The sequence below is a fragment of the Momordica charantia genome, assembly GCF_013281855.1.
Source record: "Momordica charantia cultivar OHB3-1 chromosome 10 unlocalized genomic scaffold, Mcharantia_2.0 BLBB01000010.1, whole genome shotgun sequence".
Taxonomy (NCBI): Eukaryota; Viridiplantae; Streptophyta; class Magnoliopsida; order Cucurbitales; family Cucurbitaceae; genus Momordica; species Momordica charantia.
The window spans coordinates 9,696,368-9,768,456 of record NW_028275158.1 but is presented as its reverse complement, the minus strand read 5'-3'; the positions used below and the strand labels follow the sequence as shown (position 1 = coordinate 9,768,456).

The following is a 72,089-nucleotide window of genomic DNA, read 5'->3' as shown; positions in this document are numbered from 1 at the left end:
TAGTTTAAAAGTCTAAAAGGTTTCCGACTATAGACTCTGCACCTAGTGGGGTCCATGGTCGGCGCTGTCTGTTCTTGAACTAGTAGGTATTCTGGGACGGGTCGTGTCATTATGACATTTCGTGACGTTTAAAAATCATCATAAAATACCAAAAAAGTTAGGATCCCGCTTAAATATTTGTTGTTTCACTAAAAAAATGAGCTCAACATTTTAAACATTTTTCTAATATAATGAAATTCCCAAAATATTATTTACTCATCGTGACACTTACAATAATGTCATAAATTAACAAAAAAAAAAAAGTGCACGCATGGTTTGCAAAAAATGTGCCACATCATTTCATGACGTGTTTTAACTGTCATAGAATGCAACACTTTTTTGGCTTTTCGTGACATTTAAAAAACATCACAACTGACGAAAAATTTGTAAATCTTAATATTTTCCTACCAAACAACGTGCCTTCACCCTTTCTCGATGTTTTTTTAAGTGTCATAAAAATCCAACATTTTTTCTTTTCGTGATATTTAAAAACCATCACGAATAATGAAAAAAATGCATAAATCTCCATTGGTACCTACCAAAAACGTCCTTTCGTGACAAATTTTAAACGTCATATAATCCAGAGATTTAAATGTCAAAAACGCGTCTTTTACATTATGTCACGAAAACCCAAAAGGGTAGGAGTGATAGTTTTTTTTTTTAATAAAAACGTAAAACTTGTATAATTTCATTCAATTATAAAGAGTTTTGATCATTATGAATAATATAAAAGTACACATAGATAGAATCTTAAAATTCTAAATTATATAGTTGTGATTCTTGAATATATAAATTCTTTTCTTTTTTTATTATTATACACTCTATTCTAATAATTAGACTATATTCAAATAATCTATATCATGATTCTGACAAGTCATTTTTTTTAACTCTCAAACATTTATATTTTCCTTCAATTAGAAAAGATTTGAAATTAAAAACCGCTAGTAATAAGGCGATCAACCTGAGCCAACAAACACGGCCGACCACCTTAGGCCAACTAGTCTAAGATGACCAAATTGAGACAATAGACCCGACTCTAACCACCTTAGGTAAACTCACTCGAGCCAACGAACTCCGGACCGACCACCCCTAGGCGACTTGCACAAGACAACCAACCTGAGACGACAGACTCAGGTTTAACCACTCTGGGGAGGCCCACTGTGGCCAAGCAACCTTGGGCCCAACCACCCCGAGCCCAACATAGGCCGACTAACCAGGGTTGACCAGACTCGAGTCTGACCATCCCAGACCAGACAACACAGGTCGACTAGCACAGGCTCGACAATCTTAGCCCAACCACCTCGGACTGACCACAACCAACCAGCATGTTAAACTCTTGCCAACCACCAAGGTTGACTAACTTGGACTAACCCAATTCAACCAACTCGAGGCGACCAACCTGATACGACTATCTCGAACCGAATCAACTTGGGGCTACCAACCTGAACTAACTTATGTGAACTAGCATGGGCGACAACCCTTTCGGGATGATTTTTAAATGTTAGATAATCCAGAGTTTTTCGTGTTACGATAGATCATAATTGTGTTTTTTTTGTTTGCTATTTAGTAGGAGAGTCAAAACAGCGGGAGATTACAGAATTTATCTCTGTTGAAGGCTTTATTTATTTGAAAAGCCAGGAAAGAGAAAACCACACGACGATGTGTTGGTGTTGGTTGTTTGTGTTGTGTTCCATTTTGAATGCGGGGCTTAGAAAAGGAAGGAGACTGTCAGCGCTTAGAACCAGCATATCGGAGGGGTGAGTCCGCATTGCAGTGGTAATTCCCTAGCCAAATCTTGCAAGTACTGCCTTATTTGTTCATCCTGTTCATGGCTCTGTACCTCACGAGCAACCTGCCCCAGCGCATCGCACCTGCACTGCCCATCCACATTCCTCAACTCTCTGCAGCACTGTTCGAAGCTTTCCTTCTCCCTCTCGCCCCACGGCCATCGGTTGTCCATTCCTCTGCTGCCCTCCTGTACTTGCCTCAGGAACATGTCTTTCTCCCTCTCGCCCCACGGCCATCGGTTGTCTCTGCTGCCCTCCTGTACTTGCCTCACGAACCTCTCGCAGCTGCGGAGCTGCTCCTGAGGCCTCATTTCCCGGCACCTTTCGGCAAATTGGTTGTCTTCCTCCACCTCCACCGTCTCCATGGTGGTGGTGTGGGCACACGCGTCTGCAACCAGTAGTGCAGCAGCCAAGAGCGCAACAACAACACGTGAGATTCTACCCATTGTTAGTTGAAATGTAAGCCTTTATAGGGTGGTGGTATTTATAGGATGTGGCGAGTGGTTGCATGTAGGGAACGTGGAAGAAGTCATTGTCTTTTGTGGGTTTTGAAGCTCTTGTGAAGGTGTAGCCATGCTGGGTGTTCAGTCTCGTGCTTGGGGTTCCACGTGAGGGCAATTTTTCCAAACTTAAACAAGTTCTGAAACTAGGTTTAAAAAAACCAAAAAAAAAAAAAAAAAAACAGAGAACGAAAAAGACAAGTTTAAAAGTTAGAGGAAGGAAGATAAAGAGCAACAACAAATGGCATAGGGAATTGCATGGGGTGTGTGAACGTGGAGCCAACTGCCACCCTATAATACTTGGTAATCAGTAGCTTTTGAGAGAGAATTTCTTTTATTTTTGTCGAGTAATGTTTTGAGTTATAAATATTACTCCTCTCTTTCTTTGCTTTTTATTTTGTATTTATTAGGTTAAAAGATTAATTTGGTTCCGTACTTTCTGCTTTTAATTTATTTTGGTCTCTGTATTTTTTAAAGGTTCATTTTGGTGTCTATAAACTTCAAACTTTAGTTTATTTTGATACTTATATTTTCAAAATGTTCGTCTTTGGATTTTTAAAAAGTTAATTATCATTTTGGTCCCTTTATTTTATTTTTTAATCTATTTTTTCTAGGTCAATTTCAACCTAATATTATACTCAATATATTTCTTGAAATGTAGGCATAACTTTATATTAAAGAGTTTCTGTTATGTGTAGAATTTCTGTTAAAATTTTAAAATTTTAAAAATTGAGATCAAAATGGACATTTTTTAAAAGTATAAGAACCGACTAAAACGAACAATTTGAAAGTACAAGGACTAAAATCAACAAAGCTTAAAAGAACATTTTAAAAGTACACAATCAAAATGAGCCAAAACTGAAAGTACAAAGACCAAATTAATATTTTAAAATTTTGGTATCTCTCTTGCATTTGAAATGACATTGAACAAAAATTTCAATACAATTTATTATAATAATTCTTTCTCCTAATATTTGTTAAGAATCCCACATTTGAAAAGAGAGAGGACCTAACAATGGTTTATGATAGACATATACTACTCCTCTCATTGCCAATTGATTTTGAAATTGAACCTATGAATATTAACAAAAAGTTTCGTAATTAAATAGTGTGTCAGTTTAATTTGGTCATTATAGTTAAATGACAGTAATTTATTACTGACGTACCAAACACTCCAAACTACATTTTTCATGTTAAAATTGATATCTATCTATTACTATTTTTTTATAATGATATACAAGTGATTTAATAAAATGACAAAAGTGATTTTCTCAGTATCCAAAACATGCCCACACGTGTTGACAGGTCAATACTCATCTCTTACTAATTACCATTAATTTTTTTATAAGAGAAAAATACTCGGAGTCTTCGCTTTTTTTTTTAAATTATATTCTTGGAATCAATCAATTAACTTTTTTTTAGAAAACAATTAATTAACTTCTTAATCTCATCCTAAATAATTTTTTAAATTATATTCTTGGAATCAATTAATTAACTTTTTTTTTAGAAAACAATTAATTAACTTCTTAATCTCATCCTAAATAATAAAATATAAAGGTTAATTATTTAATTTAATTTCTTTAATCTTGTCCATAGATAAGGTAGATAAGACACCTATGACGTTGTTAAAGATAGTTGATTCAATTCCCACCTTAGGATTATTGTACTGAGAAGCTTTAGTTTGGTTAATTTCAATTATTTGTTTTTAAATTTAATTAAAATGGAACTTAATGAAAATTTTTTAATTAAAATTTAATTTAATTTAATTTTGGTAGAGGTTGTAGTAGTTGTTTGTGCTTCTCATTATTTCTATTTTTTCTTTCTTGTACCTTTTGACTAAAATTACCCGTTTGATAATTTTTTTTATTACTTAAATTTTTAATTAAAAAATGTAGCATTACGTTGTTGATTAGTAAGTTATTTAAAAAAATATTTATGATTGGTAAAGGTGAAATCACCTAGGAAACACGTATGTCATTGACAGTTGATCGAAAGCCACGTGTACAAACCTCACGAGGCGAGGGTTCAGAAACTAGTTTGGAAGACTTATGCGGTGAAATGGTCGAACTCAATTGTTTATCTTTGAACTCGGTTCCAACATTCGAATGGATAACCGTGCAACTGTCTTCCCCCTGCGTACTTTGAGCCTGAAATGTCGAAGACAACCATAAATTTGAATTCTTTACGCCGACAGTTATCTAAGCTCTTCTAAATACACTTAAGTTGAAACAGAAAGGTACACAAACTTGGATATTAGACTTTACTTGAGATTCATTAACTCTATCCCGTACTGAGAAACCTTCAGAGTGCTAACTCACTAGTAGAAATTTGGGTTCTCGTGATGGTTTTTAAAAGTCACAAATCCTTTCGTGATGTTTTTTACGACATTATCTATGCCCCCATCACGAAAGGTATTCGTGACATTTTTAAAAACGTCACGAAAAGTAACATTTATGAGAGGACGGAATGGAAGAAAAGTAATGAGTTTTTCAAAAAATTCTTCCTTAGTGACAAACTGTGCGCTCTCGCTTGCTTTATAAACGTTATAGGTTTTTGTGATGATTTATAAATGTTAAGAAAAATGATTTCATGACATTTTTAAACCATCACGAATTTTTCTTTTCGTGACGTTAAAAAAACATCACAGAAAATGAGTTATCGTGACGGAATTAGAATTTGTAACGGTTAAATACGTCATGAAACTAGAATTTGTATCTAAAAAATGTCACGTGACGGTCTTTTCATGAAGTTTTTAAACGTCACAAAAAATGTTTCATGACGTCTAAAAAGACATCATAAAAACGATTTCGTGACGTTTTAAAAATATCATAAAAAAATAGATTTTGTGACGTTTTAAAAATATCATAAAAAAGAGATATTGTGACGTTTTAAAAACATCATAAAAATTAGATTTCGTGACGATTAGAAAACGTGACAGAAAATGGATTTGATGTTGCTAGCAGATGTCACGGAAGACAAATTATGAATTTCTATAACAAAGCTGAACATATACATATAGGAACAAAGTGTTGATACAATTTGCTAGTACAATCTTCTTTACACATACATACCATGTACAAATTACTACAACTACAAAGTACATAATGAAATATATGTCTCACACACTAACCCAACAAAAAAGGCCATTCATCAATTATATTCATTCATAATTGTTGACTTCTTTGAGTTGGTGAAAGACCTAATGAAGAAAACAATACGCAGGTTTTTTTTCTTTTTTTTTTTTACCGAAAAATAATACGCAAGTTAGATAAATGAATAACCTAGCTATAAATAGATAAGGGAAGAAAGTCACTACTAAAAGAACAAATTCTATATGCTAAAGGATAGAAACACTGTCCAAAGGATAACTTGATATTCCACCTATCAAAAAAAAAAAAACTATCTAAGCTTCAAATGTATCTATTGTTAGAGCAACTTTGCTTCATGAAACCAAAACATAAATTCACCCAATTGTTCAGAATTTGAGGCATGATTCAAAGAAAATGTTGTATGTATCTAATGCAAGACCCATCGATAAGCCCTCGCATGACGCTACTTCACACTGATTTCAATCTGATTCATCGAGCGCCTGACTGAGTCGTAGGAGTTTTCTTCGCTGGGTAGATTCCCGATCCACCAACTATCTGAAATGTTGGCAAACAGGGCTTCATCATAAGAAAGATGGACGACAATTCAGACCAAACAATACCTGCCAGAGATTGAGTTCGACCCGAGACTCAACTGCTTTCGACCTGCTTACTTCGAATGAAGATAAATAATGAGCAGAAAGGCCATTGTCCCCGAATAAGGGTAATATGTTCTCATAAAAGGTTGCTCCAATCTGACCTAGCTGGTGAGCGCCGTAAGCTTTGTCTTTCTACTTAAGCTTAAGGCATTCACGACCTGGTTGGTCCGACGCTTGAAAAGACCTTTATAGAAAGAGATGAACCCGCCGCAGCCAATTACTCCGAGGAAGAACAAGGTAGAAGAAGCCATTCTCCCTACCCCCGACGCCTAGAAAAAGAAGTACGATCTCGTTTTCCTTTGCCAACCGTCGATCAGCAGCCTCAATTAGTTTCCCCTTTTTCCACAGGTCTCAAACCCAGTCAACAACCACAATTCAAGTGCCTTTCAGAAGCAGGGGTCTTCGAGCCTGCTGCGTATGATTAGCCAGCCTTGCGGCGGCAGGCCTGTTCGGACATATGGTTCCTACGGAAGATCAAGTTGATAAGCGGCGGGGGACGAAACAAGAAACAGCTTCGAAGAATGCTATTTTGGTTCCCAATGTTTCTTCACGCCCAACGAGATGCGTCAACCTCGGGTCGCGTCTAGACGGGCAAGCAGAATGGATGAGCCTGGGTACAATACACATGAGTGAAAGATAGAGACCTACCTTGCTCAAAAGATGTGAGCAAACAAACCTTTCTCCAAGAAAGAATTATGCTATGCCCCCATCGATCCGAATGAATGATTATTTCCACAAAGGTAAATCTTTGCTTTCTAGGCAAGATGATAACAAGTTACAAATTCTGTAGCGAGTTGTGACTCCATGTTGGAGCGGGCGGGCGGGGCGAGCCACCCACCTTCGAATGGTGTTGGTCCTATGGACTGTGAACGGACTCGCCACTGGCCTCTGGGTATGTCGGAACCCCGATTTGTTTCCGATATGCACTTCCCTTCCATTCGACTACACTGAACTCCTTTGGGTGGCAGCTCAAGAGGCGCTACCGCAGACGCCGGTGGATCTATCCCATCAAATAGATCAACGACACCGAGCATGGGATACACAGGCAGGAGAGCCCGCGGTGCTGCTGGATTCTTCTGATCAATAGAACAGGAAGAGAAGTAAGCCAAAAATAAAGACCACCAAAAGTCACGACAAGTAAGGGTAGCCACCTAGATCATCGCAACATCAGAAAGGTCATCAGTCCAACCTTGAGAAAAAAGGGCAAACTCGGACCATGAAAGGACACTGAAATCGTTCCTATTGGGTCGTAGTTTGGATAAGAGACGAGATTGAGAAATTCTAGTTGTTGGCAGATAGGCCCCTCCTCAATGCTCTTATTCCATCGAGCATTAGTAGTTTCGTATCCGGTCAAAATCTTGGCACCTTTACATCTAGCATTGGGTAGACCTCATACAATAACTATCCTAGCCGGTGGCTCTTAGATGCCATATGTTGGGCCTTCTCATTGTTGACAAAAATCCCTTAGGTGGTGCGGTTGAGCCAGAGTGGGCTTACCAGGCGATTTTCCTTTTTTTCACAAACATGAGTAGGACGGATAGTGTTGGGAAAGTTGGTTCAACAAAAAAAAAAAAGGTGAGTACCCCTTCCCTTCGTAAACTCTGGGAGTGGTTGCCCAGGTTTCTCAACCTAGTATCCTGCACCTCGCGGCGAACCGTTGACGATAGTAGGCTAGGAAGGATAGATTCCTTCTCTTCTGGTTAATCCTATGAATCAGTAATCGGATCGGCAACAGGTAACGTGCTTTATCTCGGTTCAATTCCTTTCTTCCTACCCGAATTGAACCAGCATTGGATTAATTCCTTCGATGTTTGCTCTCGGAGCGGGGTTGACGCTCAGTGGTCCTCATGGAGAAACCTCTCGAAAAGATGGAGCTGGAAGGTGGACTAACAGAAACAGAGTCCACATCAGCTCTTTTTACGGCCTCGTGGATGAACGAAAGAAGGGAAGTTACAGAACGGGGTTATGAAGCTCACGATCAGCGAGCCTCCAGGACAAGGGAGCAGACACTACTAACCAAACACTTCATTTGTTTGCCTCCTTCCAGCTCAGAATGTCATGCCTGAAGTTTCTCATCAAGTGGAAGGTTCGGCTTAAAGACATTGGTATGCGGGTGACTGTGAACCTAGACAAAACATTGGCTAAATGGATTTCATTCGCATGAGAAGGCGACAAAGTTCTCGAGCAACAACATTGGGATAAGACTAGGTCTCCCCTGAGTGGACGAGAAAGAAAGGATATTTCTTAGAGCACCCAACCCCCAGGTTCCAGACCCAGCCTAGGGGATATCAAGATGGGATGACTAGTGGTATCGGAACTTCGTCCGTGTTGTTGAGCCTGAAATCCCGGTTCCGCCTTAATCAACAACTTTCAACACCTGATGAAGCATATACTCGGAAGGTAGGTGCAGGGCGACCGATTTCAAAGCGGACTCCCCATTCATGAGATCGAGGTTGGGTTTCTTCCATGATGGGTTAAGCCTTCCTTTCCTCTGATCTCTCCACCATTTTTGGCCTGTCCTGCCCGTCTGCTGCTGGGTTCGGGAATGACGCTAGGCGAGGGTGCTGCTATGCCCTACAGCTCTATTGCGACCTTCATTTGATTCCGACGACCGGCATCGATCTCATGAGACCCGCCCACCTCTAAGAACTGGTTAACCACCTCAGTCTGGGGGTGTCAAGCGAAGCGTAGTGAGGAAGGAGGGGAAGAAAAAAGAACAGTCACAGTGTAGAGAGCAACTGAAAGGGTTGTGTTGCAGCAAACTGCAGGCTCGAGAGACCTCATTGCCTGAAAGAAAAAATGGAAAAGAAATGGTTCACTTTGTTTGGGATGAACTCACAAAGACTCGACCTGGGGACTTCCTTCGTAGAGTGGTGGGTCACAATAAGTCGCTGGTCGAAGGTTTGGACCAATCGCAATTCATCACGCTATTTTTATAGCATCGCTGAACCTGTTGCCACTCATTGGCTCCAGCCGACGACGGAAGCTCGGGACGGAGCCGTATGATGCAGAAGTCTCACGTACGGGGGCTTCCCTCAGCTCAATCTTTTTGGTTCTTAAAAATAGTCGCCACCGAGTGAGTGATGGGCAACCATCAGTCTATATGTTGCTCGTGAGCCGCAAAGTACTAGTCTCGCGCTGCGACAAATACTGAACCTGGAACCATACGAAGGGGAGTGTATAGGTCTCAATCACGTGAATTCGAATGCTTCACGAACTATCTAAGCTTCAAATTTATCCATTATTATATGTAAGCAAAAGGTAAAATCAATGCACAATAAGAAAGGAAGAAATGTAGGACTTCTACATAAAATGTAACCTGCAAGTTGCTATTTCTTTATATTTTTCTTGAAGAAGAATTATGCTTGTCTCAAACCTGCAAAACAGTTATAGAAGAGAAACATTCTTAGGCTGACAAATCAAATGTGAAGAAAAAACAAAAAACTGCTTCGTCGTTGTCTAATTTAATCGATTCCAACTCAATTACATCTGAGAATCAAACAAATTAACAATGCAAATCAATCACTTATGATATATTACAAATGAATCTTATAAGGTCCAACTTCTACTTCAATCTAAACAACCTAAGAAACCAAAAGCCCACAATTCAAAGTTTGAAATCGTAAGTATCTAGCAAAGACCCAAACAAAGAGCCTATGAACAACTGTTAAGGAATTCAAATAAAAATTGAAGTACCTGTAAAAATTTACACTTAGGGAGACACTTATCGAACGAAAATAATTTTGTGAAAGGGCCACCTCCACCATGTTCCACAAAAGCAACAAACTTACAGTGCAAGGGCTGAAAACCAATAAGGTAATTTCAACTTTTCTAACAACTCGGCAGCAGCCTTACCCCGAAAACTCAACAGGACTGAATCTAGCATTTAAAATTCAACTACATAAGCTATCATAAAGAGGACCACCCCATTTTGCCAAATCATGAGGACACCGATTACAACAACGAGGGCCATAAGTGAAGGAGATGGTTTGAAATTCTAGGGCAAGTGATTAAATTTCTATCAGCCAACTTAATTCATCTCCCCGTGTTTGCATCTCTCCATAAATCATATGAATTGCTATCAAAGGATCAAATTCTACCTCTAGGTGTAAACAATTTGTGGATTTTGCAAGTTTCAGCCCCTCGAGTATGCCCCGAATTTTAGCGAGAAGCGGAGGGAGAGATCGCGGGAGATTTTCAGTCTTTGCTGCAATAAAAAAACAACTGGAGTCCCGAATTATCATCCCTAAACCGGTAGACACGCTTCTACAAGCGACATTCGTATTTATTTTCATGTAATCGACCGAAGGTGGGCGCCAGCAATCTGAAACCGTTGAATAGGAGTTAACCCGAGCATGCTGTGAAGGGAATTTTTGGGCTTGAGCTTGAAGAAAATTTTGAGTGTAAGAGCTAATCCAGCCAGTTTCATTTCAGGAGGCGCAATCACTAAGCCATGAAGAGAGCATTTCGATCACCCCAAATCGTCCAACAGGTAATTGCTGCAAGACTCCTTTCATTCGAATTTAATGTGGCGATGATGTGCTGCCAATAATCCATAAAACTGATATTTGAATTTATATGTAAGCTAGTAAGTGTGGGGAACAATAAACGCCAGATCTTTTGAGCCCCGTGACAAAGGAAAATAGTGTGCACTGTGCTTTCTGGTCTACGAGTACATAAAGAGCACAAAGGTAAGACATCGAGACCTATTCTGCTTAAATTATATGCTGTGGATAAATGTTCATGAGTTGCTTTCCATGGAAATAATTTGACTTTTTGAGGAGCAGAGAGATCCCAAATTGATTGCCAAAGATCTCCTATGTTGCCATTGCTTGTAGTTGCTTGTAGGTGCATGAATAACTTATATCCACTTTTGACACTATAGTTCTCTCTTTTATCGAAGTGCCATAGCAAAAAATCTTCAATATTACTAGGGCTAATAGGCAAAGAGATAATATAGTCTCTATCCTATTTGCAAAAAAAATTAGTCAAAGAATTGACATCCCATTGCCTTTCCGGAGTGATGATATCAGCGACTCTAGTATCATAACGCCCATTAAGGACAGTAATTGGTCTAAAGGTGTGAGGCCTTGGAATCCATGGGTCGGAGAAAACCTTAATTGATGAGTCATTTCCTACCCGAATCCGGAAACCTTTAAGAAGAAGAGATCTTCCCCACAGGAACCCCTTCCAAAAATATGATGATGATTTTATACAAGAGGCTTGAAGCACAGAAGAGGTGTGGAAGTATTTAGCCTTAAGTACTTTTGCAACAAGAAGGTTTGGGTTCTGTAGTACACGCCACACCTGTTTGGCAATCAATGCTTGATTGAAGCCTTCGAGATCCTTAAAGTTTAGGCCTCCAAGCTCTTTTGGGAGGCACATTCGTTCCCATTTCATTCAATTAATTTTACGATGTTCATTTGATGATCCCCACCAAAACCAAGCAAACATTTGAGATATATCCATGTACAAACCTTTGGGAAGTTCGAGTTTCAATACAATGATCGTCGAAATTCATTCGAAATCAGCATTACGGAGGAGCTTCGCTTTCTGCTTCGGTTGGCGTGTTGCAGTAATGAAAAAAAGAATGAGATTAGTTCGGTCTTAAGTCTTTGGGTGAATTCATTTGGGTATCAAAGTTTTCGTTATTAAATCCCTTGCTTGGCAGCGGTGGTTGGTCTTACTACTCCTTTGAGTGCCTTTTGCGCTTAGCGTCGGAAAGAGGTGCTTCTACAGCGAAGGTGATAAAACCTAAAACTAGGCGAACTTACTTCGGAAACTTAAACGAATCAATTCCCACTTGACCCATTCTTCTGACTGTGCTAGCATCATCGGATACAGAACAGAGATTCTTCCAACTTCGCTCTGGGTTGTTTGATCCTTATGTTTCAGGCATCCGGGCTATTACCCTGAACCAAGACACTCATAGCATACGACGGTATCGCTTGGCCAACAATTTTAACGAGGACTTCCTTTCCTCCCACAGAAAATAAAGCGCGTTTCCAACCTTGCATGGCTTTCCAAATGTTGTCCTTTAGAAAAGACCAGTATAAACCTTTCCGCCTAGTAAAATACAAGGGAACACCTAGGTAATGCCCGAAACTCTCCACCAAGTTAACCTGGAGGATGTTGGCTTTTTGGCCCTTAATCTCAATTTAATTAATTTTAATTAATTAATTAATGTTTTGATGATAACAAACTTAATTTTATTTATTGACATTTTTTTGTATTTTAAAGTGTCCACAGCGTAGAGCTCGTTACAAAGATTCCAACGACTGTTAGATCATCCAACAACTCAAACGGAGAAGTTACGATCGAAACAAGAAAGGAAAATACCTGAGAGGATGACGTGGACAGTTCGTAAGCTTGACAAATGACAAGCTTCTTTTTAAAATATATATATATTGAAAGAGCAAAGAAAAAGATTTAAAAAAAAATCAAAAGTTACAAACGGTAACTTTGATATTAATTCTTTTTAAATCATGTCAACAATTAATACTGACATATGTCAGCACACACACACGTGTAAATATTCTATTATTATTATTATTACCCTTTTTCTTCCCTCTATTTAAATTCAACTTCTCGTTCAATATTATACAACAATTCTCTTATTCTCAATTCTCCATAACTTCAAAATTCTCATTTGCTATTCTCTTCAAGTTCTCAATTTTTCTTTCCATATTATTTGTGAGAGAAATTTGTTGTTGTGAGGATTGAAATTTTTGTGAGCTCAAATTTGTATATTTACTCTATTTGAGAGTTTGTAAGTGTGTGTTTCAAAATCTTCAACACATTGTAACGGTGTGATCCTCACCGTGGAGAGGATCGTCTTTGCTCTTGTGAAGAGCAGTGTACCGGTTTGACTCCTACCGTGGAAAGAGTCAGAATTTCAATTTACAACCCAAGAGGTGCTTGGGAAGTGGAGTGGGACGGTTGTGCCGAACCACTATAAAAATTCCCGGTGTCAAATTTCTCTAACCCTCTCTCTTATTTATTTTTGCAATTAATCTTAGAATTTTATTGTTTGCTTTAAATTTTTGTTGTTTGCCTTAGAATTTATTTTATCTTACTTTGTTAAAATTGCATATCTCAAAAAGTGTATTATTTTTGTTTAAATTGGGCCCATTTATTAAAAAGTTTATATTTTGTTAATTAAACCATTTTCACCCCCTCTAAGGTTGCCATACCGATTCAACAATTGGTATCAGAGCAAGATTGCTCTTCTTTGATAAACTTAATTGTTTTTTAGCTATGACAACTTTAGGTTTCATCCCTTTTACCAATAGTCAATCTATTACTAAGCCTCCTTTCTTTAATGGTAATAATTATAGTTATTGGAAAAATAGAATAAAATTTTTCTTGCTTTCTATTGACTATGATTTGTGGGATGTTGTTGAAGAGGGATTTAAAATTCCAACAAAAGATGTTGATGGTGTTAGAGTTGTAAAGCCTAAAGAAGAATGGTGTATAATTGAAAAGAAAGCATGTTCTTTAAATGCTAAAGCTATTAATTGCTTGTTTTGTGCTTTGAATGAAGTTGAGTATAATATGGTGTCTATTTGTAAATTAACCGCTAAGGATATATGGGATAAATTAGAAATTACTCATGAAGGAACTAGTCAAGTAAAAGAAACAAATATTGACATGTTAGTTCATCAATATGAAATGTTTAAAATTGATGAAAATGAAGCTATTTCCGATATGTTTATTAGATTTACTAACATTGTCAATGCTTTAGAAGGACTTGGAAAAGAATATTCAAATCTTGAGAAGGTAAAGAAGCTCTTATGGTCCTTGCCTAAATAATGGGAGCCTAAAGTCACCGTCATTCAAGAGGCAAAGGATCTCAAGACTCTCTCCATGGACAAACTCATTGGTTCGTTGATGACGCAATGAGATAAAGATCAAGAAAAACATGGAGGATGAGAAGAAAAAGAAAGAGAAGAGCATAGCATTAAAGGTCATCACCTTGGAAGTTGACTCCGAAGGTGAGAATGCCCTTGATGAAGATGCTGTGGCCTATCTCTCACGTAAGTATAAAAATTTCATCAAGAGGAAGAAACAATTCAAGAAGCATTTCTCCAACCAAAAAAGAGTCAAAAGGTGAAAAGAGCAAAAAGGATGAGGTAATTTGTTATGAATGCAAAAAACCGGGTCAACATCTTCTTAAATCATCCAAGAAATCCAAGAAGAAAGCAATGAAGGCTACTTGGGATGATAGTGATGAAAGTGGAAGTGAAAGTGAGAATGAAGAAGTGGCCAACTTTTGCTTCATGGCTCATAGTGACAAAGAGGATGAACAAGATGATGAGGTAAATCTTGACACCCTTTCTTATGATGAGTTGTTTGAAGCTTTTGAGAATGCAAAATGATTTAGAAAAACTTGGTTCTAAATATGTTATGCTTAAAAAGAAATGCAATGTCTTAACTAGTGAAAATAAGTCATTACTAGATGATATTGCTTGCTTAAAGAAAAATGAGCATGATGTTGTAAATATCTATTGTAATAAGCATGTTCTTGATTGTGATGAGAAAAATGCCTTACTTGATAAAATTAGATTTCTTGAGCATGATAGTTGTGAAAAAGATAATTTGATTAAATTGCTTAAGAAAATTGAATCAAATGCTTTAGTGCAACTTGATAAGGCTAAAAATTCTAATAAAAATTAACAATAGGTGCTCAAAGGTTGGACAAGATAATTGAAGTAGGTAAACCTTACGGTGATAAAAGAGGTTTAGGCTATATTGATGAATTCTCTACTCCCTCAAGTTCTAAAACTATCTTTGTCAAAGCATCTCATAATATGCCTAAGCTTGTTGCTCTTAAAGTTGTATCTAAACATGCTAAAATTAACTTCGTGCCTATATGTCATTATTGTGGTGTTGAAGGTCATATAAGACCCAAGTGCTTTAAATAAAAATATGCTCAAACTACTTCTTCTAGAAGAAAATTCTCTCAAAGGGCAAAGTTTCACAATGCTCCAAGAAAGAATTTCTCCAAGAAAAGTAGGATGCATAAATTTGTTGTAAAAGATAATTCATTGCATAATGTTGTTTGCTTTTCATGTGGCAAGTATGGACATAAATCTTATTCTTGTTACTTGTCTAAATCTTATGCTTTCAATAAAAATGCAAAAATGAAATGGATCCCCAAGTTTGTTAATGCTAACCTTTTAGAACCCAACAAGTATGAGTACCAAAGGATCAAATTTAAATTTTTGTGTTTGTAGGTTTGTTTGAAAGTTTCCAATAAAAGTAAGTGGTACTTGGATAATAGTTGCTCAAGGTACATGACGGGAGACCAATCCAAATTTGTCACTTTCTCCAAGAAGGATGGAGGTTTTGTAACCTTTGGTGATAACAAGAAAGGTAAAATAATAGGTAAGGGTAGTATAGGTAATGAATCTTCTATTTTGATTGAAGACGTACTTTTGGTTGACGGTTTAAAGCATGATTTACTTAGTATTAGTCAACTGTGTGATAAAGGATTTAGAGTTGTGTTTGATAAAAAGAATTGCATCATTGAAAATGCTAGTGATAGAAAAGTTGTATTTGTTGGAAATAGAGATGAAAATGTGTATACTATTGATTTGAATGATTGTCCTATTAGTGATAAATGTTTATCGGTCTTGCATGATGATTCTTGGTTATGGCATAGAAGAATAGGACATGCTAGCATGCACTTAATTTCAAATATTTCCAAGAATTCTTTGGTTAGAAGTCTTCCCAAGTTTAAATTTGAAAAGGATAAAGTTTGTGATGCTTGTCGAATGGGTAAGCAAACCAAGTCTTCTTTCAAATCTAAAAATATGATCTCTACTACAAGACCCCTACAACTATTACACATGGACTTATTTGGCCCTTCTAGAATTGCTAGTTTGGGAGGGAACTATTATGCCTTCGTGATAGTTGATGATTTTTCAAGATTTACTTGGGTTTTGATGCTAAAACATAAGAAGATGCTTTGAAAAGTTTTTCTAGTTTTGCCAAAAGAGTTCAAAATGAAAAAGGATTTTTGATTTCTAAAATTAGGAGTGATCATGGAGGAGAATTTGATAGTAATGCTTTTGAAAATTTTTGTGAAGAAAATGGATTTTCTCATAACTTCTCCGCTCTAAGAACTCCTCAACAAAACGGTGTGGTTGAAAGGAAAAATCGTACTTTGCAAGATTTTGATAGGTCAATGTTACATGAGTATGGTTTACCTTCTTATTTTTGGGTGGAGGCCGTTAATACGGCTTGTTATGTTTTAAATAGAGTTTTAATTAGACCTTCTTTAGATAAAACTCCTTATGAACTTTGGCATAACAAAATTCCAAATATTGGGTACTTCAAAGTTTTTTGTTGCAAATGTTTTATTTTGAATAACAAAGAAAAGCTTGGAAAATTTGATTCTAAGACGGATGTTGGTATTTTCCTTGGTTATTCCTCTACTAGTAAAGCTTATAGAGTTTTCAATAAAAGAACTTTGATAGTTGAGGAATCTCTGCATGTGGTATTTGATGAATCTTGCAATGTTGTTTCTAATGATTCTTTTTGTAGTTATTCCTTAGAAAGAAATTTTGGAGCTTTACTTGTTAGTGACAAAAGCAAAGAGATTGCTTCAAGTAAGCAAGAAGTGAGCATCAACGAAAATAAGGTGGACGGTTTTTCATCCATGCCTAAGGAGTGGAAGTATGTTCCATCCCATCCTAAGGATTTAATTCTTGGTGATCCCAAACAAGGTGTGAAAACTCGTTCCTTCCTTAATATGCTTAATAACATTGCTTTTGTTTCTCAAATTGAACCAAAAAGTTTTAAAGATGCAGAAAGTGATGAATTTTGGATTTTAGCTATGCAGGAAGAATTAAATCAATTTGAAAGAAACAAAGTTTGAGAATTAGTCCCTAAACCTTCTAATACTTCTATAATTGGGACTAAATGGGTCTTTAGAAATAAAATGGATGAAAATGGAAATATCATTAGAAATAAAGCTAGACTTGTAGCTCAAGGTTATTGTCAAGAAGAAAGAATATATTATGAGGAAATGTTTGCACCCGTTGCTAGATTAGAAGCCATTAGAATGTTACTTGCTTTTGCCTCTTATAAGAATTTTATTTTGTACCAAATGGATGTGAAAAATGCTTTTTTAAATGGTTATATTATGAAAGAAATTTATGTGGAACAACCTCCAGGATTTGAAAGTTTTGATTTTCCAAATCATGTTTTTAAGTTGAAAAAGGCTCTTTATGGTTTAAAATAAGCTCCAAGAGCTTGGTATGATAGACTTAGTAATTTTCTTATTGAGAATGATTTTAAAATGGGTAAAATTGACACTACTCTCTTTATTAAGAAAATGATATGCTTCTAGTGCAAATATATGTGGATGATATTATCTTTGGTTCTACTAATCCTTTTATGTGTGAAGAATTTTCTAGATGCATGCATAATAAGTTTGAAATGAGTATGATGGGAGAACTTAGATTCTTCCTTTGACTCCAAATCAAACAACTCAATGATGGTATCTTCATAAGTCAAGAGAAATACACAAGGGATTTGCTCAAAAGGTTCAAATTCAATGAAGGTAAAATTGCCAAAACTCCTATGAGCACATCCACCAAGCTTGACAAGGATGAGAAAGGTAAATGTGTGGATGTAAAGACTTATCAAGGTATGATTGGCTCTTTACTTTATTTAACCGCTAGTAGACCCGATATTATATTTAGTGTATGTGTTTATGTTAGATTTCAATCTTGTCCTAAAGAATCTCATGTGCATGCCGTTAAAAGAATTTTTAAATATTTGCTTGGAACTATTGATTTAGGCTTATGGTATCCTAGAAATGTTGAATTTAATTTGGTAAGATATTCCGATGCGGAATTTACGGGTAGTTACTTGACCGAAAGAGTACTAGTGGGACTTGCCAATTTTTTGGTCGTTCCTTAGTTTCTTGGTTTAGTAAAAAGCAAAATTCGGTTTCTTTATCCACTACCGAAACGGAATATATTGCGGTTGCTAGTTGTTGTGCTCAAATTCTTTGGATGAAACAAACTCTTTGTGATTTTGGATTAAAGTTTGAAAATTTACCTATATTTTGTGATAATACAAGTGTCATAAATTTGACTAAAAATCCTATACATCATTCTAGGACTAAGCATATTGATATTAGGCATCACGTTATAAGAGAGCATGTGCAAAATGATCATATTACTCTTGAATTTGTAAGCTCAAATAATCAATTAGCGGATATTTTTACCAAGCCTTTAAATGAAGAACGTTTTTGCAAAATTAGGCTTGAGCTTGGTATTATTCGTTGTGATGCATCTTGATTTTGTATTTGTTATTTTTTTTAAATGCATATTGATAGGGGAGCATTTATGCAAAATTGTGTTCATATTTTTAGGGGGAGCTTTTTACGTTATTAATTATCATTATATTTGGTTCTTTTTTATGATTCCAAAGGGGGAGAAGTTTAAGAAAAATTTTGCTCTAAAATTGTTTCATGATTTCTAGGTTTTTTAATTCATGGATGTATTAATTGAGGGAGAGAAATTAATATTTGAATGTTTTTTTTTTAAGTATGATATTTTGAATTTAATGTGATGATTATTAAATGTCTATGTATTTTTCTTTGGAAGTTTGTCATCATAAAAAAGGGAGAGATTGTTCGCTTTTTGGCCCTTAATCTCAAATTAATTAATTAATTAATGTTTTGATGATAACAAACTTAATTTTATTTATTGACATTTTTTTTTGTTTTTTAAATTGTCCACAGCGTAAACCTCGTTACAAAGATTTCAACGACTGTTAGATCATCCAAATCGGAGCTCAAACGGAGAGGCTACGATCGAAACAAGAAAAGAAAATACCCGAGAAGATGACGTGGACAATTCGTAAACTTGGCAAATGACAAGCTTCTTTTTAAAATATATATATATTGAAAGAGAAAAGAAAAAGATTAAAAAAAAATCAAAAGTTACAAACGGTAACTTTGATATTAAAATAATAATAATAATAATTACATCATGTCAGCAATTAATGCTGATATGTGTCAGTGTAAAAAAAAAGAAGTTTTGAAAAGTTTTACCGTTTCTCGCATATATATATTTTATTATTATTATTATTATTATATATATATAATTCAAAACGTGTCATGTCATTTTATATATATATATATTTAATTTTTATCACATCATTTTATATATATGTATATATATTTTATTCTTAATTTATTTTTTCAAAATTATCTCAACCCTTCATTTTTTAATAATTAAGATCTAATGGTTCAAAATTAAACTTGATTTTTTTTACCATTTTCTTCCCTCTATTTAAACTCAACTTCTCCTCCAAAATTATACAACAATTCTCTTATTCTCAATCCTCCATAACTTCAAAATTCTCATTTGCTATTCTCTCCAAGTTCTCAATTTTTCCTTCCATATTATTTGTGAGAGAAATTTATTGTTGTGAGGATTGAAATTTTTGTGAGCTCAAATATGTATATTTACTCTATTTGAGAGTTTGTAAGTGTGTGTTTCAAAATCTTCAACTCATTGTAACGGTGTGATCCTCACCGTGGAGAGGATCGTCTTTGCTCTTGTGAAGAGTAGTGTACCGATTTGACTCCTACCGTGGAAAGAGTCAGAATTTCAATTTACAACCCAAGAGGTTCTTGGGAAGTAGAGTAGGACAGTTGTGCCCAACCACTATAAAAATTCCCCGTGTCAAATTTCTCTAACCCTCTCTCTTATTTATTTTTGCAATTAATCTTAGAATTTATTGTTTGCCTTAAATTTCTCTTGTTTGCCTTAGAATTTGTTTTATCTTACTTTGTTAAAATTGCATATCTCAAAAAGTGTATTATTTTTGTTTAAATTGGGCCCATTTATTAAAAAGTTTATATTTTGTTAATTAAACCCTATTCACCCCCCTCTAGGGTTGCCATACCGATCCAACAGATGATGCTTTGAAGGTATATTTGCCTCTCTTGGTACACATTTGGGGAGAAAAGAAGAGCTGACTTCGAATAAATTATGCACTGACCAGATGCTCTTCCATAAGTTTCCAAAAGCCCTTTAAGAGTGAGACATTCAGATTCCAAAGAATTAAAGAAAACAGCAGGCGCTAATAGGAAAAGAAAGAAAGAAAGACGATAAGTCAAATTAGACCTATGATCAAGTACATTTGGTATCAGTGTTTGTTTGATTAATATTTTTATGATGTCATTTGCTTATATTTAATTTGTAATACTTTTTATGTGGCACAAAAGACGATATTGTTGTTTTTAATTGGTATCTTTGAATGTTGTTGTTACTTTTTTTTGATAAGGTGATAAATTCAATTGGGAGTATCTTTCATGTATGTGATTTATTGTGCTTAATCATGAGAATTAAATTGCTCTCTTGAAATTATACTTGTCTTATGCCATATTTTCTTGTACGAAAATTTTGTGGAATATTTTGATAATTTGTTTAAGATAGATTGATATATCATGATTTGTTTTTAATATATTCATCTTGTACAGATTGTTGAGATAATTTTTTATTGTATCCCTTTATCTCCTTGATATTTATTGATATGTCTTTTTAAGAGGAGAATGCATATATTTAGGGGGAATTATAATACTTTATTTGTGAGTTTGAACAAATTGTTTCTACATATTTCTTTTTATTGTTTGTGCGATCTTTTAAGAGTACACATAGTGATTTTCAAATAAGTATGTTGGGAGAATTTTCTCAAAATGTTCAAGTTTATTAAAGCTAAAATTGCAAAAACTATGATGAGCACCTCTACTAAGTTTGACAAGGATAAAACGCTAAATGTGTTGATGTTAAAGCTTATTGAGGTATGTTGAATCTTTACCTCTCTTATGCATATTGTTTATCTTTTTAGGGAGAGTATTTATCATTGGAGTAATTATCTTTATAATTTCTTATAATTGATGCTTCTTGATTTTCTTGATAATTTATTTATCATCTTGATTGGAGGAGTTTGTTGGGTGTGTTGCCCTAAACTCGTAGTTTGTATTTTGTAAAAACAAATGTCTATTGAATAAAATTTTATTCAATAAATTTGTTGTTGAATCATAGCTTTGCATTGTCCAAAATCCAATAAACTAAACATCCAAGGTTATTTATGATGTAATCGGGACAGTATATATACTGGGTATATAGTTGATATACCGGGTATATATTTGATATATCCCTGATATATGAATGGATAATGTCCCGTGAATAACCTAAAGGGTCTATAATATATGGATAAGGTTGGGTACCTTATCCTGCCAACACTATGGATACGGCCCGCTCTGTAAAGGTTACAGACGACTCGATCCAGGTCGTTTGTGTGGACACATGCAAGTGGGGGTATCCTATACAATGAGTTTGTATAAGACCGGACCGCGAAATAGGCAATCTTTAGATGTAACACCGTTAACTAATAGATTGCCATTTCTTAGGATGACCAGGCAACTCATTCTCAATCCTGAGTGAGTTATGGATTCCTGCCCGTGAGGGCTCGTTCTTTGATCTATATGGATGAGAGTGGCCCGAGTCGCCGACTCAACATTCCTACTATTTTGGGGACGAGACCGAGTGAGGAGCTGAGAACATAACTTCAAAAGATGGAATTCACTCCGCCCCGACTTTAGGGGAGTAGATGAGTGTTCCCTTAAATGCTGACTCCGGGACTTGAACAAGGGGCACCACCCTCTCATTGGCCGAGAGGGACTTTCGGTTATTGGTTGGACCATAACCGGGTTGTTCATTAGAGGAGCAGTGGTGTTTAAGGAGTAAGATGTAACTCAGGGGCAAAACGGTAATTTGACCCGACTTGAGTTACGAACATTCGTGAAGGATTGACTCGTCATTAATGGTCGTATATCCATGGACACGAAAACATTCTGCAGTGAGAAGAGTGCAACTGCGGGTCTTTAGTGGAATGACCCATAGTTAACGAATCTAGATTAACTCGGTCAATGAGTTTGACCGATTAATCTTGCATCGTTGGAGTTTCGGATCTGTAGGTCCATTAGGTCCCCTTGCTAGCTCATAACGGGTAAAACGAGGATCAAGTTTTTGGAAGAATTTGAATTGTTCAAATTACTTAAGGGATTATATGTATATTGATACATTATAATATATAGTTAATTATAAATTAAAACTATATATTATGAGAGAAATTATTTGAATGAGATTCAAATAAAATTACTATGAATAAGATTCATATTAAAACTATAGGTTAAAAATAATGTGCATAAGATGTACATTAGAACTATAGGTTATACGAGAGAAATGTTATAGAATATGATTCTATTTTTGTGATAAATAATTAAGTGTCAATTATTTATTTGATTTATATATATATATATATTAATTATTAATTGGATTAATAATTAATAATTAATAATTATTTATTAATTAATATGATTAATATGATTAATTAATAAATTAATTTTATATTTTAATTATTATATATATTAATTATTTATATAAATATATATATATTATTAATATTATTAATATTAATAATATTAAACTCCCCTGCAAAATTGCAGGGGAGTGGGATGTTAGTGTGACGTGGGGAGTTACCCCACGTCACTGCTTTTGTTTTTTGCAATTCTTTAAAAATACAGAACATAACAGAAGAAGGTCTCCAAAGTTTTTTTGCTCTCTCGATCAAGCTCTTTCTCTCGGTTTTTTCCCTCTCGTTCCAAAGGATTGCTCCCACCAGCACGATCCTGAGACCCAAGAGGATAGCTAGGAAGACATAGTGGTGGTGTTCAAGGGAAACTCGTTGAAGAAACGTTCTTCAAAGGTAAAGTTTCCTCTGTATTTTCCTTCTTTGTAATTCGATTTTGTATCCTGAAAATCAGCAACGAAAATCTGTTTACGTTCCGGGATTCACATCCCTTCAGAGTTTTCACATAAACTTGTGCTAAATTGTCTTTTTGTCACTTATTATGGGGAAGTGTTTTATTGCTTAATAAATGTGAGCTTTTATGTTTCTTATTTGTTTTGTCGTACTTGTCCTTTTTGATTGATTCCAAAAGGGGGAGAGATAATAAGAAAAATAAACGAAATTGTGATTAATTTGTTAAAATTAAATTTATGTTTGCCTTGATTGTGCTTCATGTTATCTCACACACCACTTTGATTACATTTTTCTTGAGTGGTTTGTAATCATCAAAAAGGGGGAGATTGTTGGCTTTTTGGCCCTTAATATCGGTTAATTAATTTAATTAATTAATGTTTTGATGATAACAAACACAGTTAGTATTAATTGTTTTTGGTGTGTAAGAATTATTGTTATAAAACATAAATTTATTATGAGCTTCAATAATATTATATGATATACTAATAATACATATTTTGTTTATTGATAATTTTAGTGTTTTAAAGTGTCCACAGCGTAGAGCTTGATACGACGATTCCAACGAATTTTGAATCACCCAATTCAGAGCTCAAACGAAGAAATTATGACAAAAACAAATTGAAAGGAAAAATACCGAGAGGATGATGTGGCGGCTAAATCAACTAAGTGAACCTATGAAATAGCGACACGTGGCGAGATGTATTTACTGAAAGTTTTTAGTTTATAAAAGAAATGGAAAAGAAAAAGAAATGAAAAAAAAAATCAGCCGGCGCTGACAAGAAAAGAAAGAAAGAAAAAAGGAAATGGTTGTTGGAGAGCCGTTAGAGAGAAAAAAAAATTATTTTATTATATTATATTTTCAAAATCAATTATTATTTTATTCAATTAAAACTCACCCTTTGCTTTGAAATCATTAAAGATCTAATGGCCAAAATTCAATTTCGATTTCAAATTTATTTTCAACTTTTCCTCACCTATTTAAACCTCACTTCCCTCAACATTTTAACAATCATTCTCTCCCAATTTTCTCTCCAATTTCATCTATTGTTTATCTCTCCAAAAATTTCAATGTTGTTCTAATTTCTTGTGAGAGAAATTTTATTTGAGAGATTCGTGTGCTTCCAATTTTATTTGTCTTAACCAAATTGAGGGTGTTTACTTTGTAAGAATTTTTCTTACAAATTTGTGAGCAAATATTTGTACACCTACTCTTTGAGAGAGTTTGTAAGTTCGTTTTTAGATTTCTATATCATTTGTAAGGGTTACTCTTAAGCCCGAAAAAGAGTAGTTGTAACGGTTTGATCCTGAACCGTGGAAAGGATCGAGTTTCTTCTTACTCCCGGAAAAAGAAGACTTTGTATCGGTTTGACTCCTACCGTGGAAAGAGTCAAGTTCCTTAATCGAATACTCAAGAGGCGCTTGGGGAGTGGAGTAGGCCGGTTGTTGCCGAACCACTATAAAATTTCAGGTGTCATTTTCTCTAAGCCTACTCTATTTAATTTTTGCAATTAATTTTATTTATTACAAATTGTATGAAATTACTTGTTCGAATTTGTTAATCATGTTTAATGGTCAATATTTATATTTGAATTATTTGGGTGGTGAAATTAATTAGGGTGTTTGTATTTCTAATTTATTGTTTAATTTGTGATAAAATTAATTGTTCCTAAAAAGTTTACTTATTTGTTTAAATTTGGGTCCATCATAGTAAACAGTTTAAAAAGTTTCATTAAACCCTATTGACCCCTCTCTAGGGTTGTCATACCGATCCAACAACTAGATTACAAGTCTTTCAAATGGACGCCTTTTTGTGAAACCATTTGGTGTTAGAATCACCCCATTTAAGACAATCCTCCCTTGAGCATTGCTTCCGGTAAATCTCTTCGAGCTCAAGAAGACCGGCTAGATCGTCTTGAAGATCATGAACATGGTAAAATCAAAGGGTAGAGGCTGATTATAAGCAACATCAAGAGTAGCCTTTTGAGTTTTAATCTGTCGAAACAGTTCTTGAACATTGCTTCGACCCCGGATTCGGAGAGCAGACGCAGAAGCATCAATACTGTCGGAAAAGGAGTAGGTAGCTCCCTTGTCGGACCAATGCCCATGGTCAAGAATAACTTTCTTGCAATCCTGATTTCTAGACCAGCATTCTTCATAACGGAAAGGCTTATAACCCCTTTTGTTTAAGTCCCGATTGGAAACAGACAAATTTAGAGCAATTGCCCGATGATCCGACTTTGACCCTAGTAGATAGGATATATGAGCATCAGGGAAGATAGAGTAGAAAGATCCATTGCACAGGAATCTGTCCAAACGCTTCCAAAGTTGAGCATCGGCAAACCTGTTATTACACCAAGTGTATTTGCCTCCATTATGACCCATATCCACTAGAGAGCAATCATCCATTAGACTTCAAAGAGCCAAAATATTTGATGAATCATAAGTGGATAAATAGGATGCTTCATGTGACCGAAGTATAGCATTGAAGTCACCCCCAATCAACAAGGAAAATCATCAGAATTATATATTCTCGAAGGAGCTCCTATGTTAAATGGCGATGATGTGTAGCCGGATGACCATATAAGCCTCTGAACCTCCAAGAATTATTGTAAAAAATAATAGAACAATCAATATGATTCGAGGAGTAGGAGTGAATAGAAATATCAATATTATCCTTCCAAAGTAAACAAAGATCGCCACTTAGTCCATGACTAGAAACTGCAAAACAACCATGAAAATTGAGCGTAAGTTTAAGCTTATTAGTTAAACGTTCATTACATTTCGTTTCTATAAGAAAAAAGACATGGGGGTTTTCGTGATGTAAGAAATCACATAGCATTTGGAATGTCCGAGGGTCCCTCAATCCTCGAACATTCCAACATAAGGTCTTCATGATGTCCGGCGAGGTTGCTCTGCAATCTGCAACCTTCGTCGATTCTGGTTTGCTTCTTTAGAGGTGTTGAGTTTCCTCGGAAAGAAAATTTCCTTTTGGGGGGAATATCTGAACTTGTGTGAGCTGCAATTGAGCCAGAGGAAGAGGATGGGCCAGCCCGAGCCTTCTGCTTCCATTTGCATACATTGCCTTTGAAAGTTAGGTCGGCTCAGATCCATTTTGTGGTTGAGGGGGATGGGTTGGGCTACAATAATGGTGATTTATTTTATATTGGAGGAGGCGGTTTGTCAAAAGCTTGCTTTACGGAGGAAGAATCTTTATTAATCGACCCTGCATTTAAAATATTCAAATCATCCAAAATAATAGGTGAGCAATTAGTAACATTTAAACCCGCCATAAATGCCTCAGGGGAATTAAAGACGCCAGATTTGGAAACTGCCTTAAGAGCAGGAATGTCCATAACGGTTCCGACCGTCGGAGTTGCAACCGGAGGGACAGAAACCGGTGAATGGTCTTCTTTTGGAGCTTCAGCGACGAATTTAGTGTTGTTCTCTGAGCTACTATGTGATGAAGCATGATTCTGTTGTAGTAGTTTTGAATGGGGCTTCAATGATCCTTGGTAACGGAGCCATGGACCATATGGATGCTTCGCACGAGAGGCGATGAACCCCGATTCAGAATAGGTTGCTTCACAATCCTTCAGAATGTGATCAACTTCCCACAGTGAAAACAAAAATCCGGTAGGCGCTCATATTGGATCGGGATCCAACATCCACCAATAAGGCCATCAAGATTACGCTTTATATCTCGATGAAGAGGTTTTGAGATGTCAAGGCGAACTCTCAAGCTTGATCCCCAACATAGACCGGTACCATCTTCATCCACCTCTTCAAAAGTACCCAGTGTATTCCCAAGTTTTACTGCCATAGCTTTAATCATACAAGCGAGAGGGAGATCAAAGAAGTGTACCAAAATAGGTAATTTAGAGAAATCCAGTTTAGAAGGCCGGATCATGGAGGCTGGCTTGATCAGGATTACCACAGATTTGTCGAAATTCCAGGGGCCAGCACGAAAAATCCTGTTCCTGTCCACAGAACGAATGAAAGTAAAAAAATGAAAATATTCCAACCAATACTTTCTACCTCAAACGAGTTATTTTCTAGCTTCCATGCGCTCTTCATGGTGGTTTTCAAAACATTGCAAGAGATCAGGCGTTTGATATAGAGTTTCCCAACCACACTTTGCTCTATTTTCGATCCAACATTGACGGAAGCAAAGGAATCAATGTCAATAGCGATATCTTCCTCCTCCGAGGTTAACTTGAAATTCTTCCATTCTTCTAGTAGATCAATGGCTGCCATTGTAGAATGAAGAGGACAAAAGGAAGAAGAAGGGTAGGCAGAATCAAGGGTCAGAGACACAGACCAGAGCTCTCATTCCAGAGAGAAGATTTAGACCACCATGGTTTTAACCTTTATCAAGTTCTATGTTGTTTGTAAATTATAAAAAGATTGTAGACAAGCGGTGGTCTAAAGAAAAATAATACAAAACTTTGAGAGAAAAAGATATATGAAAGTACCTTGAAACATGTCGCCTTTAATGTCCAAAGATTCAGAAACTCTCATAAAATCCAAATAAAAATTAAAGCATCAATACAACATAGATTGTCATAGGCGACATAACTAGTTTTCTTTTTAGTTACGAGATGGAATCTCACTTGCCTCCGCAATCATCTTTAGATACTACAACAAATTCTTGCCACGAAATTATCTTCCTCCAGTCATGCTGCCTTTACTAAATTCTTAGTATAAATCTGTGAAGCTAAATAAACCAACAAAATCTCATAATATAACCAAATGACACAATAAAAAATTACAAAATTCAAAAAATTAGAATTAAATAAATAAATAGAATATTTCAAAAATAGAAAACACGTGTTCCAACCTTTTTCGTGACATTTATTAAGTCGCATGAAATCCTAAAATTTTTAGGATTTTTCGTAACGTTTAAAAATCATTATAAAATACCAAAAAAAAGGCAGTATTCATAAATATTAGTTGTTTCACTCAAAAAAAAATGCGCTCGGCATTTTAGACATTTTTTTAATATAATGAAATTTCCAAAATATTATTTACTAATTGTTGACATTTAAAAAAATAAATTAACATAAATTAACAAAGAAAAAAAATGCTTGCAGATGGTTTGCAAAAAATATGCCACATCATTTCATGGCGTATTTTAACTGTCATAGAATTCAAAACTTTTTTTGGCTTTTCGTGATATTTAACGAAAAATTCGTAAATCTTCATATTTTCCTAACGTATTTTAACTGTCATAGAATTCAACACTTTTTTTGGCTTTTCGTGATATTTAATCAAAAATTCAGATTTACCTACCAAAAATTCGTAAAAATTCAGATTTACCTACCAAAAATTCGTAAATCTTCATATTTTCCTACCAAAAAACGTGTCTCCACCTTTTTAAGTGTCATGAAAATCCAATTTTTTTTTCTTTTCGTGACATTTAAAAAACAAAACGCACATCAACCCTTTGGTGACGAATTTTAAACATCATATAATCCTGAGTTTTAAATGACGAATTTTAAACATCATACATCATATAATCCATCATATAATCCTGAGTTTTAAATGTCAAAAACGCATCTGAAAACCCAAAATTGTAGAAGTGATAGTGTCTTTTTTTTTATAATAAAAACACGTAAAACTTGTATATAATTCCATTCAATTATAAAGAGTTATGATTATTATGAATAATATAATAGTACTTATAGATAGAATTATGATTATTATGAATAATATAATAGTATATACAGATAGAATCTTAAAATTCTAAATTATATAGTTGTGATTCTTGAATATATAAATTCTTTCATTTTTTTATTTTTTATTATAGACCCTATTCTAATAATTAGACTAGATTCAAATAATCTATATCATGATTCTGACCGTTCATTTTTTTAAACTCTCAAACATTTCTATTTTCCTTCCAATCTAATTATAAAACATTTCTATATCATGGCTCTCATATAATTATGCCTTTTGGTTTTCAATTCTATTATTTGGAAGACCACTCACATTTCCAAAGCAAAATTCGGCCACAAAAGCTGTTATTTAGTATGAGAGCCAAACCAGCGAGAGAGATTACAGAATTTATCTGTATCTTGAAGGCCTTATTTATTTAAAACAAAACCACACAAAATTTACGTTGGTGCATGTGGGCGATTAGAACCAGCACAGCGGAGGGGTGAGTCCGCATTCCAGTGGGAATTGGCTGGCAAGATCTTCCAAGTACTCCCTTCTGTGTTCATCCTCTTCCTGGCTCTGTAGCTCGCGAGCAACCTCCCCCAACGCGTCGCACCTGCAGTTCCTATCCACATTCCTCAGTTCTCTGCAGCACTGTTGGAAGCTCTCCTTCTCCCTCTCGCCCCACGGCCATTGGTTGTCGCTGTCCCTTCTTCTGTTGTGCTCCAGCACCTCCCTCAGGGTCCTCTCGCAGCTACGGACCTGCTCGCCTGGCCGCGTCTCCCGGCACCTTTCTCCTCTCCATTGGTTGTCTTCGTCCACCTCTACCGTCGTGATGGTGGTGCGGTGGGCGTAGGCATCTGCAATCAGCAGCGCAGCGGCCAAGAGGGCAACAACAGTACATGAGACTCTGGCCATTTTTATTGTTGAAATGAAAGGCTTTTTGAATTGCATTTATAGGAAGTGGGGAATGGTGCATGTGGGGAACGTGGAGGAAGTGAGTGTCTTGTTTGCGAGGTGTAGCCATGGTGGGGTTCTGTCTCGTGGTTGGGCTTCCACGTGAGGGTCATTTTTAAACTTGAACAAGTTCTGAAACTAGGCTTGAAAAAGCCAAAAAAATTAAATAAAAAAGACAAGTTTTGAAGTAAGAGGAAGGGGAGTGAAGAAGAACAACAAATGGCATAGGGAATTGCATGGGTGTTTGAACGTGGAGCCAACTGCCACAGAATAATACATAGGTAATCAGTATTTTCTTTTATCTCTTCGAACAGCCAAGAATTTTCCGGTACGGGAGATATATGATCTTAACCAATTGAGTTATATTTAGGTTTAATCATTTGAATCTCATTGAATAAATTTTTCAATACAACTTATGTTAAATAATTAAAAAATAAAAAAAAATGATTATCCAAGCTGTTTTGTTTGTTTTAGGTAATAAAAGAAACAAAAAATAATCAAACAAATATAGTGTCTATACACTCGTACCCGCACAATGTTATGATGTTGTCTGTTTAGGCATGAATCTCGGGACTTTGTTTTTGGTTTTACCAAAAAAATCTCAAAAATAAATGTCCTCTCTTGTATACATAGAATCGCTCTCCCGTAACCAATGTGCGACTTTGTTTTTTTACCAACCCAACAATTTTAACCCTTGTTAATTTAATAAAAACTCACCATTTGGAAGAAACCAAAACATAATTACCCGAATTAGAGTTTCTTTTTCTTTTCTTCTTTCTTTGAGTTAATAGAGGTGGTGAGTGATTTGAATTATCAACCTCAAATATTGAAACGAAGTTAGAGTTACTTCGGAAATAAAAAAAAGTAAAATGGATTTTTTTTATTCTATCCAATTCAAGGATTGAAATATAGAATTAAGAGTAGAAAGGAAGAATGTAACTTATCACTAAATTACATTGATATAATTAAGTCTAATAAAGTAATGTGTGATACAAAGATAACTATTAGAATCTATATAAATGAATTAAATTTACTCAACCCATCAGCTTTTGGGTTGAGTGGTGGTTTGTTCATTCCTAAGATGATATCAGAGCGGGAGGTCCTGTGTTCGAACACCTGCGTTGTTTTCCCATTTATTAACACAGAGAACACACCATTAAAATCCTCCATTAGCACGATAAACCAGGTGCAATGCACGGTCGGTGTTCACATCATAGTGAGTGAGAGTTTTGGCATTGTCAAGCTCTTTTCCAGCAAAAGCCAGCTTCATCCGATCAGGGCTAATGCCGACCTCAGCTTGGATTTTGGCCTTCACGTCGGCGATCTTATCCGACGTTAAAACGTCTAAACCAATTCTCTTCCCACAGAGAGTTTTCACGAAGATCTGCATCCGTATATTCAAACCCATTACAAATATCAATACGGTTTGTTTGAAAAATATATATAATATATGACTCGGATGAGTAGAAAAATAACCCTACTGTGGTTTATTGAAGGAACGAGTTGTGTGATGAAATGGAACAGAATTTGCTTTTGGTTTGAATGTCTGCAAACAGATTTTGTCCACAAATTTATAGTCATACGGTTAAGGGTATGAGTTTTTGCATTGAAGTTAAAGGGAAAGGAAGAAAACGATTTTTGGGAAGTTGAACGAACAAAGTCTCCAAATTCAACTAAATTGTATCCTAGATGCATGTACTTTGATTTTTACAACTTTTTGGAGGACAGATCTGTTTTGGTGATGTTTTCCATATGAAAAGGTGTCTTGATAAATTGATTAAAGAAAATATAAAATTAGTTGAAATATTTTTACTTTTCACAATAATTTACCAAATATTAATGGTATATGAACCCATGAAAAAAAACTGCGGGGAAAACATTAATTTTTATCCTTAAATTTGGCAAGGTAGGTCAATTTTTACCCGTTGTTGTTATGTATAAGCTTACAATTTTATCAAATTACTTCTTAAAAAACTTGAATAATTGTTGAAATTTTTACCTTAAATTAAAAAAATATTGCAATATTTATCTTGACATTGAATAAGGTATTGTATGTTTTACCTTATGATATAGTTTTTTTTGTTTGATGCTGTTAAGAAAAGTATTCTCATATGGATCTCAAAGAAAAATGATATATATATTGACTTAAAAAAGAATGAATCTTAGTCAATGGGAGGGGTAAGGAGGGTCCACCCTATCGAAAATGACGAGCAGTTCAACTTTTTGGCAAGCCAGTCAAGGGGGTCAGCGTTGTGTGATTCCAGCTTAATGTCAAGCTATATTCTCATGATGGTGAGCTACTATCAGATCTATTGGTCTATTGAAGTATATATGTAAGAGTATGTAATGTAGGATAAGGAGCTTTTGATAACATAGCTACTCGAAAATCCTTTTATACTTGCTTCGTAGTTAACGTATGGTGATTAAGTTGGTTAATGAGTTTAACCAAATTAATCTCGTAACGTTGAAGCTTTTGATGTATAGGTTCATTAGGTCCCCTTGCTAGCTCGTAAAGGGTAATTAAGAACATAAAATCTTGGAAAGTAATTTGAATTGTTCAAATTTAATTAAAGGGAATTTGAGTTAATTGTGTATGATACAATTTAAAATAATGTATGATGATACATTATAAAACTATATATTATGAGAATAATATGAATAAGATTCATATTAATATAATGTGAATTAGATTCATATTAAATAATATAGGTTATGAGGGAAATAGATCAGTTGGTCGTCACGTCACATCAGCAAATAGATCAGTTGGTTGCCACGTCATCTGCCACGTCATATGCCACGTCATCAAATCCGACCGTTGGAGTGCCACGTCAGCTGTCACATCATCAAAATCTGACCGTTGAAAATCCACGTCGGCTCCACGTCAGCATGTTGCCACGTGTCATATTCTGGTTGGTCTGTGTGTCCACGTCATCATCCACGTAGGATTTTCCTTCCCAATTTTGTTTTGGCCCTAACTTCTTCGTTTATACTCCGATTTGAGCGATTCAAATTGCGTTAGATTCGTCTTTTCAAGCTCTACACTTTGAACACTTTGAGACACAAAAAATCATCAGTAGATTAAGTTTGTTATCATCAAAACATATGGTATGATTGAAGCTCGAAAAGCCAACAGAACCTACCCCAACACATCGCACCTGCAATTCTCATCCACATTCCTCAGCTCTCCATAGCACTCTTCGAAGCTCTACTTCTCCCTCTCACCCTGCGGCCAGTGGTTGTGGTTGTCCTTTCTTCTGGTGCGCTCTAGCACCTGCCTCATGAACCTCTCGCAGTCGCGGGGCCTCATCTTCTAACACTTTTCTCCACTCCCGAACGGAAATTGGTTGTCTTTCTCCACCTCCACCGTCGTGATGGTGGTGCGGTGGGCGTACTCATCTGCAACCAGCAATGCAGTCCCCAAGAGGGCAGACAAAATCAAAGAAATCTTGGATCCGGAATGAATTCTTTTATTAGCTTGGATTCTTTTTTCTTAAGATAAGTAACATAGGGCTATATATAGAGTCTGGCCCATTACAAACTTCACAACAGTAGCCCAATTTTGTTATAACAGGCCAACCATAAGAAATAACAAAACCCAACCTTAATGATTATTCTTAACTCCCCCCTCAAGCCGATTGTGGATGGTGATTTAACGTTAAGTGTGTCATTGAGAGCTTGAAATTGAGCAAACGACAGAGGCTTGGTTAGAGCATCGGCAATTTGGGCAATCGAGGGAAGGTGCTGCACTTTAAGTTTGACTGAAATAACCAAGACACAGACAAAGTAGATGTCAATTTCAACATGCTTTGTCCGTGAGTGCAGAATAGGGTTGGCAGAGAGGTGAACGGAGCTGAGATTATCACACCATAGGATAGGCGGCTGAGATACTGAAATGCATAGCTTAGAGAAGAGAGATCTCAACCAATCAACTTGGAAGCAGCAAGTGCTAGTGCACGGTACTCTGCCTCTGTACTTGATCTTGAAATGATGGCTTGCTTTTTAGATCCCCAAGAGATAGGGTTATTTCCAAAATAAATGCAAAACCCTGAAGTAGATTTCCTGTCATCAGAGTCTGATGCCCAATCGGCAACAGAATATCCATGTAGATGTAAGTTTGCTGGTTTTGTAAGTAACAAACCATGATTAAACGTCCCTTAAGATAGCAAAGTATGCGCTTGACTAGTTGCCAATGGGTAGTAGTAGGAGACTGCATGAATTGGCATACTTTATTAACATAGTAAGAAATTTTTGGGCAGGTTAGTGTAAGATACTGTAAGGCCCCTACGATGCTCCTGTAGAGGAAAGGTTCAGCAAGCAAATCACCATGGCGAGCAGATAATATCGAGCCACTAGACATAGGTGTGGCTACCGCGTTTGCATCGATCATTTTAGCTTTCTATAGTAGGTCTGTGACATACTTAGATTGAGAAAGAAAAATGCTATCAGTTGTAGGATAAAAGACTTCAATTCCTAGGAAGTAGCTGAGCTTCCCAAGGTCTTTAAGGGAGAATTTGCTATGAAGAGCTGAGATTAAGGTTTGAATCTCAATATTAGAGCTCCCTGTGAGAACAATATCATCCACATAGATCAAAATGTTGCAACGATGACCTCCTTGAAATCTGAAAAATAAGGATGGGTCTGCCTTAAATCCAATAAATCCAAGTTGGATCAAAAAAGTGCTCAACCATTCAAACCACGCCCTAGGTGACTGTTTGAGACCATATAAAGCTTTTTTCAGTTTGCATACAAGTTGGCCAGAACCCGGGTTAGTAAAACCTATAGGTTGCTCCATAAAAATGGTTTCATGTAATAAATCATGTAGAAACGCATTGTTGATGTCTATTTGAGGAAGATCCCAACCATTGGCCAAGGTTAGAGTAAAAAGAACTCTAATTGTTATTGGTTTAACCACTCGAATGAACGTTTCGGAGTAATCAATATCGGCAGCCTGATGGAAACCTTTGGCAACAAGTCTGGCCTTATATTGGGATATTGATCCATCCGTATTTCGTTTGACCTTGAAGACCACTTGCACCCCACACTTTTCTAATCAGAGGAAGGAGACACTAACTCCCAAGTATTATTTTCATAAGTGCTTGGTACTCTTCTTCCATAACCTGTCTTCAATGAGAATGTTTAAGGACATCTTTGGCTGTAGTAGGTTCTATCTCTTTATAGTCAGTAAGAAACACTTTGGATTTAAAAATGCCATTCTTAGAACGAGTGACCATGGAGTGATTATTTAAGGCAGCCATAGCTTGTGGATCAGGTATGGCAGGAGCAGAAGATGTAGGTATAGGGTGTGTAGGTGAAGGTAGGGATGATGTTGGAGTAAGTAATATAGGTGATGATGGTAAAATGGTAGGTGGATTACTGATAGGTTGGTCAGGATTAGGTAATGTAGACGAGGGAGAAGGCAGTGGAGTAGGTTGACTAGGCAGAGAAGTAGATTGATTAAGTGGGGTTGTTGTTAAAAGGGACAGGACACGAAGGAATGGGCCTAGTTGGGGAAGAATTTGGTGAGAAATGGAATGTGGATGGAGGAGAGAGACAGGTAATAGATGAGTGTACCAGTGAGGAAGGATGAGAGGTAAGATTAGGAGATTGAATTTGTGTTTGATAGGGATATGGAAAAGAACATGACGGGAAATATAAAGGCAGCCATTAGAATAACGACATTTGAAGCCTTTATGAATATTACTATAGCCTAAGAAGTTACAAGGAGTACATCGAGGTTGAAGTTTGTAATTATTGTAAGGGCGAAGATATGGATAGCATAGGCACCCGAAGGTTTTTGGGAATGAGTAGTTGGGTTTTTTATTAAAGAGTTTTTCCAAAGGACTTTGCCAATCAAGAGATGTGATGGGAGTCTGTTAATGAGGTAAACGACGGTTAAGAATGCATCATCCCAAAATTCAAGAGGCATGGAAGAATGAGATAACATGGTTAGGCTAGTGTCAACAATGTGGCAGTGTTTTCTTTCAGATATCTCAATCTGTTGGGAAGTATATGGGCAGGAGATTCGATGTTGAATGCCATGAGTTTTTAGATAGGAACTAAATGATTTAAACTCCCCACCATCGTTTGGTTTAAAAGTGAGAATTTTAGCGTTTAATAGGTTTTCAACAAGGGTTTTGAATTGTACGAAAGTCGAGAAAGCTTGAGTCTTAGATTCTAGAAAGTAGATCCAAGTAAAACGAGAAAAGACATCAATAAAAGAAATGTAGTACTTATAACCATTTTTAAAGGATTTGTAAGTTGGTCCCATAAATCAGAGACCACTAATTAGAGAGGGGCAGTATAAGAAGTATTTGAGGAGGGGAAAGGAAGAGAGTGATGTTTGCTAATGGCACAAGCATGGCAAAAAGAAGGATTTTTATTGATTTTCAACTGTGGAGTACAAGATTTAAGAACTTGACTAATTACAATGGGGGAGGGATGGCGTAAACGTGTATGCCATAGATCAATTTGAGAAATACAAATAGTAGTATATGTTGCAGAATGTGCTGAGATTGAAGATTGAGCATCATTGTTGATAGTGGGATTGAGAAGAAAGGAATCCTTAGAAGTTTTGAGGATGCATCCAACTGAAAAGAATAGAGCCAATCCTTGATAGTTCCTTGGAGAAGGGTGTTACCAGTGGCTTGGTCCTTGACAAAACAAAGAGAGGGATGAAATTCAAAGTAGATGTGATTATCTCTAGCAAATTGGCTTACACTAAGGAGATTTTGGTAACAGTAGGAACGTGTAAGAGATTTTTAAGATGAAAAATATGGTTGGTAGGTGAGATAAAAGAAGAAGAACCAGTATGGGTTATGCTCATACCTGATCCATTCGCTGCCTGTATCTGTTGGCCATTAGGGGCCTCATGACTGATATCTAGATTATTCATATCATGAGTGATATGATTAGTGGCCCCCGAGTCAGGATACCAGTTGGTATCACGATTCAAATCTGAAGACATCAGCATAGCCGTCATGGGTGGTTGTTGATTAAAACTTCCGGGTGTAAAGGATGGGTGTGATTTGTTCGATGTATAAGCACCATTATGTGTTATGTATGACATGCGAAAATAACATCTGTCAGTCGTGTGACCAAATTTATGACAAATTTAGCATTGAATCCTGTTTCTTGAGCACCATTGATGACGACCACCCCCTCTATTATTTTTATATCTTCTTCTGTTTCTCACTTTTCCACTTTCCTTTTCTTTTATTTTATTTTCTTCTTTTCTTTTTTCTTTAAAAAAAAAACCTAAAATTACGAAAACACCCTTACAAAATATTACCTCGTTTTAAGAATTTCGTCCTCGAAATTCAATCAGAACAATTAAGGAAATAGACGAGGGTATTGAGTACGCATCTATCTGATCCTCACTTTCCCATGTTGCCTCTTCTACTGCATGATTCCTCCATAAGACTTTAACTAACGGAATAGTCTTGTTTCGCAACACCTATTCTTTCCTATCTAAAATCTGCACTGGCTTCTCTTCGTAAGACAAATTCTCACTTAACTGCACTGGCTACGATTCAAGAATATGCAATGGGTCGGGTACATACTTACGCAACATAGAAACATAAAACACATCATGAATCTTAGAAAGCTACATAGGCAGTGCTAAACGATACGCTACTGGCCCAACACGCTCAAGAATCTCATATGGACCAATATATCTAGGACCTAACTTCCCCTTTCGGCCGAATCTCAAAACACCCTTCCACGGTGACAAGCGAAGAAAAACTTTATCACCTACTGAAAATTCAAGATCTTTTCGACGTTTATCAGCATAACTCTTATGTCTGTCTTGTGCTACTTTCAGATTCTCTTTAATTATCTTTACCTTGTCAGTAGTAATCTGAACAAGCTCAGGCCCCAATAACTTTCTTTCTCCAACTTCATCCCAACAAACTGGTGTTCGACATTTTCTGCCATACAATGCTTCAAACGGTGCCATCTCTATACTAGAACGATAAATATTATTATAAGCAAATTCCATGAGAGGCAAATGAGTATCCCAACTACCCTTGAACTGTAAAACACAAGCTCGTAACATATCCTCTAGAGTTTTGATCGTTCTCTCTGACTGGCCATCTGTCTAAGGATGAAAAGCCGTACTAAAATATAATTTAGTACCTAAAGCTTGCTGTAAACTAGGCCAGAACTTAGAAGTAAATCTGGTATCTCTATCTGAAACAATAGATACAGGAGTCCCATACGAGCTAACTATCTCATCAACATATAACTTAGCTAGCTTATCAAGCGTGTAATTGATTTTAATTGGTAAAAATCGAGCAGTTTTAGTTAACCTGTCTACTATCACTCAAATACCATCATAAACACTCAAGGTACGAGGAAGTCCAAACAGAAAATCCATCGTAACATGCTCCCATTTCCATTCTGAAATAGGAAGTGAAATCAAGGGTCCTGCGACGTTCTGACGTATCGGTTTCACTTGCTGGCAAATCAAACATCTAGATACATATTCCGCTATTTCTCTCTTCATACCTGGCCACCAGTAGTGCTCTTTCAACGCTCGATACATTTTTGTACTTTCTGGATGCATAGCATAAATCGAACTATGAGCTTCTTCTAACATTTCATTTTTCAAGTTCAAATTATTAGGAACACACAATCGATCATATTTAACTAGAGCTCCATCATCTCTCACTGTATAATCTACTCGCTGACTGCTTTTTACTTCTTCTTTTATCTTACTCAGTACTGAATCTTCAAGCTGAGCTGTTACAATTCTATCAATCAAAGTAGGCCTTACCTGGAAATGAGCCAATAAGGCACCTCGATCATTAACTTCTACTTTTGCATTCAAACGGCCCAACTCACCCAATGTTGAAAAACTAACTGCATTTGGTGAATCTTCTGAACCACGAGGTTTTCTGCTTAAAGCATCAGCTACAACATTAGCCTTTCTTGGATGATACTCAATAGTACAATCGTATTCTTTTATCAACTCAAGCCACCTTCTCTGTCGTAAATTCAACTCTTTTTGATCAAAAATATATTTAAGACTTTTGTGATCTGTATAAATATGACATTTTTCTCTAAACAAGTAATGTCGCCAAACTTTCAATGCCAAAACTACAGCAAGCAATTCAAGATCGTGGGTCGGGTAATTACATTCATGATTTCCCAACTGTCTCGACGCATAAGCTATTACTTTCCCATTCTGCATCAAAACACACCCTAGACCCTGATGAGAAGCATCACTATAAACATCAAATTCTGTTCCAGGTGTCGGAAGTGCTAATATAGGTGCAGAACTAATCTCTTCTTCAACTCTTAGAAGCTCTGCTCACACTTTTCTGTCCACACAAATTTTGAATTCTTCCTAGTCAAATTAGTTAAAGGAAGTGCTATCTTCGAAAATCCCTCAACAAATCGACGATAATATCCTGCCAAACCGAGGAAACTACGAACCTCTGTAACAGTAGTAGGCTGTTCCCATTTCACAACTGCTTCAATTTTCTGTGGATCAACATAAATACCTTCTGCAGAGACAACATGGCCCAAAAACATCACATGATCAAGCCAAAATTCACTTTTGCTAAATTTTACATACAACTTCCTATCACGTAACGTCTGTAGCACAGTTCTAAGATGCTCTACATGCTCGCTCTGGCTGCCGGAAAACACTAGTATATCATCAATGAACACAATTACAAATCGGTCTAGGTACAGATGAAATACTCTATTCATAAAATCCATAAATGATGCTGGTGCGTTAGTCAACCCGAAAGGTATAACTAGGAACTCGTAATGCCCATATCGTGTTCTAAATGTAGTTTTTGGCACATCTGCTTCTCTTACCTTTAACTGATGATATCCGGATCACAAATCAATTTTTGAGAACACTGCAGTACCTTTAAGCTGATCAAACAAATCATCTATTCGAGGAAATGGATATCTGTTTAGTATCGTTACCTTATTCAGTTGTCTATAATCAACACACAACCTCAGAGTACCGTCTTTCTTTTTCACAAATAATACTGGCGCACCCCACGGTGACACACTAGGTCTAATGTAACCTTTGTCAACTAATTCCTACAACTGTGTCTTCAATTCTTTTAATTCTGTAGGAGCCATTCTGTATGGTGCTTGAGATATCAGAGCAGTGCCTGGTATTAAATGAATCACAAACTCAACCTCCCGATCAGGTGGCAACCCAGATAAATCATCTGGAAATACGTCTGGAAATTCTCGCACAACTGGTATATCTTCAAGCTTCCCTTTTTCAATCCGCTGATCAACAACATACGCTAAGTATGCTGTACACCATTTATTCAACAATTTACTAGCCTTCATTGCAGATATTACACATGCTGGGACGAATTTTTCTTTCACCTCTATAGATAATCTCAGCCTCCCCTGGCCGTTTAAATATAACCTCTTTCTGATAACAGTCAATCGATGCATGATGTGTGAACAGGAAATCCATTCCCAAAATAACATCAAACTCACGAATATTCAATGGGACTAAATCCACATTAAACTGCCTATCACCCAAATCAATTATGCAATCACGATACACACCGTCTGCTATCAAAGATATACCACCCGGTGTAGCTATTACCAATTCACTAGGTAAGGGTTCTAACTTTTTATCTAACCCAACAGAGAACATGATAGAAATAAATGCATGTGTAGCACCCGGATCGAATAAAACATGAGCATTTTTATCGAAGATATTCAGCGTACCTGTAACTACATTTGGCAGTTCTTCAGCCTCATGCTGCGTCATTGCAAATATCTTTCCCTGACCACGTGGTCTGCCTACCTGACCCTTCGACTTAACGCCACTAGAATTTCCTGTACTTGGTTGCCCCTCACTCACGGGTTTTGCTTGTGAATCTGAATGTCCCTGTACCGTCGGTCTTGAGGAAGCTCCTTGGGACGCACTACCTTCCTGCCACAACTAAGGACATTCTCTTTTCATATGACCTACTTGCCCGCAGTTATAACAAACAATGCTCGCCCTCTAGAGGCATTCACCCCTGTGCGACTTACCACAATTCTTGCATACAGGATATCTAGTATAACTAGAAGCAGACTCCGCTTGTTGCCCGGATTGCATACTACCAGAAGGTCTTCTATACTGACTCGAGCCACTCGTAGTCTGTTGAGGGAAATTTACATTCGCTCTAAAGTTTTGTGATCCTCGATATCTAGGTTTAAACTCCCTCGACCTGACACTCCAGGCGTAAATCCCTTGCTACTATCTCGAAAATGTCTACCACTCGAAGGCCGGTTACTCTTTTTTTGTGAGGGTTCTGGCTCTCATTTTATTGTCCTGCTTTTATAAGTTGATCACATTGTTATCATCGGTGCATGTTCTTCTGATATCGAGCAGTTAAAGACCCTCCTTCATTCTCAATTTAAACATAAGAATTTGGGCTCTCTTACATATTTTCTTGGTTTTGAAGTAGCTCAATCTAAGTCTAGCATATGCATTTCTCAGAGGCATTATACTTTACAACTTCTTGAGGACTCCGGTCTTTTGGCTTGTAAACCACCTAGTGTGCCTATGGATCCTTTGTTGAAACTGCAATGTTCTGATGTTGATTTACTTCCTGACGCCTCTGTTTATCGCCATCTTATTGGTCATCTTCTATATTTGACTATTTCTCAACCAGACATTACATTTGTTGTCCATAAATTGAGTCAATTTGTCTCTTGGCCCTGTAAGTCCCATTTGACTGCAGCTCATCATCTTTTGAGATACTTAAAAGAATGCTCTTGGGCAAGACATTTTTCTTCCAGCCGCTTCCTCATTTCAGTTGAGAGCTTTTGCTGATTCGGATGGGCTTCTTGTCTTGACACTTCGTCAAGGCACTACTGAATTTTGTGTCTTTTTAGGCGATGCTTTGGTTCCTTGGAAATCCAAGAAACAAACTACTATCTCTCATTCTTTTGCACAGGCACAATGTCGAGCTTTAGCGGTAGCAGCTTTTGAATTGGTATGGCTTTCTCCCTTTTACTGATTTGTAGATTTCTTTCTCCCCACCAGCTCTTTTATTTTGTTATAATGAAGCTACTGTGCATATTGTCTCAAATCCAATTTTTCATTAGCTACGAAACACATCGAATTATATTGTCATTTTGTTTGTGATAAACTTGTTGATGGATTTTTGAAATTTACTTCATGTTCGTTCACATCTGCAGCTTGCTCACTGCTTTACAAAGCCCCTTTCTGCTACTGTTTTTGACTCCTTATCATCCAAGATGGGTGTCTTAGATATTTACCATCTACTTCGAGGGGAGTATTAAGTCAAGTATTATGGGGGTTAATTTGCTATTTTCTGTTACTATTTAGTTAACTATTCAGTTCAACTCTTTTCCTATATTTGTAGTTGTATATATACTTTTATGGGAGAATGTAAATCTACGCGGAAGTTTTCTTTTTCCCCGCTATTAGTTTCAACAGAAAGTTATTGATTAATAAAATGTCTATTTAAAAATAAATTAGAAAAATGATTTAAAAATAATCCATAAATTAAACAACATTCAGATATCAAATAACTATTAAAATATCTTCGATCAAGTCCATGGAACTCGGTTCAAGCTATAACTGACTCTTCATAGCTACACTCGAGTTATTAATTCGTCGAAAAAATATAGTTTCAGGTTCCTAGAAATGAGATAAAATGTCTCTATTTACGAAGAGAACTTCCAACAAACTTCAAAGGTTGAAGTCACTTTTTTTTTTGCCAAGTTTTATGTCTCGCCCATTTGGTTAGATCATTTTTGGTTTTGTTGGTCCAAGTGAACCAAGTTTGGTTCAATTAAACCAACCGTAATATACCCACGTATAAGCATCTTTACTTTTTACTTACAAGCATCTTTAAAGAAGACTACAAGAGAAAGAAAGAGTCTGAGTTTTACTTCTTTATATAAGCATCTTGACGAAGACTCCAAAAGTTCATCTTCTTCGTGTTCTGCCCGGCGATTTCAAAGAGGGAGGCGGATTGTTAGGTACTTGTGCAACGCCAGAGAGAAGAAAAGACGCGTGGGTTGTTTCGGATCCGTGCCGGAGAAGACGCTGCCGCCGCCCGCCGATCTGCCGCGCGAGCTTGACCACCGAGAGGTGATTTGGCTATCTCCAGAATCGTGCTGATTTTGTAAGATCTATATAATCTTTGTACTATCGTTTGACTTCCTTTAATTTCTCAAATCCGGCATAAGATTCTGTTATTGATCTGTAATAATATTGACTTTTGCAAGTGGGATAGGTAGTTAGGATCGAGCTAAGATTCATTATTATTTCTTACTCTATATTAATTATTTTGGAATCAAAATAGCATAATACCACGAGTATAAGCTCGTTTGGTAAAGTTGGTGTTGTTTTAGGAATATTCTCAAAATTATATAGAATTTATTTAAAATAACCCAAACAAAATTTTCTTTTTTTCTGGCCATTACTTATTTGTTCCAAAACATTGAGATCATGTTTTTTTCTTTATTAATAATGAAGAAACAAAAAAACGATACCAAACCGTCCATAATTTATGTTTTTTTTTTCCGAAAATGAAGAACTTATTTCAGTGCTGTAAATTGTGGTATAAATTGAAAATTGCCGATCCTTAAAATTACAAGATTGAATTGAATGCTCTCAAAATTTTGAAATATGAAGCAAAGAAGAAGGCCATTGGCCTTCTCTCTCTCTCTGTGTCTTTCATTGAGTTCTTTCTTATCTCAACTAAAAGTCAAGACGCGAAGAAGAAGAAGCCATGAAGCAGAGAGACGGTAGCTCAGGTTCAATCTCCATTGGAGCAGTGATTAAAGCTGTGCAAGCATTACCAGACATGGACGAGGACCTTATATTAGACGCCTGTGATTTCTTCCAAAACCCACAGAATGGCGAAATATTCATGGCATTGGATCGCAAGCTACGTAAAAGATGGCTCTTAAGGAATCTACCTCGATCTGGCCAGGTTTTCATCATCGATAATTTTGATTAATTATGTTTTAGAAATAAATATTTATTGTGCTATTGAACACGCAGATGCAGATTAATGTGAAAATGCTGACTGGGAAGACACTTTGTTTTGAGATTTTAGCGTCGAACACAATAGACGTGGTGAAGGCTAAAATTGAAGCGATGGAAGGGTATCCTCCAGATCAGCAGCGGCTGATTTATGGCGGTCGTCAGCTTGAGGATGGCAGAACTCTAGCGGAATACAATATCAGGAGTGGCTCTACATTGCATATGGTTACGCGTCTGTGTGGCTGTTAACTCTGTTTATTACTTCGCTTATTATGCTTCATATGTATGCATCCTTGTAACCTCAATCAGTTTATGTTTTTATTTTGTTAATATGCTGTAGAAATGAATGGTTATCGAGTGTTATTTCCTGGGTGTAAGTTAATTTCGGTTTTCTATTGTTAAGCTGTCTTTAATTTTGGGGTAAAATGAGACTTTTATGAATGAGTTTTAAGTATGGATTTCTAATTGGTCTCTACCTTTAGAAAATGATTGTGTAAGGTCTCTGGAGTCAAAATGCTTCTTCCGAGTTCTTATCGACTTGAGAAACTACTGAACCTAACATAGAAGACTCTTAAATAAAACCAAGGTGATGGCATTTTGATGTTAGATGAGCCCCCTAGAGAACTGATTTAGTTTGAAGTGATAACGAAAGTATCTGAGAAGTGTTCTGCAGCTTGCAAATGGGAAACCAGTGAAATCTGTATTAAGATAGAACAAACGAACGTAATTAGAGAGATGGAAAATGATCTCATTTGATATTCTAATCTGCAAACAGAACAACTGCAGGAGAAAGAGAGGCAAATGAAACACCCACAGGCGAATTTAGCAAATTCTGGCGTGTCAGGTTGTGGGAGGCGACAGCGACGCATAGGAAATGATAGACGGTTAGGAACATACGCACGGAGGAGTGCGATGGTACGGGAGATGCATTGCAGCCGTCTAGGGACAGTACTACCTCCACACGGGAGGAATGTCCTCACCTGCATGTGAGAACGTCGTACGCAAGGCACACCACTGTGCCTCAGATGAGCATCCTTTCGTTAAAAATCATGAGCGCCTATGAAATGGGAGAGTTGCTGCCACCAAAACCAAGTAAGTTAAAAAAAATCTGTCACTAATAGATGTTCTCTACCATTCTTACTCCGAACCTTCAAAACCAGCCATCAACAAAATCAAACCCATCAAGAAAATTTATCAAAAGATCCATTGCTCTCGCACCCTACAATTTTTGGAAGGAGAGGGAAAAAAGGCAAAAAAATTCATCTAAACTAAAAGTAATGTAAATTAATAAATATTCTCATTCATCAATATCAGATCACGTCAGCAATCCGCCGGTAACACTAACAAAATTTAGATACCAACTAAAAATCAATCTTCAAATACCAAAAAGTGTAATTTACCTTTAATTTTTTTATTAAGTTTGGGTATTTCTTTAACAGTTTTATGGGCTTGGCTAAAATTGTTATTGAGGTATGGAACATGAAACAAGGTCCTAGTGGTCATTATTGAATCTAAACCTTCCGATAGAATAAACTGTAATTTTTCATATATGTAATGTATTATTTCTAGGTTTAAATTCTCTAGGTTCAATTTTAACCTTTTTTTAGGCTGTTCTTCAAAAAAAAAAAAAAAAAAAAAGAACTCTTTTCTAGGCTAAAATAAACTGTACCTCAAGATTAGAAATAGTTTTAAATGACTTCTGTGTTTGTTGGACTATTAGTAGATTAACGAAAATATAATATGATGTTAAATCTTAAATGGTTGAATTATTTTGCTATCTTAAAAAGTTAAAATAACATATTACTTTAACACACTTTAATATTACTTCGTAGTGAAGGAACTATGATGTGACCTCTCTCTCTCCTCCCAATGGGACTTTTAGATTTGACATTCAATTTTCGACAAAAATATAAAATAAAAAGGAAATATTTTGTATCTGAAATTAAAATACATATAGCATAAATAACATAAAACAAATATTTATTTTCAAATAAAAAATACATATTAAATCTAAGTTTTGTAGCGTAATTTCTCATATTACTTGGGAGTGAACGATCTTTTATATTGTATCTATGCGCATCGTTCTCATGAAGTCGTGTCCCATGTAGTTTGAATCCAAGACCCTCAAAATTATTAAATCATCCAAGTCATTCCATAGAGACCTCGTATAAATATTATCATCATCGCAAATTAATTACTAACATTGTCTAGGAAAATTAACCCCAACAGATGATATTCAGTTGTGGAACCCAACCCAAGTCCAAGATTAAAAATCTAATTTTTTTTTTATTGAGTCCAGCACATAGTTAATAAATTAAATTATGTTGAAGTTGACGTTTCAAAATATAATTAACTTCTTTGAACATATGCGAGACCGTCTGAAATTAAAGTTGAAGCAATTGAAGGGAAATTTTCTAATACTACATGGATATGACTATTTTTTATACTCTTCATATTTATTTTAAGTCTGGTAAAAAATATTTAAGAATGATATGGAGTCTAATTAGATTTAAAATTTATGTAAAAAAATGGGGTAAAAAATCAATTTCGACTTAGATAAGTATGTTGTAATTTACCCTTTATGTAGTTCAAGAAATTGGACTATAGATATTTAAACCTCCGACCTCAAAGAAAGGAATATGTGTCAATTATATTTCTAAACTAAGTTCATGTTGGTATAGCAATGTTTATAAAATATATATTTGATAGGAACTCGGTAGGATTGAGACAAAAAGGACACTAGAACTTATTGAAATTGGCACTATCGTGCACAAATGGCAGGTGCATTTTGCTCAATTCGAGTTTGGCCTTTGCTAGCCTCTGACTGGATTTGGCGTGGTTCTTTTTCTCAAAACTCAAACTTCTCTCAAGAAAAAGAAAGAAGAAACAATGACATCTAAGAAAACTTCTGAAAAAGTACTTCTACTTCAAGCAACACCTCTTACACAGGATCGATCATCGTTCAAAAGAAATCCGGTTAGGAGAAGATCAAACACCTCCGGCTGTTGCTAAGAAAATACTGTAGCAGATGAAGAAACCTACTCAAGTTGGGGTTGTTATCAAGGAGAACCATTTGTTCATCGAGTCTGCTCTTCCTCTGTTCAGTTGGAGAAAATTCAAGAAATCGATGTGATGTCTGTTATGATGGTCGATGCAAGCAGCATGGAAGAAAGGATGGCTGAAATGGAAAGGAAACTCGCTACGCGGATGAAGACGGTGGAAGAAAGGGACTATGAAATCGCTTCCTGAAGAATCAGATTGAAAATAAAGATGTTGCTGAGTCGAGTCAAACCCCTGCTCTCAAGATAAATGACAAGGGAAAGACTATCGCTCAAGAAAATCAATTGCAATATTCCACTTCGATCGCTTCGCTGTCTGTTCAGCAGCTCCAAGATATGATCACGAACACGATTAGAGCGCAATACGGCGGACCTTCTCAAAGCTCCCTTTTGTATTCTAAACCATATACTAAAAGGATTAATCATCTAAGAATGCCTGCTGGATACCAACCTTCAAAGTTCAAGCATTTCGATGGAAAGGCAATCCCAAGCAACATATTGCTCACTTCGCCGAAACTTGTGAGAATGCTGGCACAAGAGGCGATCAAATGGTCAAGCAGTTCGTTCGAACATTGAAGGGAAATGCCTTTGACTGGTATACTGATCTCGAACCTGAAACAATCAAGAGTTGGAAACAGCTTGAAAGAGAATTCTTGAATCGCTTTTACAGCACTAGGAGAACCGTCAGTATGATGGAGCTCATCAGTTGCAAACAAAGAAAAGGTGAACCGGTTGTTGAATATATCAACCGGTGGAGAGCTTTAAGTCTTGACTGCAAGGACAAACTCACGGAAGTATCTGCTGTGGAAATGTGCACTCAAGGCATGAATTGGGGACTTCTTTATATCCTTCAGGGGATAAAAACCCGCACATTTGAAGAACTAGCAACTCGTGCTCATGTCATGGAGATAAGTATTGCTAGTAGAGGTAATAAAGAGCCTCTAGTCTCAGATGTGAAGAAAGAGAAGAAGGAAATGAAGAGCACAGATTAGATCTCCAAGGGTTCTACGAAGGAATCTATGGTCGTTAATACGACCCCTCTCAAATTTTCCTCGAAAGGAAAAGAAAAATAAAAGAAGATAGAAAAGCGACAAGATGGAAATGTAAGACGTCGCCCATCTCTGGAAGAAAGACAAGAAAAGCTTTATCCTTTTCCAGATTCTGACCTTGCAGATATGTTAGAGCAACTACTGGAAAAGGGACTCATAGAACTTCCTGAATGCAAACGACCCGAACAAATGGGAAAAACAAATGATCCCAGCTTTTGTGTATATCATTGAGTCGTTAGTCATCCAATAGAAAAATGCTTCGTTTTGAAAGAACGAATCTTGAAGCTCGCTCGAGAAAAGAAGATTGAGCTGGATCTTGATGAAGTGGCCCAAACAAATCATGCTGCGATAATCCCAAGTTCTGGCAGCCAGTAGTCCACAATCTCATTTCATGACGACGAAGTGGTTTGGATCCAATTTGGGACCCTCAAACCTATGACCATTTCATCCCAACATATGGCTCATAGGAAGAACTCCCAAGAAAAAGATGAATTTATAGAGGACGGAGAAGGAGAATGGACTCTTGTAACTCGTCGGGAGAAGCAAAAACAAAATTGCGTCAAGAAAGAGTCTCGCCTATATCGAGACCACAAAAGAAGAAGCAAAACTCAGAAGAAAAAGAGAAATAAAAGTTTGAGGAAACCTAAGCTGATCGTGGAAGAGACGAATATATTTCTCGACCTCGACAAATGATAACTTTGGGAGATTTCTTTCCAGCGAGTTTCTTTAATGATAATCAAGAGGAAATCTTTGAAATAGTTGCCTGTCACACTATCACTGTAAATGACAATGACAACGCTTCTACAATTTCAACAGAAGCAATGAAAAAGTTAGAAGGTATGTCATCTTTCAATATAAGTGATTTGTTGTCGATTCCTCGAGAGGTAAAAAATGCTCTTGTTAAGGCATTGAAAGATTCTGACATTCCAGCCTCTCAAGTAAACACATGTGCTTCATGTTGTACGTCTATTGGCTTCACACATGAAGATTTGTTGTTTGGGTCAAAACCCCATAACAGACCCAAACAACAAATTCAGGTGATTCGGCGATTCATGATCTCCACCTAATAGAGCTAGCTTGGCTTCAGTTCATTCCTTCCACCTCTTCTAGCTCGACAAACTTATCTTTCAGCTTACTTCATTTTGGGATAGGTCGATTTGGCTTTGTCGAAGGAGGCGTTAGGTGTTTTGGCCTCAGGTTGCCATCTTCCTCGTTGATGCTATTCACGATCTGACTCTTTTTTCTTCGAGAATTTTGTTGGTATTATCTACCCTCTTACTCATGTCAATTGTTCGCGACTCTGTAAAGGGGTTGAGCACTATTTATCTCTCTCCCTACATATGACGTCAAATGTTGATGTCGGATTTTAGGGTTCTAATGTCGAATGATCTTATGAAAACCTACACACATAAGAGATTTGCACACTGGTATGATGTGAAACCTGCAATGTACCAGTTGAACTCCTCTTTCCTTCTACATCTCTCTAAGAACATAATAGAGACGCTAGACTCGTCGTGGGATCTCGCTGCTGAGGATGCTTGGGCTCGCCGTGGACATTGTCGTTCGTGGATATGTGAGAGTTGAGGGAGGGAGTTCAAAAAGAGAGAGAGAGAGATAAAAATGGGGAAAAAGAAATAAATAGAGAGAACTAGAGGGAGAAAGATGGGGAAAAGAAATAAATAGAGGGAGATTGGGAAAAAAGAAAGAGGAAGAGAGTAAAAAAATGGGGGAAAGTGGGAGTAAAAGGAGGAAAAGAGAGGGAAAAAGAGGTGGGCGAATGAAAATTTGTAAAAATATTAGGATTTTTCCCGACATTTTAAAAACCCATCGGGAGAAGTTGACTTCTCCCTATGTTTTATTAAAACCGTTGGGAAAAGTGCGTTTTTTGAATAACGTCGGGAAAGAAAGAGAGGGAAAGAGAGGGAAAAAAAGGCGGGCGAATGAAAATTTAAAAATTTTTTGGAACTTTTCCCGACGTTTCCAAAAAGAGTCGGAAAAACGGACTTTTCCCAACGTTTTTTTTTTAATGGTGGGAAAAAGTCAACTTTTTCTGACATTTTTAGATGCGGTAGAGAAAAACATCGGGAAAAAAAAAGTCGGAAAAACCTAAGTATCTTGTAGTGTCTAAAAGTATTGCAACTTACTTGACTTGACTATAACTAAAAATAACACCAACAATTTCTTAAAAACTAAGACTTGGACCAAACAAATTCAAAAACTAATATTCAAACTTGCCATTTGAGTTAACTAACAAAAATACAAGGATTCTAATATCACGAAGGTTTATCCTCTGTTTACTCAATGACTTCATTTATACGTAAAAAAAAAAGGGTTGTTTGCAAATATGACAAAAAGATTACATAAAATTAATGAAACAGCACTCACATTCTAAAATTTCAAATATAGCAATATTTTATAAATTCACGGAGGCCCACATTGTTAAAAGTCTTAATTACCCGCTCAATATTAACATGCAAAGCCTAAAGATGGAAGCCCAAACCAAAAGAAAACCTAATTTTTCAAATTCCATCACATTTCCGTTCGACTTCCATCCTTCACCACCACTCTTTCCATCAAACCATCAAAACAAAACCTAATTTTTCAAAATTACTCTGCTTTCCGTTCAATTTCCATCAAGAATTTCATCCCCAATGACTATTTTTGTTCATTCGATTCTCATCCAACCTTCGAGCTTTTGATTCCAGCCCAAATATCGTCTGATTTTTGTTCGATTTCCGTCAAGAATTTCATCCCCAACGACCATTTTCGTTCGTTCGATTCTCATCGAACCTTCGAGCTTCGAATTTACTTCTGATTTCCAGCCCAAATATCGTTTGATTTCTGTCTAATTTCTTTCGTTCTCCACCATTGTATTTTGTTTTCCCGCCCTTCCCAGTTTTTAGTTTAAATTCGACGGTTTTAGATGTAACCTCCTTTGACTGTTTTTGGTGTAACCTCCCATCGACTTTGATAACTGTAAGTACATGTAAGTAGATGTCCACCTTTCGAAATCTTTATTTTGGCCTCATTTTATTGGGCTTTCAGTTTTCAGTATCGATTTACATTCTTCCATTCCATTTTTGCTTCCAGTTTCTTTCAGTAGATGTATATTTTGAATGAACTACTACTATTACATTCATCAATTTCATTAACATGCATTGATTACGCTTTCTCCCTTGTATTTGATATCTATCATTAATTTCTTCATTTTGTCATTAACATGCACTGATGCCGCACTTGTTTCAGCCCTTGACCTATATAATATATGAGAATATATAAATGACTACATTTGTTTTAACTTAAAGCTTTTGTGTCTAGTATTTATTTCATAGAATGCAACTAAATCAAGGAAATTTTCTACAAGTAACATGGATTCTGGGCCTTTTTGTTTTGTCAATGTGATATATGTTTGATATACGTATGATATATAACTGATTTATGTCTGATATAACTATGATATCTACTACTACAGTTGGTATATAATGATTGACTTCTGCTATACTATTGATTTACTTCTAATATACTAATGATTGACAGATATACTCCTAATATATATGTGATATATGTTTGATATACATATGATATATAACTGATTTACGTCTGATATAACTATGATATCTACTATTATAGCTGGTATATAACTGATTGACTTTTGCTACACTATTGATTTACTTTTAGGGTTGGTATATAATGATTGACTTCTGCTGTACTATTGATTTACTTCTAATATACTAATGATTGACAGATATACTCCTAATATATATGTGATATATGTTTGATATACATATGATATATAACTGATTTACGTCTGATATAACTATGATATCTACTATTATAGCTGGTATATAACTGATTGACTTTTGCTACACTATTGATTTACTTTTGATATACTAATGATTGACAGATGTACTCCTGAAATATATGTGATATATGTTTGATAGACATATGATATAGAACTGATTTACTTCTGTTATAACTATGATATCTACAAATTATTTCAAATATATTACCTCTAATATGTTTCTTAATATACTACTAATATATCAAATAAATTTTTTTCAGATGAAAGCAATGGTCCAAATAAGGAAAATGAAAACTAAAGTCATTGTAGAAATGGTTGATGTCGTGCGTTCCAAAAGACAGCATAAACCAACTCCAAAGGTGTTGTCTATGGAAAAACGAAAAGCTGCAAAAATATCATCTCCTAAGACGCGACAATCACCGGGAACGAAAATTGATCATATTGTCCAAGCTTTGACTTGAAGATTACTCAAGGATGAAGAAAGAAAACTTTTGGAACTTGTGCTTTTGGAACTTGCTTCTACTTTTCTAGACTTTTGGAACTCATACTTCTACTTTTATAGACTTTACATTGTCAATCTACTTTGTGTTTATGAATATGACAATCTACTCATGTTTAGATTACAAGACAATATCTTAAAGGTTTTAAATGATATGCCAATTTTTTTGGGATAATATTCTTTTGATATGAATATCTTTGAGTTCATTTTGATGTTTAAACCTTTAACTTTTTGAGTTCCTAGTGATATTACTTCTCCTTGATACATCTTAGTTGGCTATTGCAATACTTAGTTATCGCTCCAAGGTGCTAAAACTTTAAATCAAATTTAATTGTACTACTGATATATGTACGATGTATACTTGATATATTACTAATATATTACTGATATACAGATTTACTATTGATATAATTCTGATATACAGACTAATGTAATGCTCTAAATTATGTCATCAACTTTAACTTACAAAAGCAAAATCATATAACCAAACTCCATTGGGTATACACATTGTTTTGTAACAAAGAGACTACTTCATTGTAAATTCAAATCATAAAAGTAATGTTTGGGTATACATCCTTGATATACATCATTGTTCAATAGGTGCAAATTTACAAGTTCTACGATTGTGTCTAACATGTTGACAACGTCCACATTTTGTGTGCTTTCTCACCTCACCAATTGAAGGAATCCTTTGTTTTCGAGGCCTTCCAGCTGGACATTTAATGATGGGAGGTAATACAATAAAATCAATTGCTACAGATCCCCAATCCAAATGGTTACCAACAGGACGAATTGAACCATTATAAGTAAATAACAATCTACTAAAGGATATCTTGTGTTGTCATCCTTTCATCTTTATCTTCATTAATCTCAACAACAGTTTGAACTCCATTACTACCAAACTTTAATAAAACTGAAAATTGGACAAAACAAATTGATGGATCCAACCTCACTTCATTCAATATCAAATTCCTAAAATTCTGAAAATTCATACTTTCGTCAACCAAAATCCCAATAGTTTTGAAATTCATATAGAAGTGACTATTATCCCATTCACCACTGTGAAAAACAATTATTGCAAGCTTGCCCATAACTACAAATACTGTAAAAATATAAAATATTGATGATATTAGTACATCAATCAACAAATAACATAAAATAAATAGCAATGATAAAATATATCAGTTAATATAAGCAGCTGATATACCATATATTGAGTATATCAGTTGCAGATATACCCTATATTTAATATCTATATTAAGTATATCAACTGATATACCTAAAATATCAGTGTGATATACCTCATTGATATACTTCATTCAATGGAAGTATATCAGTGTGATATATCTCACTGATTTAGGTGATATACCTCACCTAAAATTCACGTAGGTTCTCCACAATCTTAATGGTGATCCTTGGCCCGAAATTTGACACCAATAACGCCTAAAACAGTTTCAAGGCTACGATTAATCATAGTTTTCTATTGGCTAACGAGTGATTTTTTGAAAGGCTTTTGTATTAAAAGAACTACCTATATTAATAGGTAAAGCCAGAAGACAAAAAATTCGAGCCACAGAATTTCTCTGTTCTATAGTTTTTCAAGCTTAAATTCAAGCACAGAAACCAAGACCTCAGAACAGTTCATGAAAAGAGAGAAACGTAAACTAAAATCCAATTTCACCTCGTTTCAATCCACATTCTGGAAAAGAAAGCCGAAAGAAAATTGTGGATTAATCACGACAAATTTGAGCATAAACAATCCAATAATTTCTGGACAGTGACTATTATCCTTGCTGGAACGAAAGATAATAAAGAAAAATAACAAAAGGCCTACCTTTTTGAGTTCACAAACACTACATAAAAATCGAAAGAAGAAGAAGAAGCTTCACGAACACTGAAACCAGAGCTCAAAACGAACAAAATCGAAGAAAAATCTGCTTAAAAAACAAACAGAAAAATCGAAAGAAGAAGAAGAACTAAAATTGAAAGAAGAAGAACATAAAAGTAGGAAGCTAAAATCGAAAGAAGAAGAAGAAGAATAAATACTTGAAGAAGATGATGAAGAAATAATCGATGTAACGAAGAAGACAATGATGCGAGAGAGAACGAAGAAAATCTCAATAATTGCGTGTGAGATATGAGGAGGGCAATTTGAGAATACTCAAATATTCAAAATCAGAATCGTACAAAAATTGCTATATTTGAAATTTTGATAACCGGATGCCATATTGTTAAATACATAAAACTTATTTGCCACCCAATGTAATTACCCTAAAAAAAAGTAATAAGATAAAAATAAAATCTTGTTATTCCCTAGAATCTAGGTAGGTAAAATCCATGTCATATCAATAATCCATAACTATAAGGAGATCTTATCGGATCAAGAACAACACCTAGAACCAAGTTTATCACAAGGAAATGACGCATTAAAATCCTGAAAACCATGACAATTTTAGGACTAAAGAATTACCAATAAGACCAGACTTACCTCTAATTTTTGCATCTGATTTTAAAATCCACTTATTTGGGAGAGGCTAAATATATATTTTAACATATCTTTTCGATTTAGTCTCTATTATTTAAAAAAATTTCAATTTAGTACCTCATATTTCAACTATTTTCAATATAATCTCTTACTGTGGGTTATTTTAAAATTGACTGATGACAAACTTGTATGATTTAACATTTAGTGAATTTACAGAAGAGGAAAAATGTAGGTAAAAAAGAGGAAACTTTCTCATTTCTCCAAATTTGTAAAAAATTTCTGTGTTTTTCCTCTTAACATTGTTCTCATCTAAATTTCGGCAAAGTCACTGAATATTGTGGAGGTAGATTTATCATCAATCAATTTTAATATTTTTCCAACGAAAACATTAAATTAAAAATCACTGAAACTCTTTAAAATTGAAAAAGGACATAAACAGTAGGACTAAAACCCATATTTTATATTTAGTTTTCCAAAAATATAAAATATGTTTATGCCAAAATCCATCTTTAGGTTGGTCAAAATTGAAAATACCGTCAAGAATATGTCTTCAATTTTTTTAAGAAAGCTACGAAAATCGAAACTAAGAAATAGACGAAGAGAAAGAAAACTGAAAAATTCAACTTAAAAGTAGGTTATTTGAACAAACTTACAATTTTTTTAGGTTCAATTTCCCTTCTTCACCGTCTCTCCACTCTATTCTTTGTTTTTAATCGCGAAGAGGAGCAATAAGAAGAAGCCATGGCAACTTCAATTCCATTGGACCCATGTGATATCTTACGAAAGCCCATTTCTTTAAATCATTTCTTGGGTTGGTTGGTCCAACTGAACCAACCCTGATTACTGATACACCCACATATATAAGCATCTTATTGAAGAAGACTCCAAGAGAGAGAAAAAGGTCTGAGTTTTACTTGTCTTGGAGGCTACTTCATCTTCCTCGCGTTCTGCCGATAGATTTCAAAGAGGGAGGCAGATTTGGTGATCTCCGGCATCGGTGGTAAGATCTTTGTTTTTTTTTCCTCTTCGATTTTCCAGATCCGATATCGCTGTACCGATTCTATTCTTGACTAGTAAAAATCTCGCGATCCTTGCAAGTGATCTCTAGTAAGCAAAAATCTCGCAATTCAAGTGGAGTAGGTCGTTGAGACCCTGTAATTTTTTCTGGGAATAAACAACTTATTTCAGTGCTGAGAATTTTAATATAAATTTAAAATCGCCCATTAGACTCGATGATTAAAATTACAGCCAGGTTGAATTGAATGCGCTCAATTTTTGAAATATGAAGCAGAAAAGAAGAAAAGGACATTGGTAAAAGTTGAGAGGGTGAAGAAGAAAAAGCCATGGCAAGTTCAATTCCTTCCTACGAAACCTCAGAGTCAATCTCCATTGGGGCAGTGATTAAAGCCGTGCAAGCATTACCAGACATGGACGAAGACTTCATATTAGACGCATGTGATTTCTTACAGAACCCACAGAATGGCGAAATATTCATGGCCTTGGCCCCCAAGCTACGAAAAAGATGGCTATTAAGAAATCTACCTCGACCCGGCCAGGTTTTATCATCATTCAATTATTAAGCATTGATTAATCATATATATATATATATATAGATATTTCTGTTTTGTTTAAGAGTAGTTGAAAATATGGCAGATGAAGATAAATTTTCAAACTGTGTGTGGGAAGAGATTTGGTTTAGAGGTTTTAGCGTCGGACACAGTAGAAGTGGTGAAGGCTAAAATAGAAGGGAAGGAAGGGTATCCTCCGGAGAAGCAGCGGCTGTTTTATGGCGGTGTACAGCTTGAGGGCGCCACAACTCTAGCGGAATGCCGTGTCACCCCTGGCTCTGAATTGAAAATCATTCTTCCAAAGTGTGGTGGCCATTAACGCTCTAGCTCTTTGTTACTTTACTTTCAATATTTTTGTGTGTATTTAAAAAGTGTGATTATCTTCTGTAAAATCCTAACGACTGCCTAATTGTGTTACTTTATGGATGTTGTTGAGTCCAATGAGAAAATATAGAGGATGATTCCATGACATAGGTTGAATTTGAAAGATAAAATTGGACTAGTTGTAGTTGGGTTGATAGAGCCTAATATTTGGTCCAAACCATCTGATCTACACCAACAGTTAATTTCTGTTGCGTCGTACTCAAATTTTGTATAAAACAAAAATCGTTCTATAAAAAGTTTAGAACAATCTGCCGGGAAATCTATTGGTTGTATTATTGAATTAATTTTGAGTACTAAATCATTCTTTTTTCAAAGTGGGAACCAAAATGGAAGGGTTGATGGTATACTTCCCTAATAAAAATGGAAAAAAGATCAAAAGATGAGCATGTGAGGACGACCTAAAAAAAGTGATGGAACTGAGGGAATATTAATCTTTTTCATATGCTTTAGGCAAAATGTATCATATTTTTCATATAATCTAAAGCAAAACATACCATAATTTCCCTCCTCTTATTTCTTGAGAATTTTGATTTATATAATTAAGGTGGAATATCCCATCATCCCATTAAATAATAATGTAGTTTAACTAATTTAGGGGGTGTTTGAGAGTGATGGTGGAATGAATGATTTTTAAAAAAGATATTTAATAATAATTGATTTTCCAAAATTACAACTCAAGTGATACTTTAAAAATCAATGTAATATGAGTAACTTATAAAAATGTCGATGAAAATAATTTGAATGAGTAAATTATTGAATTTCATATGAAATATTCATATATACACACATATACATATATACATATAATGATTAAATTGAGTTATTAGAAATGGAAAGATATGTTTGAAAATTTGTAATTAGATTTGAAAAGAAAAATAGGTGTAATGTAAAAAAATCAACCATTGGATGGGTTAATAATCCAATTGAAATAAATAAATAAATTGAAATAATAATAATAATAATATTATTATTATTATAAAAAATAAAGAAATAAAGAAAAAAAAAGTAAAGCAAGTGCTCCGCTCCCACAGTCCCACTTTTTTTACGATATGTCGATATATATCGTCGAAATAAAAATTTTTCCTAATGTATCAATGTCGAGCTGTCGACCATTCTAAAACTCTGATCTTTGATTTAACGTTTTCCTAAAATTAATTTTTAATTTGCCAAACATGATCTGATGCGAAAGGAATTCAAGCTGCAGACCAATAGAAGGGCAAATAGCAACCATGTCATCCTCTCTGAAATCGGCCAATACAAATCTTTATCAATGTTACTCAACTCTGACTCTCTCTTAGAGGGTTGAATTCGTCATTTAGAACCCTTATTGTTACCCCCATAACAAATAGGTTCTTCTAGTAACGTCGATACAATGATATTAGAATATCTGAGATAAAAAAATATTTTTCTGTGTATATTCATTAATAATAAAATACACATATATATAGACACATGTAGTCCAATTAACTCACCATAAAAACAAAAAAAGATACAAGGACTAATAAACTTATTTACATCTAATACTCCCCCTCAAGATGGGGCATAAATGTCCAGACAACCCATCTTGGAAAGTAGAGAGAAAAAAGAAGTGGGTGGAAGAGCTTTGGTGAAGACATCAACTAACTGAAGATGAGAGCGTACGGGCAGAAGTTTAATGAAGCCATCAGTAAGTTTCTCACGAATGAAATGACAATCCAACTCAATGTGTTTGGTGCGTTCATGAAAGGTTGGATTTGATGCAATGTGAACAACGCCCTGATTATCACAAAACAAAAGTGCAGGCGGCAAAAAAGGAACTTGAAGATCAGCCAACAAATAGGAAAGCCAAAGCAACTCACAAGCAGTCAAAGCAAGAGCCCGGTATTCAGCTTCGGCTGAAGAACGTGAAATAGTAGTATGCTTCTTAGATTTCCAGGAAACTAAAGAGTCTCCAAGAAAAATGCAAAAACCAGTAGTTGAGCGACGAGTATCAAGACAAGAAGCCCAATCAGAGTCGGCAAATGCTCTTAGTTGAAACGAAGAAGAGGTAGAAAGAAAAATTCCTTGTCACGGATTGGACTTCAAATATCGCAACAAGTGATACACTGCTGCTAAATGAGACTTACAAGGACGAGAGACAAACTGGCTCAATTTATTAATAGCAAAGGCAATGTCCGGGTGAGAAATAGTCAGATATAGTAATCGGCCGATCAAACGACGATATTCGGAAGGATCAGTCAATAAATCTTCATCAGAAAATTTCAATTTCAACAACGGATCCATGGGAACCAGAGCTGGCTTACAAGCAAGAAAACCGACATCTTCAAGTAGTTGCAGAGTATAATATCGTTGAGAAACAACAATGCCATGAGAAGACCGTGCAAGCTTAAGATCAAGAAAATATTTAAGAGATCCCAAATCTTTGAGCTTAAAACGATCGTTGAGAAGAGTCTTTAAATGCTCAATACCAGTCAAAGAGGCACCAGTAATGATAATATCGTCTACATATACTAACAAGGCAATAAACTCACTACCAGATCCGCGAATAAATAATGAATAATCTGATTTGGATTGAGAAAAACCAAGAGAAAGTAACACATCAGAGAATTTTGAAAACCATTGACGTGAAGCCTGCTTTAATCCATAAAGAGATTTGTGAAGCCGACACACCAGTTTCTCCCCCTTACCAGAAACGACACCCTTTGGAGAATAACCCAAAGGTAAATCCATATAAACCTCTTCAAGTAAATCGCCATGAAGGAAGGCGTTGTTGACATCCAACTGAAAAAGGGGCCACTTAGAAGAAACAGCAAGTGTAAGAAGAACACAAACAGTGACAAGCTTGGCAACTGGAGAAAAAGTTTCGAGAAAATCGAGGCCCTCCTATTGAGTGTAGCCTTTTGCAACCAGTCGTGCTTTGTATCTCTTAATGGACCCATCGGCATGATGCTTAACTTTATAAATCCATTTGCAACCAATGGAATGTTTATTGGGAGGTAAAGGAACAACACTCCAAGTATTATTAACCTCTAGAGCCTGCAACTCGGTAGCCATAGCATCCTTCCAATGATCAAAAGAAACGACCTGATGATAATACTGAGGTTCATAATGCTCGGAAGAAAGGTGAATGGTGAAGGTCCGAAAAGAAGGTGAAAGTCGAGAGTAACAAAGGTAAGAAAGAAGAGGATATTTAGTAGCAGGGATAAGAAAAGGAGAGTTGGAAATAAGATGGCAGTGATAGTTTCTAAGAAAAGAAGGAAATTTGATGGGACGTGTAGATCGACGAAGAGGTACAAGATTGGTTTGGGTTGGAATGATTACTTGTTGGTTTAAAGGTGGAGATGTAGGTGTAAGATGTGTAGGAGTAGGAGGAGATAAGATAGGACTAGATAATTGGTCAATGGAAGGACCAACGGGTAAAGGAGATGGTGGGTCAAGAGATGGACTAGTGGGTAAAGGAGATGGTGGGTCAAGGGATGGACTAGAGGGTAAAGGAGATGAATTGGTTACATCAGAATTAATGGAAGAATAGTCATGAAGAGTATTGGGTAAGACAAAACTAGAAAGGAAATCAAGCATAGAGGATTCATCAGAGACCGTGTGAAAAGAAAATATATTTTCATGAAATATGACATCCCAAGAGATAAACATCTTTTGATTAGCAATATCATATAGGCGAAAAGCCTTCATCCCAGGTGGATAACCCAAAAAAACTGCAGGTATGGCTCTAGGATCAAATTTTGATCTCGAAGAAGAGAGACTAGATGCAAAACAGAGGCACCCAAATATTCGTAATTGAGAATAATCAGCCGAAGATCCATTAAGAAGCTCAAATGGAGTATGCCATTCCAAAAGAGGAGAAGGAGTCCGGTTGATAAGATGCACAACAGTGAGAATGCACTCACTCCAAAAACGAAGAGGAACTCGCGAATGGAAATACAAAGCACGAGCCACATTTAAAAGATGTTGGTGTTTCCTTTCAACCACAGAATTTTGCTCAGGACGACCAACACAAGAGAATTGATGAATGACACCCTTAGAACAAAAAAACTCCTAAAAAACTAATTCGGGAGCATTATCAGACCGAAACACTTTGATATGTTTGTTATATTGGGTCTCAACCAGCTTAAAAAATTGAGGTACAATCACAGAAACATCAGATTTTCGTCTCAACAGATATATCCATGTGTATCGAGTACAATCATCTACTATGTAAGAAAGGACTTATAACCAGCATGAGATGTAGTACCAAAAGGCCCCCATATGTCAACATGAACAATATCGAAGGTAGAAACAACAAGATTATTCTTAGAAATAAAAGACGATCTTTTCTGCTTAGCTAAGGAACATATATCACAAAACTCATGCTTATCAAGTTTAGTAGAATCACAATGCAAAACAGATTTCACCAATGCATGAAGGCGAGTACAAGAAGGGTGTCCAAGCCTGGCATGCCATAAAGAGGCTGGAAAAATATGAGCAGCAACGCCACATGGATGGGCAGAATGATCCACAGCACCGGATCAAAAGTATCCAAAATGTAAAGGCCATCATGAAGCCTACCCTTGCCAATCGTCCTGAAAGTGGACTTTTCCTGAATATGACAACCATCAACCGAGAAGAAGACAGAAACAGAATCATCTGACGTTAACGCACTGATTGATAATAAGTTGTATTGGAATTGAGGAACGAATAACACATGCTGAAGAAGAAGAGTTCCAAATAAACGAACTGTTCCAGCAAAATGAACCTCAATATGTGTACTGTTAGGTAAAGTAACCGAATAACGTATTGGAGAAAGGGACTCAAAAGCCATCCGATCAAAACAGATATGTATAGATGCACCAGAATCAAGGAGCCACTGATTAGAATAAGGAGGCAACAACTGGACATTAGGACATGTACCTGCCAAATAAGGAGAAGCCTCAGAATCAGTCTTGGCAGCATTCAGTTGAGACTGGAGCATATTGAGAATGTTGTGACACTGAGAGAACGCATCAGAAGTCATTGGTGAAATAAGGGATGAAGAGGCAGACGTTTGGGAGATCGAATTCACAATAGCAGTCGAAGGTGAATTAGAAGCAGGAGAGGAACTCGTGGTACTAGACACAGATGAAGTCATCGATGGAGTCGATGAATGTTGGTTGCCTTTGGAACGATAGCCAGATGGAAAGCCATGAAGACGATAGCATTTATCAACCGTATGTCCTCGAATGCCGCAATTAGTGCAATAAGGACAACTAGAATTGCGCTGTCGAGATCCAGAATTCGAAGCAGATGATGAACGTGACTGATTTACAGCAAGGCCAACAGCAGGCGATGGTGTGGAGAACAGAGGAATGACTCTCTGTTGTTCTTCTTGAGAAATCAGAGAGAAAGCTTTGCCAATTGAGGGAGGAGGATCCATGAGAAGAATTTGTGCCCTAATGTGAGCAAAAGACTCATTTAGTCCCATCAGAAATTTCATGAGATGCTCGAATTGCACAAATTTCTCAACTAATCGATAACCTCCACAAGAACAGGAACCACAAGTACAACCTGGCCGATAAGAAACATACTCATCCCATAGTGCTTTGAGTTTCGTATAATACATGGTAACAGAAAGTTGATCCTGAGTGAGAGTAGCAAGATCACGTCGAAGTTGAAAAATCTGAGGTCCATTCTGTAGCTGAAAACGATCCTTCAAGTCCAACCAGATCTCATGAGTGGAATTAGTAAAAATTAAACTCGCAGAAATCGGCTTCGAAACCGAATTGAGGAACCAGGCGATGACAACGTGTTTGTTGCGAATCCATACCGGAAGAAGGTCACCAGCCGGTTTCGGAAGAGATCCGTTGATGAAACCAAGCTTGTTCTTGATGGAAAGAGCAATGGTCATGGAACGACTCCATGAGACATAATTGCTATTAGTAAGAGGTTTAGAAACAAGAACCAAATTGGAGGTATCGTTGTGATGCATAAAATACGGACTGGAAGAAGAATTTTCAGAAGGACGCAATTGCGAAGAAGAATCGATGAGAGGTACAGTAATGGTGGGATCCAAGATTGTATCGGTGGGAGGCGCGGTTCCAAGGTTGTATCCATGGAAAAATCAAGAAAGCCAAGAAAACAAAAAACGGAAGAGAGAGATTTTACTCAACTGATACCATATTAGAATATCTGAGATAAAAAAATATTCTTCTGTGTATCTTCATTAATAATAAAATATACATATATATAGACACATGTAGTCCAATTAACTCACCATAAAAACAAAAAAAGATACAATGACTAATAAACTTATTTACATCTAATAAATGATTATTTTCTTTGGATTGAAAAAACATCGAATCGTAGAGAAGACATCGCAGAAATCTACAAAGTTGATGAAAAAGGACGAAAATGTTGTATTATGATACCGGAGGGCTTTGAAAGAACCGGTTGGAAAATTTTCCACAACATGATTACACTTAGCCATGTGCGGCCTCAACAAACAAAGGGACAACTCATCAAAAGGGAGAGCAGAGCAAAATCGATTTCTTATGATACTACATCTTCCCACGCTCTTATCTGGATGCCCTCTCTTCCCCTTCAAATTCGATTGTCTCACAATCAGCTTCAGATGAAGCTTCACCAAACAACAACATAAATGGGTTAATCGAAGAACACTCCCATCAATTGGAACAACACCGTCATCCTCACACGCCGTTGCTTCCACTACGACTGGGTCAAGATCATAGAAGCCCTAAATGAAATCTCCTTTGGGAGGGCTGTCAAAACGATAAAAGTGCTCACTTAGTGCGTTGGGATCATGTTTCATTGCCTAAAGTCTGTGGTGGCTTGGATATTGGCAATATTGAATACACCAACTCGACTCTTCTTAGTAAATGGATCTGGCGTTTTCTCATTGAAAAAGATAGTCTCTGGGCTTCACTGATTACGACTAAATACACACAACAAGACTCTTCGATTTGTTGCCTACACATAGCAAATTTGGTAGCTCCAAATCCCCGTGGTATCATATTTTAAAATTAAAGGATATATTCTGCAACAATCTCATTTGGCAAATGGGTAGTGGCTGTGAGATTCTTTTTTGGCATCATAACTGGGACTGGTGATAAGACTTGATTAAAGGCTAAAAATAGTAGTTTTACATGCTTAGTTGGGAGTTAATTATGATGAAAAATGTATGTTCAAGCATATAATTTAGGGAAAATGTGCATAATTTGTGATTAGAGACTTTGGAATTCAGTTATAGCTAAATGAAGACTAGTTTGTGTAAATATGCTTATTTTGTAAGGAAAAGTGGAGATTGATGATCAAAATGCGTCAGACATATTGCAGGACCAGAATTTCTAGCTTACTAGAGGAATGAGCCAGCCAAGTTACTTTGAAAGTTCCAGCTTCACAATGCTTTAGCCACATTTGATGCCTAGATTGTCAAAATGGGAATAACAACTTTTGACCAAGTAATTGGTCCAAGATTTGTTATTAGTTCCTAAAATCTTTACAACCTCATATGGTTCCAACCTCCCATGCAATTCTCAACATCTTGTTACCTCCATGGCCTATAAAAGGGCTCCCAAGCATCACTTCAACACATCTCATTTTCCATGCTTTTGTTTTCCTTTCTACTTTAGTTTTGTAGTTTTTATTTAAGTTTTATTTTCAATTATTTTTCTACAATTACTTTTGTTTATTTTATTGCAATTCAATTTGTTCCATTTTGTACTTTCTTTCCAATTCTAATTAAAATGTTTTCTTCTCTTGTGTTTTAATTTCTTTCAGTTCCATGAGTAGGTAAATTGTTTCTTCAACCCTCCTACGAATGATTTAGTTCTTATCACTACAAATTACATCTATCAGTGAGCACGACATATTACACTCTCTTTTGCTTATCTTGATAGATCTAATTTATCCAGTTGATTTTCTTGTTGGTCACTTGTTTAAATCACATTAGTTTGAATTTAATTCTGAAAAGGTTTGAGTCAAACAGATCTCATCAAGGTAAAACGGGAAGTTACTTAGAAATAAGAACTAAAACAAGATCCTAGACATAAGCTCTCTTACCAATTAAACGTAAGTTGACACTTGATTTATTTAGGATTCTAGAGTTGCATAGACATATGTAAACACTAGCTTAAGCTTCTAAACAAACCAAAAGGGAGTTGAACCAGTTTGCATAAATTGAGTTTAATTACGGGCACATTTGATAGGTGTAATTCATCTTTTAGAACTAAATCTTAGTAGGGTGGTTGGCCTTTTAATTTTCGTGTTTCTAATTCGTGTTCCTAACAATTTCACCAATTTTTATTTCCAAACTCGATTGCTCATTCAAGCAGTTTACAAAATCAATTTTAAAAGAAAACTAGTCCCTGTGGAGACGAACTTGGAATATTTCCAGATGATTACTTGTGATAGTGTGCACTTGCACTTACCCTCTAGCTATTAAGCAGAGGCGCAATAACTGGAAATGGCTCATTATATCAACTCCTTCCCCGATTCTATGCTTTATCAACTAGAAAAGATATGACAGTCTGTGAAGCTTGGGATATGAACTTTGGTTGTTGGAATTTCGCTCCGAGAGGGAACATGCATAATGGTCTCTCCGATCCTCTACTTTTCTCGTTCCGGCAAATTTTCGCGGGAAAGATTCTCCCAAATGGACTATTTCCACTGATGGTTTTTTTTTCAGTGAAGTTAGTTAAAGGCTGCCTTAGGCCCACGATTATCTCTCATCCCCACCACCACAACTTCTTCTCCACCTTATGGGATTTACTCATCCCCAAGAAAGTGTAAATTTTTTTTTGTTGTGTATTCTTCATCCAGCTCTAAATTAAACACACAGGACAAGCTTCAGAATCGTCTTCCACATTTATACATCAGTCCCAGTTGGTGTCCACTATGCAAATCGGCACCAGAAACTTTGGACCATATTTTCCTTCATTGCCCTTTTACTGCAAGTTTATGGCATTGTCTCTTCTACATTTTTCAGGTCCAAAGTGTGATTCCTTGCCAAGTCGATTTATGCATCACAGAAAACCTTAGCATCCCTCTCTCTAACCAGAAATCTGTATTATGGAGCAATGCTATAAGTGCTCTTCTTTGGCATACTTGTTAGAAAGAAATCATCGAACATTTACAGGTTTTTCAAAGACTACAACCAACATTTGGGAAGGACATTCATAGTCATTGCTTCTATTTGGTCTACAAAATCTAATCTTTTTTGTACTTACGATTCATCTACTATATCTCTTAATTGGAGTGCTTTTATAGGCACTTTTTTTGGGTGTATGTTTCTCACATACATCAATGAAGTCTTTTTTTTAAAAAAAAAATATAAAAAAAAATTTGTCAAACATGATCAATGAAAATGAGAGTGATTTTAACAATGGCAAAATCTTTTATCATGCCAAAATCACACCCAAACACACCCTTAAAAGTGATATAATGCTCTCCTAGGACATGTGCTTCCAAAGTTTATTTTTATGTTGATGTTGATGGAATCTTCTATTAACATTTTTGTCATCCATTTTTTATCTATATATTTTCATCCATTTTCTTTATTTCTCAATTTTATTTTATTTAAAAAATAAGTTGATACTTTTATTCATTGATAAATGACTATATTAAATTAACTATATTTTTATATTGTATTGTTTTAGATATAAATAAATTTTAGTGGACTGTATAACGTGTTTTAACTTATTTTTAATTAAGTATACTATATGCATTGTTAGGGGACTTATCCCTAACTTATTAATTAGCTTAAATTTTTGGGTTTATTGGTGGTTTAATCATGTTTTACATGATATCAGAGCAAGAAGGTTCTGTGTTAAAACCCTGGATTGTCATTTCTTCCCCATTTGCTATTCATTTTCACTTGTTGGGTCTTGAGCAATTTTCCAAGCCCACAAATTAGGCGAGTGTTCAATCTAACCTATTAAGTTAAACTTTTGAGTTTATTTTGAAATGAAACTTTGATTTATAACTCATCCCTCAATATCTGATGTTCAAATCCCCAGCACCTCCACATTTTTTTTTATTAAAAAGAAACCAAAACTATGATTAAGTTTAACACTCATCTAACAAAATCGATATTAATTCGAGTGCTTTATCCCAAATAAGAAAACATAAATAATAAATAATTTAAGTGACGATCATGAAGAAGAAGTAGTAGACTATAAATGACATGCATGAACGTTTCCGGGAAATGAGAAGGTTTTGGCATTGGAAATGAAAGGTGAAGTAAAACAAATATAGGGTTTGAAGTTTGAATTGAATTGAATTTATAACAAAAGCCCATTCGGATTCTGTTTATGTGCTCTGCATGCCCTGCCTACATATACATATATCTCTTATTTTCTTGCTCTGTATTATATTCTCTTATCTTCTATCCTTCATTGTTGACAACGCAGAAGAAGCCATGGCAATGGTAAGTATATTTTCGAGGAAGAATGATGATGTCCCAAAATCCATTAGATATGCCATTGAAGTTGTCCAATCAATGTCTCCTCCCCTGGATGAAATTGTTGTATTCAATGCCTGTCGTCATTTCGTACTGAACGAACCGGATGCCAAAATGTTTACTTTGATGAATACGGAATTCCAAAAAAAGTGGCTGTTAAAAAAAATCCCAGCTAATAAGGTTGTATAGTTTCTAGTTCCAGTTTTATTTTTTATTTTTTTTATTATTTTTTTAAATCCTCCATTTATGCATATATATATAGAACTGATCATATAATTTTGGTACGATTTCTGTAGCTGGTTTAGGGTCTCTGATGCGGAGGCTAAAATCTGAAGAAGCAGTGGCTGGGTTGGCTTGTAGGGAAGGAGATTGGAGATTGGCCACGCCATTTTTCAGTGCTCTCTCTCTCTTAAATTGGCTTCCTTTTTTTTGTTTTTACATTTCAATTTCAGTTCACAGTTTTTTCTTTTTTTTGTTCTTCACATTCACCGACAGTTGTTAGCTTTGGCTTATCAATGTAATTCACTTGTTTGGTGTTCTCTCTCAAAAAATTATTGGATTGCACAATATATGGTTGTTCTTTAATAGCCTAAGGGCTTCCTTTCTCTTGTTGTCTTTCTTATCTCGGGTATCATGTTAGGTTTTTCCTTTTTTTTTTCACGTGGAATCTTTAATATGTCCCTCAAGATCGAGTATGGTTCGTTTGAGCATTTTGGATTTTGATATTGTATCATAGATTCCATCTTTAAAATCAATTGGCAAGGAAAAGAGCAGTCCATATCTCTTATTTGTTGTAAACCATTATTAGATCTCTTTTCTTTTTTAGGCGGGTATTTAACATCTTCGACTGAAAATATATATTTTTTGTCTTAAAATAATGTAGGGAAATATTTTTGCTTTGTGATTGGAAGATTTTTACTCTAAATTTGACCTCACTATCAAAGTCATCCGTGGTAGCAATACCCAATCAAATACAACGACCAGCGGTAGGATATTGAACTAAGCCTGGACTAAACTTTTCGAAATCTTGGAATTATTTATCTTCTGAAATTTCTTCAATGTTTACTTTTATGAGTTGTATTAATTATCATTTTAATTTTTAATTTTTTCAAATTAGACCTTAAATTCATTCAAGTCTTTAATTTTTACCTCTTTAATTTTGGCTAATTTACCTACTAATTTCAACAAAAATATAATAAACAAAAAAAATACTCATAAATTTGAAGTTTTCAACACAATTAAATTGGATAAATGCATAAAAATTTGACCCTTAAAAGAAACTTGGCTACAAATTACAAGTTTCAACAAAAATATCAGATAATGTTGTTTTTTGTCAGAACTTTATCGATTTTGTACATATGTTTTATAATTAATTCAATAAATGCACGTGAGAATAATTTTTTTAAAAACAATTCTTTAAATAAAATTTAAAGTTAACATTGCAACAAGTTTGAAGATAATTTCAACTTATCTCAACAAAAAAAAAAGTTCTAAAAAAATAATGGGTAAATTGCAAAAGCCACCCCAAAAGTATGGTGGTTGTTACAATTGAACCCTTAAACTTTCAATTGTAGTAATTAAATCCTCAAACTTTTATAAATGAAAAAATTAGACTCCTAACTTTTTCAAGGGTAAAAATTAAACCTTACAACTGAGAAGAAAAAAAAATGGTAAGTCATTCTCTTATATTCACATCTCTTCTTCTCCACATCTCGCGGAATGCTCAACCATTGCCACCACCAAACCCAAGAACTTTTTTCGCCTTCTTCATCTCCCAATCCGTCCAGAAGAAAACATCATTCTCCTCTCCCATAACTCCCTTTTCGTCGCCAGCTCCCCTTTTCTTATTTATCAACACCTCACACGATTTTGGGTATTATTTTTGGAAAATTCAATATTAGGAAATTTTTTATCTTTGTCTGGTTTGTTTAAATGGGGTCAGAGTTTTACACTTGGAATTCGGTTTTTCAATCAGATTCAAGCTCTTGGGCACCTTCAATCAATCCATTCACCCATTTTTTGGGACTAAAATTCTTTTATTTTCTCTATTTACTTTATTTTATCAATTAGTTAATTAGTTACTTATTTTAAAATGTAAAACTTTTGAGTGTTTCAATTGATTTTGGATTCTAGCCTTTTTTTTAGGCATTTCAAGTTCTGGGTTTGTTGGCATTTTACTGTTGGAACTGAATTTTGTGATCTTGGACTCTCCGGGCTCCCTGAGAAACCGTTTCTGGTGTCATACATTTGGTAAGAGAGATTTGTGACCATTTTTTTACCTCTGTCTGAAATTTCGACATAGATTTTTCTTTCACTTTTTTATTTTTATTTTTTAATAATTTTAGAGTTTAATTTTATTTCTGGTGAAAGTTCAGAGGTTTAATTTTTACTATTGAAAGTTTAGGGGTCTAATTTTTTCATTTATGAAAGTTTGCGGGTTTAGATTTTACAATTGAAAGTTTAAGGGTTAAATGTAAATGGTAACAATTACCATACTTCAGGGAGGTTTTTGCAATTTGCCAAAAAAATAATTTTCTACTAATTGTCACCGTACTTTTAAGTTGTCTTCTAAATAGAGGATTTGTTTTCTTGACCTTAAGAAGAGGATTAGTTTGAAATAAATTTAATTTTTAAAGATTTTTATGTTTTATTAATTCCTTTTGCATAAAATTAAATAGTATTTTTTTTTGCAAAGGATTAAATAGTATTATTTGCAGCAAAAAAGGGACCAACCTAAAGAATGGAAAAAGTTTTGAATGAAATTGTCGTCAATTTATTTCTAAAAAATATTTATATAATTAATGACTTTATCTTTAATTACATAATTAATTATTAAATTTCAAAAGTTATAATGTTTTAATAGTTAATAATTAGAACATCATATGCATTCATAAATTCAACTGAGTTGATAAAAAAAATTGAAGGACAAAAATGTGAAACTTTGAAAATAAAAATGTTTTGTCAATTTATTTTTAAAAAATAATTATAAATTTATAACTATCGAAAATAGATTAAAAATATTTAGTATAATTTAAAAAATATTTCTGGACACTTTTATATCTCTATAAAATTTTAAATTTAAAAATTATGTTCTCATGATTAATTATCCATAACTATTAAATAATGTTAATTTAATTTAAATCATAAAAGTTAATTAATATGAAAAGTTTGGTGTTAACTCAGATTAATTGGATAATTATAACTTTTAATTATATTTAATTTTTAAATATCAAAATTAAAGTTTTGGAATTTGAAGAATTAAACCTCTTACATTTTTTACCGCTATAAAATGACATTTTTCACTCATTTTTATAATGACTTTGAGCTATATAATTTCTTTTTATTTACTCTTCTTTCTCTCTAGACATTTTAGTGCTAAATCCCTTTTTGTACTGTCAAAATATTTTCACCAATCACCGAGGAAAATTTTCTAATTTTTTCTTATTTCATTCTCACACAATTTTCTTTGAAATTTTTTCACTTTGAGCCTAACTTTTGCTATCAATGATCAACTTGATTTTATCTCAGTCACTCCCATAAAAAGAAGTTTTCGTTATATATATATAATATATTTCGCGTGCATTGCATGTGTTGCTAACTAGTTGTACTAAATAACATAAAACAAATATGTATTTATAAAACTATCACTACTTTTCGTTTTTATTTTTATGCTAAATTACTATTTTAGTCACTGGACTTTCAGTTTTGGTTCATTTTAGTCCTTGTATTTTGAAGATGTTCATTTTGGTACTTGTACTTTTAAAAAATGATCATTTTTGTCCCTCTTTGCAACATTTTGACACAAATTTTACGCATAACGGAAACTCTTTAGCATAAAGTAATGTTTACCATTTAAGAAATATATTGATTTCAGTGTGGCATTGAAATTGTGATAGAAAAAAAAAACGAGATTAAGAATAAAATTAAGGGATCAAAATGGTCATTTTTAAAAAGTACAGGGACCAAAATGAACAAAACTATAAATACAAATGCCAAACTAGTATTTTAACTATTTTTTTTTAATTATCACAAAAGTGAATTCGAGTTGGTCTCATGTGATTGTATTAGTTTGGAATTGATGTTATTTTTATAAAATTTGAAATCCAATGCTATTGTTGTACATATAAATACATATTTTTTTGTGCTATTTTTGTAATTCCCCAAAAAGAAATCTCTCCTTTTTATAATGATTTTTTGAGATTTAAAGAAGGAACACTATTGAAAAACATTTTCGAACTATTATATTTATTTTTAAAATTAAAACGTTGTTTATATGACAAACCATTTTGATCTTAGTGTGAAAATTAGCTTGGTAAACATTACTTTCACTTATATATTTATTTATTTTTCTACTTACTCTATAAAAGTATTTTCAAAACCTAAGCTGAAAGTTCCCTCAATTATGGAAAATATATCAACTATAAGGAAAGTACATGGAGTAAATGCTACCCAAATATAGTATAAATAGCCCTAGCAAAATAGTAATATTTGAGGGAATTGGGCTGTGAATCTCTACGCATCTTAGGATGCCTGCAAGGAGTGTATCCAAGGAGCTTTTGATGCCCTACCACGACATGAGTTTTTAAGATTCTCCATGTTGAGCAAATTTTTTATCAACATTTTTCTCGTTCATTTTTTTTCTATATATTTTCATCAATTTTCTTTATTTCTCAGTTTTTATTTTATTTTAGAAATAAATCAATGGATTGATATATGACCATATACAATTAACTATATTATTATATGCTAAATTTAGATATAAAATAAACTTCAATATACTGGACGTATATAATATATTTAACATATAATTTTAATAGCACCTTCGGGTGTTGGCGCATTGACAAGAGGCTTGGGTGTTGACACACAAGATCCAGATTTGAACCCTCATGTGTCCCGTAATAAAAAGAAAACATATAATTTTAATACATGTACCAATCTTGTAAAACAAATATAATATAGCTATCTAAATCTACTTGATACCCAAACATCTTTATAAATATTTATGTCGTACAAATTATCTAAAGATGCCACACATCTATAACTTCAAATATATAATATCTTGAGTATTTGGCCTAGCTATATATTTAGACTCCCAAAAAATAAACTGGCCTTAAAGTGTGCTAATGATTAATTGAATAAACAGAATACTATTCCACGTGTTGTCGACACGAACATAACTCATTGCATATAATGTTAAGGATCGTATATTGAAAAGATAAAGGGATCTAAAAAAAATTATAATATACATGATTATTCTTCTTGTTGGATATCCATAAAT

General features: G+C 35.2%; 2 protein-coding genes, 1 long non-coding RNA gene, 1 other non-coding gene and 3 pseudogenes across 5 annotated transcripts in view; 4 read left to right on the top strand and 3 right to left on the bottom strand.

The window, feature by feature from the left end:
• LOC111022116 (uncharacterized) overlaps positions 1-25 on the top strand; it is a 2,153-nt gene extending 2,128 nt beyond the window's left edge. Inside the window, exon 3 of the long non-coding RNA XR_002602928.2 lies at positions 1-25. This exon is cut by the window's left edge and continues 129 nt beyond it. This is a non-coding gene — a long non-coding RNA (uncharacterized LOC111022116).
• Positions 26-1,774: 1,749 nt separating this feature from the next.
• On the bottom strand, positions 1,775-2,272 carry LOC148208508 (2S seed storage albumin protein pseudogene; annotated as a pseudogene).
• Positions 2,273-29,063: 26,791 nt separating this feature from the next.
• Positions 29,064-29,501, bottom strand: LOC148208507 (2S seed storage albumin protein pseudogene; annotated as a pseudogene).
• A 12,903-nt stretch (positions 29,502-42,404) lies between these two features.
• On the top strand, positions 42,405-43,921 carry LOC111022115 (ubiquitin). The gene is made up of 3 exons (XM_088118903.1): positions 42,405-42,639; positions 43,259-43,486; positions 43,558-43,921. Exons 2-3 carry the CDS (start codon positions 43,283-43,285, stop codon positions 43,786-43,788), a joined length of 435 nt encoding a protein of 144 aa, XP_087975029.1. The 5' UTR covers positions 42,405-42,639; positions 43,259-43,282; the 3' UTR covers positions 43,789-43,921.
• A 2,759-nt stretch (positions 43,922-46,680) lies between these two features.
• On the top strand, positions 46,681-47,590 carry LOC148208506 (uncharacterized; annotated as a pseudogene).
• A 7,685-nt stretch (positions 47,591-55,275) lies between these two features.
• Positions 55,276-56,470, top strand: LOC111022114 (uncharacterized). 2 transcript variants are annotated; one of them, XR_015788405.1, is made up of 3 exons: positions 55,276-55,433; positions 55,722-55,989; positions 56,087-56,470. It is a non-coding gene; the product is annotated as an uncharacterized LOC111022114 (transcript). The 2 variants fall into 2 exon arrangements; XR_002602927.2 differs by having other exon boundaries at positions 55,278-55,433; positions 55,725-55,989.
• A 1,308-nt stretch (positions 56,471-57,778) lies between these two features.
• Positions 57,779-62,532, bottom strand: LOC111022118 (retrovirus-related Pol polyprotein from transposon RE2). Its single transcript, XM_088119090.1, is given in 5 exon segments — positions 57,779-58,348; positions 58,601-59,180; positions 59,244-60,399; positions 60,614-60,698; positions 60,774-62,532. Coding segments are annotated over 5 exon segments (3,804 nt in total). The 5' UTR covers positions 62,324-62,532; the 3' UTR covers positions 57,779-57,915.
• Between the last annotated feature and the right edge of the window lie 9,557 nt (positions 62,533-72,089).

Excerpts from the sequence above, each read along its gene's own strand:
- LOC111022115 (XM_088118903.1), top strand. The coding sequence starts at position 43,283 with ATGAAGCAGAGAGACGGTAGCTCAGGTTCAATCTCCATTGGAGCAGTG. Across the intron at positions 43,487-43,557 it reads ATCTACCTCGATCTGGCCAG|ATGCAGATTAATGTGAAAAT; the intron begins GTTTTCATCATC and ends TTGAACACGCAG.